The sequence below is a fragment of the Mustela nivalis genome (assembly GCF_964662115.1).
Source record: "Mustela nivalis genome assembly, chromosome: 19".
Lineage (NCBI taxonomy): Eukaryota > Metazoa > Chordata > Mammalia > Carnivora > Mustelidae > Mustela > Mustela nivalis.
Window position 1 is genome coordinate 40,997,346 of NC_139038.1, and position 70,397 is coordinate 41,067,742.

Below are 70,397 nucleotides of genomic sequence, written 5' to 3' on the forward strand. Positions count from 1 at the left end.
CAATCCCAGAACCCTAGGATCATGACCTGAGCCGAAGGCAGAGGCTTTAATGCACTGAGCCACCCAGGCACCCCATCCTTTCATGTGTTTTTATGCAAGTCACCCATCTATCTCTGGGGAAATGCCTTCAGATATATTTTTTTCCCATTTCATTTATTACTCAGCTTTCATACAGGTTTTCATATATTCCAAATAACAGTTTCTTAGATACATATTTTGCATATTTTCTCTCCTAGTCATTGGCTTTCATTTCCTTAGTGGTGTCTTTCAGTGGGAGAAGGAATTTGAGGAAGGTGGTCAAAAGGCACAAATGCCAAGTTAGAAATAAGTACTAAGGATGAAATGTACAGCATCATGACCATGAGTCTGTTGTATTATGTATAGGAAAGTTGTTAAAGGAGTACATTCTGAGAGTTCTTACCCAAGGAGAACTTTTTTCCTTTTTATTGTATTTAGAGAAGATGATGGCTGTTCCAAACTTGTGGTAATCATTTTATGACATATGTAAATCAAATCTTCATGCTGTTCACCTTAAACTTTTATAGTGGTATGTGTCAATTATTTCTCAAACCTGGGGAAATGCCCTCTTTCAGAAAATGGAGATTTTTAATTTTTTGAAACTCAATATATGTATTTTTTTCTTTTGCAGGTTATGCTTTTTATGTTTTGTTTTTTTGAGGATTTTGCTTATTTGACAGGGATCACAAGCAGGCTGGGAGGCAGGCAGAGAGAGGGGGGGTGTGGGGAAGCAGGCTCCCTGCTAAGCAGAGAGCCCAATGTGGGGCTCCATCCCAGGACCCTGGGATGAGAACCTGAGCTGAGGGCAGAGGCTTTAGCCCACTGAGCCACCCAGGCGCCCCTGCTTTTTATGTTTTATCCAAGGAATCTTTGCATAGACATGGTCCTAAAGATTTTCCTTTATTTTTTCTCAGAAGTTTTATAATAACTTTAGTTTTACAATTAGGTATTTAATCCATTCTTATATATGGATAAGAATATGGATTGAGGTTCTTAATTTTTATGTATGGACATCCCACCTTTTTCTGTACCAGTTATTGAAGACTCTCTTTTCTCTAATGAGTTAAATTGGTATCTTTGTTCAAAATCAAATGATCCTATGTATGCGTGTATATGTATCTGAACTTTGTGTTTTTGCCAATACCACACCATCTTTAATTACTATTAGTAGTCATCATAAATCATGAAATCCAGTAACATCAGTCCCTCAGCTGGGTACTACTTTTTCAGAATTTTAAAAAATTACTTTCTTACTCATTTAGAGTCTATGAGGTCCTCTTTTTTCATCCTCATTTCTGTGAAATTTGGTGAGATTGTGACTGGATTGCATTGACTCTGTAGCTAGCACTGTCCAGTAGCAATAAGAACTTCTTGTAATGAGGGGGATGTTTCCCATCTACACTGTCCAGTATGGCAGTGATGGACAACATGTGACTTGAGCACTTGAAAAGTGATTAGTGAAACTGAGGAAACGAATTCTAAATTTTATGTGATTTTAATTAAGTGCAAATATAAATAGCCATGTAACTAGCGACTGCTGTGTTGTGAATCAGGTCATTTTGAGGAAAATTGATTTTAACATTAGTAAGTTTTCTCACCTACAAGCATAGTATAGCTCTTACTCAGTTAAGTCTCTGATTTCTCTCATCAGTGTTTCGTATATTGTAGCGTACAGACCTCCTACATATCTTTTTACATTTATCCCTGAATAGTTAATGTGTTTTTATGCTATTAAGTTGTACTTTATGTTTTATTTCCAGTTGTTGGTAATATGTCAATAATATTGTATTTATTTTAGTATTTTCATGTTTCAGGTATGAAAGAACTTTGCACTCCTGGTATAAACTCAATACTTTATTACGTTTTACCCTTTTTATGTATTGCTGGATTCAATTTTATAATTTCTTAAGGAGTTTTGGTTCCATATTCTTGAGAGAGCTGGATCCTTCTCTTGTGTTGTCTTTATTTTTGGTGTTCTGATAATGCTGACTTCATAACACTGAGTTGAAAAGGGTGTTCTTTTTGGAAGGAAGAATTGGTGAAGAATTCTTTCTTAAATTTTTGGTGGAAATTCACCAATGAAGTTGTCTTGGTGGGGGTATTCTTTTGGTTTTGTTGTTTTAGTTGTTGAAGTCTTTAAGTACAAATCAGTTATTTTAAATATATATAGGTCTTGTACTTCACCTATTCTTATGTAACCTTTGATAATTGGAGAAATTCTTTGAGACATCTCATCTAAGCTGTCACATACACAAATTGTAAGTTTCCATTGTCCTTTTAATATCTATAAGACTTGTAATGATGTCGTTTTCTTGATTCTTGGTAGAATTTGCATCTTCTTTTTTCCTTTGACTTAATGTAGTTTTCCGTTTTTGAAACCTTTGGAAAGACAATCTTTTAAACTAATAGAAAAAGATGGAAGTAATACTCATTCCCTAAATTTAAGAAATGTTAACTCTTTTTGTGAATTTGATTTGGATAGTTTTTTTTAATTAAGATTTTATTTATTTATTTGCCAGAGAGAGAGAGAGAGAGCGAGCACAGGCAGGCAGAGTGGCAGCAGAGGCAGAGGGAGAAGCACGCTCCCCACCGAGCAAGGCGACTGATGTGGGACTCGATCCCAGGACACTGGGATCATGACCTGAGCCAAAGGCAGCTGCTTAACCAACTGAGCCACCCAGGCGTCCCTGATTTGGATAGTTTTGATTAAAATATTCAAACACTGAACAATTTGCAGGAATTGAAACAGTGAGCATGTCTTCTTTTTCTCCCTCAGTGCCTTTCCGAACCACCGTTACTGAAGGAGATCTATATCATTCCTTTGCATATTTCTGTATTTTTTGGTACATATTTGTATGAATTCATCATCTGTATAAACCTTTTTTCTAGTTGGAAAATCTGTCTAAATGGTGTACTTTACGTATCTTTTTGCACCTTGGGTTTTTTGTTTTTGTTGTTCTTGTTGTTTGACTTAGCTTTGTGTGACATATAACCATGTTGATACTGGATCTAGCATGCATAAACAGAGTTCCAATTTTCTTGTAGGATACCAACAGTTTGGGGTTATCAGGTTTCAGGTCTAGAAAAGAGAGTGGAAAATGGGAGGGTCGTAAATGGTGTTCGAATCTTTTACTGTACATTTTCCTTATCCAGAAGTATAAACTTCTTTTCGTATGTTTGTTAGCTGTTTGAAATTCTTCTGTTTGTTAACTGTGTTAGAATGTTAAGAAAGTATAATCTTCTGGACATTGTTTCCAGAATTATAATTTGAACGTTGGTGTTCCTTTCATTTAGTGCCTTTATACACTTTTCTTATGTTTTCTGTCCTTTGTCTTGTTACCTGTAATTTCAGGGTGCAAAAGGAGCAGATTTTCTTTCTTTTATAAGTTTCAGGTAATGTAAGGATGTTACAGTTTTCACATGGCTCCTTTACTGTTGCTTGTTACTTTGAAATGGGAAGGAAAGCTTCTCCACCTTTACTCTCTGCCTTTCTTTTTCTGGCAGCATCCATTGCATGTGAAGTCTTGCTGGGTGCCATCAGTAGGTCACCAGGTGGAAAGGGGATAGCTTTGCATGCTCTATGTGGAGTTAAGAGACAAATCGGGCTCCCAAAAGATTTCCACTAACCAGATATCCTATCAGATGGGAGTTGAAGGTGTCAAGGTGCTAAGAACCTAGGTTGGTGATTTGAACTGACTTGGTAAACTTGAAATTAATAATAAAGTGTATGCCTTTGTGTGTGTCCTACAATCTCGAAGGCATGGCTGCATCTGTGCCATACCTTTCTGATTGAAGAGATTGTTCCAGGGTTTTTGGTTAAAAATTTAAATCCACCTCTAGAGATTGTTTTTTGCAGCTTGATGTAGAAGATTTCAGTGCTGAATTTCTTTCCTGTGTTTGTTCTCTGGTGTTTAAGAATCAGTAGCTAATGGTTGTTTGAAATCACTTTTCTTTGGACTGCTGTGTGGAGGGTTTATACCCCATAAAAAAGATTTATATATTGCAAGACTTCAAACGTGATCCAGCCTCAGAATATGTGAGCTACCGGTATTCTGTAGAGGTAGCAGTACAAATATGCTATGTTGAAATTTTTTTAACTTTAAAAAACCCGTGGCACATGGACCGGGGACCTGGGGGGTAAGGACAGCAGTCCTGGCTTCAGAGTCCCTCTGTTCTCTTGGGGCGGCCTGGGAGGAGGCTGGGGGGTATGCTCTCCCGGCAGCAGAACTGGCTGCTTCTGATCGTGGGACCTCGTCAGGTCCTCCTCCAGGTACTTACCTGTTCCCCGTGCAGCAGGGACAGGGGCCCAGCAGGAGGCTGGGGGGGGCGGTGAGGCCATAGGTACGCAGGTACAGCCACAGGCAGGAAAGGGCAGGGATGCCTGAGCCAGTGGTGTTACCAGGGGAGTGCTGGGTGGGAAGTGAGTGCCAGGTGGGTTACTGATGGGGGCTGCCTTTGGGGTTCACTTTATCATCCCCCCATTTACTTCCTTGGTAGCCTGGTTCTGCTGTGGGCCATACCCCCTCCGCCTGGCAGGCAACGGCTTGGCCATTCTGGAAACCTAAACTGACTTTTGTGCTATATGTCAGCCCCTCCCTGAGCCTCCATGTCCCCACCTGTGAAATGAGGAAAAAAAGATGAACCTTGCTGTTTTGCCTTAGAGACCAGGAATAATTTGTGGTGGCAACTTTGCGTGGAGCCAGGTGCACAGAAACCAGTGGTCCTGGGGCACCAGAGGGGCTGGGAGCCCTGGAGGTGGCCAGGGCTCTGATACCCAGGACTCTCTGCTCCCTGGGACTCTCTGGGGTTTATGTCAGTGCTCATCAGTGTCCTCCCCTTGGAACCCCTGGGGCTGGCCTGTCGCGGTGCCCCGTGCCCACACTGAGCCCCTGCAGGCAACAATCTCGGGGAGCCCCCAGGCAGGCCTCCCAGCAAGATTCAGGCCCTGCGGCCTACAGGGCCGGACTTCTCCTGGCTCCAGTGGGCACACCTGGGCTGTGTAGATGTGATGCTGCCCTCTGGGACTGGCCCATGTCCCTGACCCACGGAGCGGTCCATCTGTTCCCGCAGTCTCTGAATCACAGCGTGGGCACATGTGTCCCTCCTCCACGGCAGGCCGGCGGCTCTCGGTCACTACCTGCCGGGGGGCACTCTGTGCTCGGCATCCAGGTCGTCTTCCAACACGCTGTGTGGCCCGTCCTTCTCCACGCAGTCCCCAAAGGCCCGCAGCACGATGCGCAGCTGCCGGTCCAGCGCCTCCAGGTGCGGCCGGTACAGGACGGGGGCCACGCGGTCCTTGCGCAGGGACTCTGCCATCAGCAGGCTCAGCCGGTACTCCTCCTTGGCCAGGAGCTGCAGCCGAAGGTAGGTGGACTTCCGGACCCTGCCGGGGAGAGACAGGTCAGGCCCCAGCCTCTGGGGCCTGGGCAGAGGGGACACCGGCACCAAGCCAGGGGCAGTCCCAGGCGGGTCCCTGCCTCCCGGAGGCGCTGCAGTAAGGGTCCTGCCTGGCAGAGCAGGTGGCCACGGGAGGCCTGGCAGTGCCCACAGGGACCCGACACTCCAGGCAGACGCAGGGCGGGGAGGATGGCCCATGCATCCAGGAGACTGAGCCCAGCTCAGCCCCACACACCTTCCCCGGGCAGGGAGCTCCTGGTTCTGCCCCATGGCTTGGTTCCCCACCCGTAAAGGAAGAGGTATGAGGGGGGAGCCCCAAAGAGGGTGGCAGCGAGGGGCACAGAGTGCTGGGGGGGCAGGACGCCAGTCTGAGCCCTAGTGTCTTCATCTGTGATGGGGGCCATCACGGCTGGCCTGAGACATGCGCCGGGAGGGGCTGGGGATGCCACAACTCGGGCTCCGGGTGCTGGGCTGCATGCTGCCAGGCTGTGGGAGTGAGGCTGGGGGCCTCTGCCCAATCTGTGGCTGGACTGAGGGCTCCCCAGGGGGCGGGGGGACGCAGAGTGGGGCGCCATACCTGCAGCACTGCTGTAAAGGCACCAGAATGGACAGCTCATCATGGGAATACTTCCCAAACCTGCCGAGGAAGCACAGAATTGTTGGGGACACGACACACAGGACACCTGTGTACAGAGCCTGCAACAGGGCACTCCATGGGGGACCCCAGCCCTGCAGTGGGCAGCGCCCTGTGTGCCCTACTGGAGAGCCACAGCCATGGAGATGGGGCAGTGTGTCCCCAAGACACTGCTGTCCCCCAAGTCCTGGCTTTGTGTCCACAACGCCCCAGCTAACTGTCCCCATTACCCAGGACTGTGCCCCAGCCCACTGGCTGAGTGTCCCCAGCACCCCCAGTGGACTGTCCTCAGCACTGTGTCCCTAGCACCCCCAGGTGAGTGTCCCAGCACACTGGGTGAGTGTCCCCAGTGCTCTCAGTTGAGTGTACCCAGCACTGTGTCCCCAGCACCTCTGGCTGTCTGCACCACCCCAGCACTGTGTCCCCAGCAACATCGGCTGAGTGTCCCCATCACAGTTGCCTATCACCAGCACCCCCTGCTGACTATCCCTAGCATCCCTGCTGAGTGTCCCCAACACCCTTGCCTATCACCAGCACCCCAGCACTGTGTCCCTAGCACCCCCAGCTGACTTTCCCCATCACCCTGGCTGAGTGTCCCAGCACCCTCGGTTGCCTGTCCCCCACCCCGGCACTGTAACTAGCACCCCTGGCTGAGTGTCCCCAGCACCCGTTGGCTGTCACCAGCACTGTGTTCCCAGCTCCCACAGCTGTCTCAAACACCCCCTGCACTGTATACCCCAGCACCCCAACTTAGTGTCCCAGTACCCCTGGCACTGTGCCCCAGCACCCCCGACACTGTGCCCCAGCACTCCCGACACTGTGCCCCAGCACTCCTGGCTGAGTGCCCCATCACCATCCGGCGGAGTATCCCCAGCACTGTGTCCCTAGCACCCCCGGCTGAGTGTCCCCAGCACCCCCGGCCTAGTGCCCCCAACATCCCAGCACTGTGTCCCCAGCGCCCCCAGCTGGCCGACCCCAGCACCTCTGGCTGACTCTCCCCAGTGCCCCCGACTGTCTCCACCACTCCGGCACTGTGTCCCGCACCCCTGGCTGACTGTCCCTACTATCCCTGGCTGAGTATCCCCAGCTTCCCTGGCTGACTTTCCCCAGTGACCCTGGCTGAGTGTCCCCAGGATCCCAGCACTGCATCCCCAGCACCCCCAGCTGTCTCTACCACCCCGCCCATGACCCCAGCACCCACAGCTGAGTGTCCTCACCCACAACTGACTGCATCACCCCAGCACGTGTCCTCAGTGCCCCTGCCCGACTGTCCCCAGTGCCCCAGGCTGAGTGGCCCCAGCACCCCCAGCTGACTGTCTCTAGCACCCCGGCTAAGTGTCCCCAGTACCCCAGAACTATATGCCCAGCACCCTTGGCTGACTGTCCCCAGCACTTTGACCCCAGTGTCCCCAGCTGACTGTCCCCAGAACCCAGCACTAGATCCCCAGCACCCCTGGCTGACTCCCCAGCGCCCCCAGCTGAGTATTCCCAGGATCCCAGCACTGTATCCCCAGCGCCCCGGCTATCTCCACCACCCTAGCACTGTGTCCTGTGTCCCCTGCACCCCTGGCTGACTGCCTGTATCACCCCAGCACCGTGTCCTCAGTGCCCCTGGCTGATGGCCCCAGTACCCACAACTGACTGTTCCTAGCACCCCTGGCTGAGTGTCCCCAGTACCCCAGAACTATATGCCCAGCATCCTGGGCTGACTGTTCCCAGCCCACCAGCACTTTGACGCCAGTGCCTCCAGCTGACTGTCCCCAGTACCAAGTACTAGGTCCCCAGTGCCCTCAGCTGACCGTCACCAGCACTGTGTTCCCAGCGCCCACAGCTGACTCTCCCCAGCAGCCCTGGCACCGTGCCCCAGCTTTCCCGGCTGAGTGTCCCCCACACCCCCAGCTGACTCCCCAGCACCCTGGCGTTGCGTCCCCAATGCCCATGGCTGATTGTCCCACGCGCTCCCTTGTGGAGTGTCCCTAGCACTGTGTCCCCAGCACCCCTGGCTGACTCCAGCACCTCAGCACTGTGCCCCAGCATTCCTGAGTGTCCCCAGCATGCTGGCACTTTTCCCCCACCATCCTGGCATTGTGCCCCATATCCCCTGGCTGAGTGTCCCCAGCACCCAGCCTTGTGCCCATCACCCTCAGCTCACTGTCCCTAGCACCCCAGCACTGTGTCCCCAGCACAGCCAGCTGTCACCAACACCCCCGGCTGAGTGTCCCCAACATCACAGCATTGTGTCCCCGGTGTGGGACTAAGTGTCCCAGCACCCCCGGCACTGTAACCTAGCACCCCAGCTGAGTGTCCCCACACCCCCCAGTGGAGTGTCCCTAGCACTATGACCCCAGCACCCCAGCTGGGTGTCCCTAGGACACCTGACTGTGCCGAGCACCCCTGGGTTAGGGTCCCAACACACCCAGCACTGTGTCCCTAGTGCCCCCAGCTGAGTGACCCCAACTATAACCTGGCACTATAACCTAGCACCTGGCTGAGTGCTCCTCGCAGGAACTTAGCCAGCACTGTGGCTAAGTGTCCCAACACCCCCAATACTATGCCCAGCACCCCCAGCTGAGTATCCCCAGTACAACCGGCACTGTGCCCCAGCACCCTGGCACTGTAACCCAGCACGTCTGGCTGAGTGTCCCCAGCACTGTGTTCCCAGATCCCACAGATGACTGTCCCCATCACCCTGACACAGTCTCTCCAGCACCCCTGGCTGAGTGTCCCCAGCACCCTAGCAATATGTCCTCAGTGCCCCTGGCTGTCTGTCCCCAGCACCCAGCCCTGTGTCTCCAGCACCCCAGCTGAGTCCCCAGAATCCCAGCACTGTGTCCCCAGTGCCACTGGCTGACCTCAGCACCCAGCACTGTGTCCTAGGGTCCCCGGCTGACTATCCCCAGTACTTCTGGCACTTGCCCCAGCATTCTGGCACTGTGTCCCTAGCACCCCCAACTGATTCTCCCTAGCACACCTGGCTGAGTGTCCCCAACAACCCAACACTGTCCCCAGCACCACCGGCTGAGTGTCCACCTGGCACTGTGCCCCAGCAGCCCCTGGCTGACTGGCACCAGTACGGTGTTCCCAGCTCCCATAGCTGACTGTCCCCAGCACCCCTGGGTGAGTGCCCCCAGTATGCCCAGTGGAGTGTCCCCATCACTGTGTCCCCAGTGCCCCTGGCACTGTGCCCCAGCACTTTGGATTGACTGTCCCCAGACCCCTGGCTGAGTGGCCCCAGCACCCCTGGATGACTGCCCCTAGCACCCCTACTGAGTGTCCCTAGTACCCAAGAACTATATCCCTAGTGCCCCCTGCTGACTGTCCCCAGCACCTCCAGCTATCACCAGCAATGTGTTCCCAGCTCCCACAACTGACTGTCCCTAGCACTGTGTCCCCAGTACCCCTGGTTGACTGTGCCCATCACCCCGGCACTGTGCCCCAGGATCCCTGGCTGAGTGTCCCTAGCACCCCAGCACTGTATCCCCAACACCTCTGGCTGATTGTCCCAAGAACCTCTGGCTTAGTGTCCCCAACATCCCAGCACCATGTCCACAGTGCCCCTGGCTGACTCTCCTCATCACCCCAGCACTGTGTTCCAGCATCCCCAGCTGAGTGTCCCCAGCACCCCAGAACTGTGCCCCAGTACCCCTGGCTGAATGTCCCCAGCATCCCAGCACTGAGTTCCCAGTACCCCTGGCTGACTATCCCCATCACCCCGGCACTGTGCCCCAGCATCCCCGGCTGAGTGTCTCCAGCACTCCGGCTGGCTCTCCCTAGCACACCAACACTAGATCCCCAGCACCCCCGGCTGTCACCAGCACTCCGGCACTGTGTCCCTAGCACCTGGGCTCTGTGGTCTTGTCTTTGCTGTGCCCAGCACCAGACACAGGCCCTGGGATGAGGCATGTCCCTGAAAGTACCCTAGTGTTCTGGCTGCTGTACTGGGGTCTGAGACAGGCTAAGCAGAGAAGGTGCCCCCAGAGTCTGGCCATGGTACTGTCCTTGGCAGTTGGGTGTCCGCAGCCCCCACACCCAACTCCAGGTGCCAGGTGCCAACTTGTCCTAGCACCAGCACTAGTAATCATTTGGGAAAGGCAGGTCCCTGTACCCACATCCACCCAGCAGACGGCTCTCCTCGGTGGCCCAGGACAGCCCAGGGCCCAGCATGCAGTGGCCACAGGCCCTCTTTGTGGGGTAGGGAGGGCCACATGTCCCAGTTAGCCAATCCCATGTGACTATGTGATGGGCAAAGTGCTCCTCACGGCCTTTCTGGGCAAGCAGCCTCTCTGGGCCTCAGTTTCTCCTGGGCAACATGAGAACATCGCAGGACTCAGCACACAGGGGTGACCCTGAGGACCAGGAGGAGTAACACTACCAATGCTTCCTGCCGTCAGGAGCTGGAGACCCAGGGCCAGCACCCTGCATCACACACACAGCATCTGTGGGGGACGGCCACCATCCCCCACTCAGAGCCTGGTCCTCCTGGGTCTGGAGGAGTAAGAACGCGGCTCACCCTCTTCATTGTCCAAATGGATAATAAACGTCTCGTTCCCAAACTTCTCAAAAGTCTCATAGTGATGGCGGTCCATGTTTCCTGTGGAGAGAAGCAAGCTGAAAACTCAGGAGCCGACTCTCTACCTCTGAGCCTAGAGCCCAAGGGACAGAGCAAAGCAGGAGCTTGACCCCTGCTGGGTCACACACAGGGTGGGCGCTCCTGGTGGAAGCCTGGGCTGCTGACTTACCCATGAGGAAGTCAAAAATGGTCATGTCCATGATGTCCAGAACACGGTGGCTGCTGTCATAGAGGGGCGTCTGCTTCACCTCCTCACAGTAGTCGGGGTCCACTTCCCACCTGTGGGGGAGCCCATGTGAGAAGGTCAGTTTCCTCCTCTGGGTGGAGAGGGAGGCCCAGACCAGCTCAGCACAGCGGGATTATTGCAGTGAGGACTTGGGGTGGAGAGAGGTGATCACCTCCCAACCCCCTGCTCCTGTTAATGCAGCCTCTGCTGGCAGCTCTGCAGAGCTGCCATCAGAGGCTGCATTAACATGAGCAGAGCTGCCAGCTGAGGCTGCATTAAGATCACCACAGAGCAGAGCTGCCAGCTGAGGCTGCATTAACAGGAGCAGGGGGTTGGGAGGTGATCAAGCCATGTCTGGAGGCTGCTGTTCGCTCCAGATGCCAGGGTTCTGGAGGGTTAGGACCTGGACACCGCACCCCAGAGACCCCTTCACAGCCATGTCTTCAGGGACAAGAAAGGCACGGAGCGAATGCAGAGTTCCAGTCCTGAGAGGCTGTGTTTCCAGCCTGCACTGGGCCGGCGGCACCACGTGGGGGATGCGTCTGGTTCCCAGAATGAGGCCGCCCTTCCTGCCTTCTATGCATGAGGGGCGGTGTTGCCCACTGGGGGCAGGCAGAGTTGCGTGTGCCCCCCTTTCCTGATACTCCCTCCAGCCCGAGGCTGGTAGCAGGCCCGAGGCCCGTCTGAGCACAGTGGGCAGAAGCCTCTGAGACCCCCGCGATGCCAGCAGAAGGATGCGGCCCCGCATGGCAGGGCCTGCCTGACACTCACTCTGCTTTCTTCCGCTTGTGGTACGATTGCCTCCAGGGGTTCCGCCACATCTTCCTCTTGGCCAGGGACAGGTCAGGCAGGAAGGCCGCCAGTGAGCCCTCAATCTGGTCCGGCTTCCCGCACAGGGCGTGTTCTGTGGAGCAGTAGTAGGAGCACTCCCCGTAGAAGCAGATGTTGTTGGCTGGGGACACACAGGCACACAGGTGAGGGGGGCAATGCCCTATTGCCAGCCCTGTCTACAGTCTGTCCCATGAGGCACGTCTACGCTGTCTGTCCTACAACCCCCTGTCTACATCATCTGCCCCACGGGCCCCCATCCACAGTATCCGTCCAACAGGCCAGGCCCCTGTCTACACCGTCTGCCCAATGGGTCCCCATCCACACCATCCATCTGACAGGCTGGGCCCCAGTCCACACTGTCTGTCCCAGAGGTCCCCATCTACACCGTCCATCCTGGGCTAGACCGCCATCCACACCATCTGTCCCATAGGCCCCTGTTTGCCCCACTGGCCACATTCATGCCATCTGTCCCATGGGCCCCCGTCCACACCATCTGTCCCACAGGCATCGGTCCCACAGGCCCCCGTCCACACTGTCCATCCTACGGGCCATGTCCACACCATCCGTCCCACGGGCCCCCCCATCCATCCTGGGCTGGGCCCCTGTCCACACCGTTGGTCCTATAGGTCCCCGTCCGCACCATCCATCCTGGGCCATACACCTGTCCACACTGTCCGTCCCATGGTCCCCCTCCATACCATTTGTCCACAGGCCCCTGTCTACACAGTCCATTCGGGGCCGAACTCCCATCCCATCCATACTATCCATCCTAGGCTAGACCTCCTCCCTCCATACCGTCTGTCCCACAGTCCACACCGTCTGTCCCATGGGCCACATTCAACCATCTGCCCCACAGGCCTCCCTCCACACCACCCATCCGGGCTAGACCCCCCTCAACACCATCGGTCCCACGGGCCCCCGTCCACACTGTCTGCCTGACAGACTGGGCCTGTCCACTGTCTGCCTGGACAGGCTGGGCCCCCATCCACAGCGTTTGCCCCACAGGCCCCCATTCACACCATCTGTGCAATGGGCCCCCATCCACACCGTCCATCTGATGGTTCCCGGTCTACACTGTCTGTCCACGGGCCTCTATCCACACCATCCACGCTGAGTTGGACCCTCATCCACACCGTCTGCCCAATGGCCTGGGCCCCCATCCACACCATCTGCCTAATGGGGTGAGCTCCTGTCTACACCATCCATCCAAAGGGCTGGGCCTCCATTCACACGATCTACCTGATGGGCCCTTGTCCACACCATCCATCTGATAGGCCAGGCCCCGACCACGTCATCTGTCTGACGGGCCCCTGTCCACACTGTCCACCCAATGGGCTGGGCCCCTGTCTGCACTGTCTGTCCGATAAGCCCCTGTCCACACCATCCACCCAATGGGCCAGGCCCAGTCCACACTGTCCACCTGACCAGCCAGGCTCCCTGACTTTCTCCCACTGGATCTCACAAATCAGTGCTGCCTGTGGTACGAACGCTAAGGCCCACAGAGGGGCGCTGACCTGCCCAAGGCCACACAACTGGGGGAGCTGGCACTAGGATCTCAGACTGACACCTACCGAAATTCTAGAGTCCATGCTCAGTGGCTTAAAAGAGGCATTCTCCCCATGAAAAAAGTATAACGCTCTTGGCGGGAGAGAACGCTTGCCAGTCTCAGCTCTGACAAGGGTCTAGCACGCAGCCCACATGAAGAACTCCTACGACCCACTAAGATAAATAGACCCACTCGTAAATGGGCCAAGGAGTTCTGCAGATTTTCCCCTAAAGAAACTACAGAAACAGCCAACACGGACATGACCCCACCTTGGTCATTAGGGGAGTGCCGCGGGGACCACGGTGAGACCCCGTTTCCTACACCCCCAGCCAGTTTCAGTCGGGAGAACAGACACTAAAGGGTATTGCTGAGGGCATGGGGACACGGGAGCTGCTTCAGTACCACTGGGCTGGACACGGTGTGGCTGCTGTGGAAGCCAGGCTGGTGGCCTGTCTGAAAGCTAGTGTGGAAGGACCCATGACAGAGCAATGCTACCCTCGAGGGAAGCGAGCATGCGTGCATGCAGCACCCGGCACCAAGGGCCCGTGGGAACAGAGCTGCGGGGCCCCCCGCTGTCCCCCCGGGGCTGTCCCTCCATAGAACAGGGTATACTGTTTACCCAGGAGGAAGCCTCCACCGGGGACAATCCATGTGAATGTGACACTCGGTGACAGACGCCACACACTGTCGCATTGTGTGTGTGAAACGTCCAGATAGGCAACGGCACACAGAAACCCTGGGGGTTCAGGGGTGGGGGGCCCAGGGGGGTGATGGCAAACAGGGGTGAACAGAACGTTCTGGAACAGGTGCTGACGTGGCACGTCGCGAATGCACTAGAAGCTGCAGAACTGCACCCTCCAAAATGATGAACTTCATAAAAAAAAATAAAGCAGAGGGGCGCCTGGGTGGCTCAGTGGGTTAAAGCCTCTGCCTTTGGCTCAGGTCATGATTTCAGGGTCCTGGGATGGAGCCCCGCATCGGGCCCTCTGCTCAGCGGGGAGCCTGCCTCCTCCCTCTCTTTCCGCCTGCCTCTCTGCCTACTTGTAATCTCTGCCTGTAAAATAAATAAATAAAAATCTTCTAAAAAAATAAATAAAGCAGAACAAATGTTACTCCATTTAACCACGCGGTATGGACACGTTACTTAAAAAACAAGAATAAAATGCCTTGGTCGTTTAGTTGCCGCAAAAAGAGGGTGAACATTACGGTACGGGACTCAGATCACAGGGAACATGGGTCATTTAGGGTTAGCGTGCATCTCCCGCTGCCTAGTTTGCTGATTTGTTGCCAGACGCCTGGCCAGGTGTCCCGTACTGGTCCAGGACGCTATGGCACTTGTGTGCACACAGTGGTGAGGTTCACGTCCTCATGGTCAGTGACTCTGTGATTGCAGTGGGTGGGGGAGCTCTCAAGAGCCTGAAGTGTGTAGGGACACGGTGGTCAGAATGGCGGCCACCACGCTCAGGCCCCTTCCCAGCGGTGCAAACGGCCAGCTTCCCAGACAAGGGGTCTCCTTTCTGGACCACGCACGGTCTCTGTGGCTGGTGAGCAGCCAACTGGGGGACACGGGAAGGCAGCTCAGGGGCTCCCACGGTGCTGCCTGCGCACAGTGAGCCCCTGCCTGCATCAACGGCCTCTCTGCCTCCCTGGGACCTCGTGATCCCAGAACCAGTGCAGCAGGACAATGTGGGACGGACCCGTCTATGAGCTCGCCTGTGTCAACACGTTCGTCCACGTCCCACTGACGCACCATATGCCTCAGGCCAGGCGGCGGCTCCTTGTTCAGGAGGGTAACCTTTATCTGATCCCCTGGGCTGGAGCCCTGGGCTCTGCCATCTAAGGGCAGAAGCTGCTGTGAGACAGGTTAATGCTCGGACAGAAAGGCGCTTTGTGAGGGCATAGCGTCCTCACCAGAGAGCCAAGCCTTGTTCTAAAGGAATGGCCAGGGGGCGCCTGGGTGGCTCAGTGGGTTAAAGCCTCTGCCTTTGGCTCAGGTCATGATCCCAGGGTCCTGGAATGGAGCCCCGCGTCAGGCTCTCTGCTCGGCGGGGAGCCTGCTTCCCTCTCCCTCTCTGCCTGTCTCTCTGCCTACTTGTGATCTCTGTCTGTCAAATAAAGAAAATCTTAAAAACAAACAAAAAAAAGATTTTAAAGGAACGGCCAGGGCAGGGCCCCAAGAGCTTCCCAGGGGTATGACCTTGGTATGGGACTTCCCCTCCTCGTGCCTCAGTGTCCCCACCTGACCGAGGGCCCCAGCAGCACATGCTCGTGGGTTGAATGCTGAATATGGTGACTGGGTCGACACCAGTCTAGCAAGCGAGTCAGAGGCTGGTGCAGGGGGGCGGTCATTGGCTCAGCCCTGCACTTGGGCAGAAGCGGGCGAGCAGGAGGAAGGAATGTGAGCCCTTTTTCATCTCAGTGACGATAATCGAGGTGGTTGGCTGGGAAAATCTGCCTTCCCCACACCCCAAGGCCAGCTCCTCCAACACCTGAGACCTCAGGGGAAGACGGGCCAAGGACCCAGCAATCAGGTGACTCTGCACCAGAACCCTCCACCCGTGAGGCCTGAGGGTCAAGCCATCTCTACCTCGCACGCGCCCATCTAGCTCCCAGTCAGCGCCAAGCTCCCCTGTCAGCTGCTGGCACGTTTCCCTTTCCTGACTGACCCCAGACAGAACCACTCAGGCCCCTGGAGGTGGAGGGGATGTCCGCCGCCGATTAATGTCTCCAACATGCACCTGGTTCTCGAGCAAAGCTCTGTGAGCAGTGTGGCAATGGAGGGTTCTAGAAGGGCAGGCAAAGCACCAAGGCTACCAGTGAGTCTGAACAGACTTTGTTTTCTAGAACGAGGTCAAAGCTCGCTCCTGCCACTCTGCTGCTTTAAAGAAAACCACACATCCCTGCGATAGTCATGTGGCACCTGGAACATGACAGCTGCAGCACACGGAACGGCACACCGCCGGAGTGGGACAGGCCCGTGCCGTCACCCGCTCAGACTGAGAACCAGCTCCGTGGTTTGTGTCTAAGAAGGAATCCACGAGCCTTCAGCCACCCCTGTGGGACATCAGTCGTGGGGTTCTGGACGCTGCCAGGTGCACAGCCCCTTCCCTGCGAGCCCCCAGCAAGGCGGCCACGCGCCCGGGCGAGCACCTCTGGACCCAGAGGCAGGTGCCCGAAGGGAGCTCCCTCTGCACCAAGAAAGCAAGATAGAGAAGTTTCTTGGTTTGTCTGTCTTGCTTGATACTCAGACTCCAGCTCCTCCCCTTCATTTGGGCAAGTCACTGAGTCCCGTGTATCCAGGGCCCATCAGCAGACGACGGGATAAGCCATCGCGGTGCGTCCATACACAACAACAGGGCTCCGACGAGCACGCGGGACACCAAGCAACGACCCGGGGGACTCTTGACATGGTGCCGTTGAGCACCGGGAGACAAAGTTACACCCGTGTGCCACCCCCACTTGTGCACAATGGTAGGAAAGGCTCAGTAGCTCTCAGAAACCGGAAACAGACCGCATCGTTGGAGAGATGGGGCAGGACGGGACCGGGGCTTCTCTGCTCATGGAAATTCACAGAACTCTGCCCTTGGCTACTAGTGACGGCGTGTCAGCCATGCCTCCACAGAATCACGCACAAGGGGGGATGAGGAGACAGTGTGCCCCCGCACTCCTGCCTAGGAATCGAATGGGGAACCCTCTAGCAGGTACGTGGTAGAGCCTGGTATGCAGCTGGCGCTCACTAATGCGTATGTCCCTTTGCTGTGGTAGCACGGCCCAGAGCCTGCCCGCCATGGGATGACACAGTGCCCAGGGCGCCCTGTGTGTGGGACCTCCGGGCAGGCCCCATCCGCGGGGTATGGGGGCGACCCACACGGAATGGGCTCGTTTCTGGCTACAGGGATGCTCTCCAGCCCGAGTGGCCACAGGCACGACGTGCTCTTGGCAGCTACAGGCCGGCCCTTTCTGCCGGCCCTACACCAGTCCCTCAGTGAGCCTCTGAACTAGTCCAAGACAGAGCTGGAGAGCAGCCGTCTCATGTGGAAGGACGCTGGTGACAGGTAACCCGGGGGTGAGTGTGGGGACATGGTCATGTTTTATCTTAACTTCTGAACACTGAGCAACATCCCCAGAAAGCGTGCACTAGAACCTGCAGAAATGGCTGACATGGAGTGGCGACGCAGCCCGGGGTCCTGTGGCGTGGCCCAGCCCCCAGGGGATGCACCACGCTCAGGGTCAGGATGAGGGCTTGGTCACACAAGAGTTCTTCCCAGTTTCTCTCCTCCATCTTGGAAAGGGAAGCAGGCTCGTGGTGACGTGTGTGGGAAGCCTGGCGAGGGGCAGCTTACCTGGGGAGATGAAGAAGGTCCTCCACAGCTTCTTGTCCCTCGTCACATCCCGGATCTCCTTCGTCATGTTGACCATCCTGCCGGCCACGGGCGGGACCCGGCGGAAGTCCAGGATCCTGGCAGGAAAGGGACGGGGAGAGGGTCTCACCTCCGTGCCCCGGCCAGCTCTGGGCTGGTGAGGAATGAAAACCCCTTTCTCTGCGTTCCAAGGTGGGGTCCCTCATCCCCTGGACTCCAGGAACTGACCCTGGAGCCAGGCCCATGACTGCCCCTGGAGGGTGCACAGCTCTGGGCAGGCAGGGGGGCTGCTGAGAGGCTCACGACACGGCCAACCAACACCCCCTGCCCAGCTCCCCAGCAGTGAGAGGCGGTGTGGACCCCGAAAGGGCATTCACATGTGGCTTGGTAGGGCTATTTTAGGAGACGGGTGATGGGGGGTGGGGGATGCGGGTGCTAGACTCGTGTCCCTCGGTCTCACATGGCCCCAGGGCTGACATCCTGAAACACCCTGCCTTAAAACACCCAGCACTTGTACTCCTCCCCCCCTCCCTGGTGGGCCATGCCCGCCCAGGTCACTGGCTGCTCTGGGTCCTCTCCCGCCCGGCACTGTCCCTGGTGTGGGGTACGCAGCATGACTCTCTGGGTTAGGCCATCACAGGACAGACCCACCTCTGCGCTACAGGGCAATGGTTACCAGCACGGCCTGCCTCAGTTTCTACTCTGCACAACGGGGTAATGACAGGACCCTCCCGGCTGGGTGTTGGGGGGACCCCCCCCCCACGTACGGTACTCAGACCCAGGACGCAGGTGGGAGGACTCACCTGTCCAGGTGGAAGGCAGCGATCTCCACGTTGTGCCTCTCATAGTCCGAGAAATAAAAGAAGTCAGGGGGCGTCTCCTGCTCCCTCGTTTGCCTAGAGAAAACCGGACGAAACAAAAGGTTGATCACTGTCAAAACCCTCCAGCAGGCAGGTTCTGGTGGCTTGTGCCGCCAGCGAAAACAGGCTGTCATGCTTCCAAGAGTGCTGTGAGCCCGCTATCCAAGTCATCCTTGAAGACCAATATGTATAAACACACAGATTGTGTTTACGACACCCTACTGAGTGCTCTTGGGGCCGCTGACACCTGTCGCCTCTGCAGGTGCCAACAGCATAGAGGGAGGGGATGCGTGTCCCCCACACCAGCTTGAAATCAGCCAGCGAGGAAGTATCTGGACCCCGGGATGGGGATGGGCCAACTCTTCCGGCCAGGCTTTCCCTTAGGAAGGAGCAGGCTACTGAACACTGTGCAGCCCCCCACCCACCAGGTCTCCACCGCCAGCCAGATGCAGGCTCTCCAGGAAGGCAGAGGCTGAAGGCAGCCCCTGGCTCCCGAACCCAGGGAGCTGGGGCAGCCAGGAACCACCTCACACAGAATGAGGGGACTTTCCTGGGGCGTGAGCTGGGGGCCAGGTTCAGGCTGCACAGAGGCTCCCTCAGCCCACTCTCAGCCATCCAGCAGTCCACCTGCCCAGACAGCCCCCCCTGCGAGGGTGCGAGGGAGGCTCTCTTGGGGCCATTTCTGAGCCCTACAGGAGGTGATCCATTTTCCAAAGTTCCATCAGGGCCCTGGCTGGTTAGGACTGCAGTCAGCTCCCTCTGCCCCTGCCCCTTCCCCTTTCCCTGAGCTTGAGGGAGCACCACCTGCTGTCTCCTGCTCTCCCACACCCACTGCCTTTGCTCGACTGTTCTACCTTCCTGGAACCATCTTTCCCTCGTGTCTCCCAGTGGATAAGTCAGCATTCCCAACTGTGTGTCTCACCTGCCCAGGGACTTGTAGCACAAAAGGAGTCCTCAGAGAGGTTGGAGTTTGGGTAACATGCATACTGGAGCACCTTCTGGGGCCTCAACAGTGCCCAGTAGCACTGTAAAGACCTTGACAAGGCCTGCAGCTATATACTGACTACAGTAACCCATTTTGTTCGAACCACATTATCACACTGAACTTTCGAGAACTGCTGGTTGGCCCCATTTCCGGCTCCTGCTCAAAGGCAAACGCTTTCATACTACTTTTCCTGATGCCACAGCAAAGATGTCCAGGCTCATCCTGGACCCTCCTGGACTGGCAAGCAGACAGGAAGGCTCTGTCTAGAGCAACGCTGTGCTCCAGTCCGTGATGGCCCACCACAAACCCAGAGCCCGGTCCCAGCCGCTGCCCCACGCCTCTGTAGCACGTTGCGGGTGGGGGGCAGTGAGCACAGCCGAGTCTCCTCAGGCTGGCTCTGTGTGCAGCCCTGGCACGACCCACGACCTCCCTGCCTCCAGGTCTCCCCCTCAGGAGACAAATGAACTCTAGGACCCCCTTGAGTCTGACATCTGTGCCCCACAGTGAGCTGCAGACAGCCCCTCCCCCAGGATTAACACGTAGCCCTCTGCCCTGGCCACCGGACAGGACTCTCTGGAAGGGGGACTATCATTCTGTAAACACAGGTACTTAGCAGACACCCGAGCAGCAAGGACCCATGATGACAACAAGTGCTGGACCTCAGCAATCCGGGGATGTGCAAAATCATGTCAGGGCAAACACGCTCCTGGCACAAAATCCAGGTGTGTTCTGTGCCCCCGCCTGCACTTGTGGGGGCAGTGTCCACAGGAGGCACTTTCTAGGCTGGGCCATGGATACAGCTCAGCCTCGAGCTGGTAAGGATTTACCAAATGCCAGGGATCCTCCCTGCTCTGCAAACACAGGATGGGGACAACCAAGGGCCAAGGGCCTCACATGGGATGCAGCCCGCAAGATGGGGACTTGAATGATGCCCACTCAGGCCCTGCGGCTGGCCTTGCTGGGCAGCACAGACCTCCCCACCTTGTGGGCTCAGCGATCCTCGTGGACCTCCCCACCTTGCGGGTACTGTCCTGCGGGGCTGAGCCTGCTTCTTGATGCAGCCTCTGTCCCTGGCCCCTGCCCAGCACTGTCCAAGCACGTTCCGTGGGGATGGGCATGTTCTCCATCTCACCAGTCCACATGTGGCCAATGTGGCCACAAGGGACTCGAAAGGTGCCCGAGTGTGTGCTCCGTTCTGACTGAACACAAAGAGGCCAGCCTGGCTCTGGCCGCTGTCCTGGGCAGGCAGCTCGAGTGGATGAGGCCTCTCTAGTGCCTCTGTCCCTCTGTGTGTGTCTGTCATCACCTGAGTAGGACACTGGGCCCAGATCCTTCTCTGCTGGCCTGTCTCTCTGCTTCACCTCTCCAGGGCCATGCGCATGCACTTGACCCCGGGGGTCCCTGGCCTGATGTGGCTCTGCCTGCTCTGCAGGTTGGACATCCCTCCCTCCACCTTCTCAGTCAGAAGGCCACCTGTGGCCACCGCCTCCAGGAAGGCCCTCTGGAATAGTTCTGTCCTTTCAGAGGCCTCTCCCTACCTGTGCCTGTGTGGCCCCACAGGGCACCGCGCATCCACATCCCCTCTCCCCCAGCTGCCCCACAGAAGAGGCGTGTCCCCAGGCCCAGCTCAATACCCGAATGGGGGAGTGGGAACAGCTGCCTCTTGGGGCTCTGTAGGCAGAGGTCCACTGCCAGCCGTCAGCGTGGGGACACACACACTAGTAACTAGGGTCCTCAGGCCCAGTCGGGCACACACCGGTAGGGCCCCCAAAGCCTTGTCCTCGTAGGTGGGCCACCGAGACCCAGGGAGCAGCGGGCTTAGTGATGACGCTGAGGGTCACTGTGGGTGGGGCCTGCTGCAGACCAATGTGCACATGTGCACACACGTGCACACACACGTGCGGGCCCCCTCACCGGCGCAGGCTGTCAGAAGGGTCTCAGAGAGAACTAGGACCCTGTCCACTGCCTTTTCTCTGGCACAGCCAGCCTCCCATGAAGAAGCCTCTGGGGGAGGGAAGCAATCTTTTCATTTCCTTGTGGGGGAAGAGACTCCAGGCTCAAGCTGGAGGAACGGGACTGGTCCATCCCCCCGCCCCCTGCCCCTCTCCTGGCCTAGAGGCAGGCAGGCCTTTGGGGGCAGCCCCACTGCACACTCCGTGGCCGGACCTCGGCTCCTGAATGCTCAGTCCCACGGCCTCCTAGCCAGATCAGCCTGCCAAGGGCCCGTGCAGGAGGGAAGCAGAGGAAGCAGCCCCGAGGGGGCGGGGGTTGGGGAAGCAGGCAGCCCCAGGGTGCTGGCCAGGCTCACCCCAACATACGTCTCATCTCCCCATCTCCTTGGTGCCTACTCCCTACGCCGACTATTGCCACCAGACACCTCCTGGCCCCCTCCTCGGCTCTGCCCTCCTCTCTCCTCACCCCTGCCGCCTCCAGCATCAACAAACCTCTCCCAGACCCAGCACTCAGGACTTCTCCATCTCTGCACCTTTGCCTGTGCGGGGCTCTGCGCCTGGGCTTGCTTCCCCCATGCTCCCCAAGATCGGCCTCAGCCCCACGGGCTTTCCCGGGCAGCCCGGCAAGGCTTCCCCGGCTGGGGCCTTCTGCGGAAGAACAGGGCACTGCTACCTTAGATTACGGTCTGCAGGGCCTGGGGCAGGAGGGCCGAGCCGCGTGCCTGCTTCAGAACAGGCGGACGATAAACAAAGGAACAGGTAGAGGAAGAACAGGGAATGGACACAAATCGGTCTGCGGCCCCGAGCTCTCCCACCCGCACGTCTTCAGTTTCTACCTTCATCACCACCACCAGCACCACGTGCAGTGGCGTTAGCTGTGAGGCTAAAGAGGAAGCACTTCTATTTGCCAACTCTGGCTTTTGCTTCCTTTTCCCTCACGCCAGCCCCCCACTCCGATCAGGTCACACACCTGGAAAGCAGGTGGCTCTGGGCCCTGCCACTCCGGGAATAGCCAAGCCCAGAGGCTCTGTGACCAGGTTCCAGAACAGTTTCTGGTGCCCTCACATCTCCCACCTCAGGGCTTTCCAGCGACCTCGACCTCTGCGTTCCAGCTGTTCACACCAGGAGCAGCTCTGTCTTCTGCCCCGAGGCCACACACAGGCCTCGGCTTGGCCGTCTTAGTTTCCCAATGCCCCTCCCCAGAACGACCCGGAAGGGTGGAGAAGTGGAGATGAAGTGCTCTTTGTCTGTGCGCTCAGGGCTCGTCTCCCCTCCTAGAGGCTCCGAGGTGCTCCCGGGGCCTCTGTGTTCTTTGGGCGCGTCTCCAGATGTGTGACACGCCTGTGAGTGGCTTTAAGGCTCCTTCAGGCTGTGAGCAACTTGGGCAGGGGCCCCGCTTAATCAGTGCTGGTAAGGATGGAGCAGGGAACTCAGGAGACACCTGAAGGGGAGGGTGGGCTCCAGTGTGGGCCTCCCGCTTGCTTGTTGCAAACACGGTGCCTGTGGGCCGGAGCAAAGGGCTAGGTCAGCCCCATGCAGACCCGGCTCCCCAAGGCCACCGGGGGTGCTGAGGGACTGTGCTCAGCCCCCACCCTCAGCTTCCCCAGCCTGGGAGGGGGTTCTGTGCTCTGGGCGTGGCCAGCGGACCCCGCTCCTGTCCTCAGAGTGGTCAGGACTCCCACACACAGGGGAGCTTGAAGTAGGAACAATGGCCAGAAGAGGCCCAGGACGGGCAGGTGGGGTGCTCAGGGAGGACGAGGCTGGCTCCCTGCTGGTCTTCCTGCTGAGTGTCCATGCCCAGATCAACAAGGGGAGTGGAAATCTGCCAGCTCTGCACCCCCGGCGACAGAAGGAGGCGCGCAGGATCCACCCAGCTGGTTGCCACCTGCATGTTCGGGTGCCGAGACATGGGCCATCAGCAGGACTCCTGCAGGGAGCCCCGACCAGCCAGAGAGGAGAACTTGGGGGATCTGAGAGCTGGGGGCATGGGGCAGGGGGCACGGGGACTCTTCTCTGGCCCGGGCCACGGAGCAGGGGACAGCATGGGGGCATCTGTGTGGAGTGGGGACCAGGAGGAGATGGGACATGGTGCCCTCGGTGGCGAGGTCCGCCCGCTTCCTGCCACATCCCGGGCGGTGCTGGAGAGCTGAAGGGGCTGCGGCCGACTGGCCTTTTAGGGAAAACCCTTTGGAAAAGTACTGAGCACGCTGCACGGGCGGGAGACTGCACTCAGCTGAACCCAGTTACCGGGCAGCCTCTCCTTCCTCCAGGTGTCGTGGAGGAAGCCAGCCTCGGTGCAGGGCAGATGAAGGGCGTGGCCTGCCTGGGGCACCGGGCTTCTTCCTGGAGTGTGGGGCATGGAAATGTGGAAAGAAGATGCTATCAGACACCCCGGGGTTGGCTAGGCACCCAGAGCATGTGCCTGCCCTGGCGAGGGGTGGGGAGACCGGGCTGAGGACGAGCATTTCCTAGAACACTGGGTACCTGGGAGCACAGAGCCAGCAAGTCGCCGTCCTTTCCTGTGGACTGAGAGGGCTGGGGGGCAGGCGGCAGCCTCTCCAACGGGCCCAGGGGCAGGAGAAGCCTCCCCGTCTGGTCACCCTCCTGGGGGTCACTGCCCCCATACACGGAGCAGTCAGAACCTGGGAGCCACCCACCACACCGACAGCTGCTGAGGTCAGAGTGAGCCCCCCACCCCCGCACCGCCCCAGCCCTGGGCAGGCCTGAGCAGCGGGGAAATGGAAAAGTGTACACTCACTTTCTTCGGAAAACAGCGGCTAAGGAATCAGGCACAAACCACAGCCAAGCGCACGGTTTCAGGGAAAAGCCTTGGCAGCAGTGATGGAGGGTCAGGGTGGAAAGACGGGCAAAGCCTGGTGAATTCCGGAGGCCTGGATCCCGGGAAGGTCTCAGTCCTGCTCTCTAGGAAGTTCCTAAAACCTCACACCTCCACCCAGGCAGACAAGCGTACTGGGTCGCACAGGCCACGAGAAAGCAGGCAGTGGAGGCAGCCCCCAGGGGTACTCAGAGCATCCTATGCCAGGCCTGCTAAACCTGTCAAGGAGCTGCTCAGGGCCAGTTTTGGGGGCCTCCCAGACTTCCACATTCCTTCTCTTCCCGTCTCCAGAGCTGACCACACCCAAACTCCGTCCCTTTGCTGGAAAGGAAGCACCATAAAGCTGATCATGCATTTTTATACTTAAGTGAGAATGACTGCTATGTTGGACTCTCCCAGGAAATCTCTGGTCTGAATTTCCTTAAAGGGCAGAAGGAATTTTGCAGATGGAATTATGTCTGGGATCTAGAGATGGGGAGACGATCCTGTACTGTCTGGGGTGGAGGGTGGGTAATGTCATATGGAGGGTTCTTATAAGAAGGAAGCAGAGGGAGGTCTCATGGCTGAAGAGGCCACAGCGGTGGCTTCGAAGAGAGGCTCTGGGAGACACGCTGTTTCCTCCCCTCCTCCAGCTTCAAGAGGCTGCCTAAGGCCTTCCTTTGCAATGAAACACATGATCTCCCGGAGCCTCCAGAAGGAACACAGCTGGCAGATCCTGTTGAGATTTCTGACCTCCGAGCCTGCGGGAGGACGGTTCAGGTGGCTTCACACCCCTGCATTTGCAGTAACCTGCCGCAGAAGCACAGGGAACTGATACGGAGCCGCTGGCAGCCCTGAAGCAGCAGGAAGGACATGGGATTTAGCAATCTTGGAACAGTTATGAAATCCGGTCCGTTTCCTCAGATTTGGTCATGCCATCCCCGCGATATTTCTGAGACTTTGAGGAACTGACACAGAACATTTGGGGAGAAGGTGCCTCTCTTTTCCCAGAAGCCAAAGAGAGGTGGAATCTAGTAAGTAGCACCCCCACCCCAGGCTCCCATCCCTGTCCCCATTTTAATGACAAGGAAGTCTGAGGTCAGCCAAGGGGAAAAGGCAGGTGCAGAATCACACAGGTAGAAATGGCCAGTGCTGGGTTCTTTCTTAAGGGATTCCCCCTCCCAAGGTCAGACACGGCTCCAGCTCTGGGTACTGGGACGGGCCCAGGGACTCGGAGCCAGTCAGGTGCCCAGCTTCTTGGGGACTTGGGGAGGCTGTGTGCAGGCTTGGAGGTCTGGCTGCAGGAACAGTCCCCCGGGCCCCAGAAAGGTCCTGGCTCCCAACAGCTGTGACTTCCACGCTCAAGTTCGTCCTCAACACAGCAGAACCCCTCCCTTCCTCCTTTACAAGCAGGCTCCCCACCCCCGCCCAGTTCCCCCGTCACTATTAACATCTCAGTGTTCTTTAAGTTGTGGGAAAACAGAAAGCTTGGGCTTGGTTAAAAATAGAGGAAATTGGCAGCTTTTTACCGAAGCCTGCGGGGGAGGCAAAGCCAACCGTATCCAGCTCCTACTATGATCTAAGCTGTGTGTGCGGAGTCACTCCCTCCACCTTCATGACAGCCTGCGAAGTGTCCCCGTCCCCCCCCCAGATCGCAGTCAGTCAGAGAGGTCTCAGCCTGCAAGCGGGAGGCCTGGTTCAGGCTGTGCACTCGGGTCCACGGGCCTGAATCAGCCCCATGGCGCCCCAGAAAGGCTCTGATGTGGGAGGCTGCGTGGAGTGTGGGCTGGGCCCCATTCTCTCCACTGACGCCTGAGAACAGCTGGTGGAGAGGGGTCGGCAAGCCCTGCATGCCCTCTCCAGGCTGGCCGGAAGCAGGTGCGCCCCCAGCCCCCTTGGAGCAGCGTGGCAGGGGAGGCGGCTCAGGGGAGATGCCTCGGGGAGCAGCAAGGACCCATGGTCCTTCCCCCTTGCTGCTGCCGCTGCCACTACCACACCTCTGGGCTGACGGAGAGGGAAGGAGGCGTGCAGTCCTGGGAGGGGTGGGAGGGTGCTGAACGCTGGCCCAGTCAGTGGGTGCCACACGGCAAGCACGGGGACTGAGACCAGGCAAACCAGAGCCAGAACAGAAGCGACAGCCAACTGCCAGGTCGGACTCTGGGGAAGGGGCCCCTGGGGGACTGCTCGGGGCACAGACAGCTGTCACACAGCTGTTTCGGGCATCTTAGGCAGAGCTAGGGGCCCCCTGAGTTCCCTGCAGATGGGAAACTGAGGCCCAGACAGAGGAGGGCCACACCTAAACTTTGTGTGTATCAGGGAACAGCACTGCCCGCCAAACCCTGCAGGACAGAAGCAGAGAGAAGGGAACGCCCGGGAGGAGTCCCAGGAAGCCCATCTGCAGGTGTCCGGGCAAGCACCCTCAGCGGGCAACACGTGTGTCCGTGCTGGCACACACAGCAGGCAGCCACGGCTCCCTTGTGCCGGGCCCCCTGCTCACCAGGGCTCCCCACCAACACCCTCCCCAGATGAGGACCTAGTGTGGCTTCTTGGGTGATCCCCAACCCCCCGGACCTCCTGCCTAAGGGGATCCCATCCAGGGCATGTCCACAAGCACAACCCACCAGTGTCTCCTCCCTGATCACCAGGAACAACGTGGCTCACGTCACTCCTGCTCGCCCTGAGGGCACCCCACGGCACCCCAACGCACCTAGGATCACGATTTCCCCCCCAACCTGCTGCCACCCAAGTCCCACTTCTACCATCTGTCCATTGTGATGAGAGTCGGCAGAACTTGAGGGAGCCTGTTTTGGTGCCCCAGGCCCTTTGCATGTAACTGTTATCCCTGGAATGCTCTGACCATTGACTATCTACTCTAAAGGACAGACTTGGCCCCACTCACAGGCTGAGGCAGGAGCTGGCCAGCTGCGGGTGTTGGGACAAATCCCTGCTCCCCTCTTACAAGGACACACAAGGCTACATTCAGGCTAACCCAGGTTCCTGGGACCAGCGTCCGATATCCTAGGGGCCCCGGTTCCCATTTCCAGGGATAACCTCGGGGAGGCAAAGCACCAGACAAGGTGAACGCTTTCCCTTTTCCTCCTGAACACAGCAGATCCCTGACTCACCAAATGAAGGCACAGAAGCAAAAATTAGCCTTTCCATCCTGGGTAATTTTCCCATCACTCACACAGCAGAAAACAACCACCTTGCCATCAAGGAGATATATTAAGCTGTTTAATATCAGGTTTTCGGCTGGCAGATGTTCTAGAAGGGGAGAGAGAGAGGCCTGTCCCTGGCAGCTACTTTAGCATGACCTTTCAGCCATGAGGCCCACTGAGTATTTCCTGCTAATTCTGGCCCCGTGTGGGTGTGGGGGGGGTCTGTCTCTTTAGTAAAACACGCTCATCGTATTCAGATCCTCTGGCATACGTTCATCCACCCAGACTCTCTGGATCTGACCCATGTTGCTGGAGCTGCAGCAGCCTCTGTGGGGCTCTGTGGCAGCAAAGGGGGCATGGCCACTCCCCCCATCAGTGCTCACCACACCCGTGGCACATGCACACCAGAGAAACTTTGAGAGTGAGGGCCACAGAAAGGCCTAGAAGAGTGGGGAGGCCCTGGTAGAGTCGTCATGGGGCTGGGAGACGCTGTGTAACACACTCACATGCCCTCAGCCCTGGAAAGCACACCTGTTCCACAAGAATCTGGAGGTGTGACGCTTACAACAAGAACCAAGGCCAGTCATGAAGACACGGGGTGCACCGGCCTCTGCGGGGCCTGTTGGAAACTGCTGCCGCGGCCCGTGAACACTGCCCCTGCTGCTCTCTTGGCAGCATTACCAGTACTGCTGGTAATGGTAGCCCACACAGGTCATCCCACGGGGGGGATGTGAGCATCGAGCAACCCGGAAGCAGCCCTCCTGCCTCAGCCTCCCTGTGAGAGGCTGCAGCCTCCCAACGGTCTCCCCTCAACAGTGGAGCCAAAACCACGAAGAAGCCCAAGGAAGCTGGAAAGTTCTACGAAGAGCCCATGCCCATCCCAGGCCTTGTTTCCTTCCAGAATATTCCACGAGGAACCCACACCCAGCCCTAGGTTGCATACCCTCCAGTTGTGTGGACCCGCCCCAATCATCTCTCCTGAGGAGAGCTGGTTGACCACACTCCTGCATCCAGCCGTCTTCCTGCGACCGCCAAGCCCATCGCAGCTCCTTTTTCTCTACTAATTCTCCTGGAGGAGATGCGAACCTCCCTTTCTGCATGGACAAGGGGAAGGAGGTGCCTGTGCTCACGAACCCCTGATAGTAGCAGGGGTGGCTTCACCACATCCTGGCGTCGGGCATCTGCCTCAGATTCCCACAGTCCTGGGCTTCCAACCTGTCCTGCTGTCCTTCCTTTCGCCTGTGTGAATGATGTTCTCACCCCACCTGCTCCAGACTCCAGGCAGCCCCAATCCCAGACAGGACCCTCGGGGAAGACCCTGACAGGACGTCGGTCCCAAGGAAAGGGAGCAAGAGTCCCAGAAACACCCTGGACCCAAGATCATACCTTCGGTCACAAGTTACCAACTAGCAGTTGTATTCTGTGTGGCCTCCAAGGCATTTGGGATGCTTCTCAATTAGTTACCACCATTTTTGAAATTTGAAAGTTAAGCAGAAAAAGAGAGCCATTATTATGAAAAGAGAGCTTATCCTGAAAATTGCATATTAGGACAGATGGTCAAGATCTGGTGAACACAGGCAGCTGCCCCTTCCGGTGGAGTCCATGCCTGGCAGATTGCCGGCCCCCTCCCCCCTGCCAGCAGGCTCACACAACTTGCATGGTCCTTGTGGGCACTTGAGGGTGCAACCCACACTTTAAATGCAATGAACTCCCTCTAGCCAGCACACAAATGGCTTTGTTGGCCCTCCCAGGAGATGGTGGAGCAACCTGGGCCCCAATGGGATACCTGAGCCCTGGCATCATCAGGATGGTCATCAAGAACGTGGATGCTGGGTGCCTGGGTGGCTCAGTGGGTTAAGCCTCTGCCTTCGGCTCAGGTCATCATCTCAGGGTCCTGGGATCGAGCCCCACATCAAGCTCTCTGCTCAGTAGGGAGCCTGTTTCTCTCTCTCTCTCTCTCTCTACTTGTAACCTCTCTGTCAAATAAATAAATAAAATCTTTAAAAAAAAAAAAAAAAAAGGAAGAAGAAGAACATGGATGTTCCTCGTGAATTTTCTTGAGGTAGCCTGGCTTTCAAATACTCCTCCACCAGGAACAGATTTTCATGTGCCACTGAAGGCCTTAATAATTTTGGTAGCATGGTCTCTACTTTATGCAACAGGAAACTACAGTCGGTGGGGGGGTGGTGGTCAATCCAGCTCCTGCGAGTTTTATAAATAAAGCTTTACTGACAGCCATTGTTTGGCTGCTTCTGGGCTCGGAGAGCAGACCCAAGGAGCTGAGACACAGACCATATGGCCTACAAGACTTAAAATACCTATTGGCGGGCCTTTTATAGAAAAAGTCGCCTGATCCCTGAGCCATGCAGGAGAGGCCAAAGTCACCTTCTTTAGGAGCATTCTTTGGTGTCTGTATTTCGGTTCCTTGTTTACAACACTAAAGCTCACCGGGGTAGGAATGATCTGATGAGGGTTGGGAGAGGGAGGACTGGGGACACCAGGGAGAGGAGGGGCTGGGGGGCCAGACCCCTGGGTTGCTCACTTGCCTCGAGGGGGAGAAAGCCCAGAGCAGTCCCCCACAGTTCAGCCCACAACACCTCTGGGAGGAAACGCTGCATTTTCCGCCAGAAACCTGGTGCTGCTCCCTCCAGACCCGTCTCGGCACCAGGCACCCCCATCCCAACTGGTCCCCAGCACTTACTTCATGGGTTTGAACAGCACCTGCCCATAATTCTGGAATGTCATGATGAGTTTGAGCTGCGTGCCCCCCGACTTCATGGCTGCAAGGGAGAGGGAAAGAGACACGGGGTCACTTGCTGCGTGCAGACTCCCCCCTCTGTGGGCAAGTGAGACCAGCTCCCACCCTGGTCCCACAGCCCTACCTGGACCTCTGGGTGTGGCTGAGGGCCCCCATACTGCCTGGAAAGTTTGGGGTTTCCTGCAATAATGCGGATACACACTCCCACCTGACATCAGATGCTGGGGCAGAATCTCTCAGATGGTCTGAGCCATGGCCAGAGGGCAGCTTCTGGGAAGGCTGGCCACGTACATGCGCCCACCGGCAACACCTCCCCTGCCCAGACACCTGCATGACTTACTCACCCACCTGCCCCACCCCACACCACTGCTTGCCCAGTCTGAGTTTCTGGGGTTCTACAGGAAGCCTGAGTGGGGTTAGTCTGAGGAGACCGAAGGCCCCACTCATCACAGGGCGCTCCACATGGATGCTATGGGGGATGGAGGACTCCAAAAGCATCATGGTGGCTTCTCACCTGCCATGCCAGCTCAGAGGCTAAAGAATTCCTGAAAATGTCTGCTCTTCCCCCCAGACTGTGGCTCTCCTTTATGCTGATGGAGCTGAAGGAAGGAGCACACTCAAGGGTTTCCATGAACCGTGGGGTGAGAGGTTGGGCCTGGACTGTGGCCCCCTCAGGAGCTGAGCTGGCTCGCCTGCCGCACCTCCACATGGTGAGGGCTCCAGACCGTGGGAAATGGGCCACACGGCCTGTTGCCTCCATGCCAGGCACCAGCTGTGCCACTGTTGCCAGAGGAACAAGGGACAGGCAAGGTATCCCCACCAGAGTCTGCGCCCGTGTGGCAGGACAGACTGTAAAGTGTAAACATGGAGATGACCTCAGGCTTCTGTGCAAGAGGGCAGCAGGCTTGAGGGGCCCTCGGAAAGGCCTCTCTGGGGAGGTGACATTTACGCCGCTCTCAGCGAGGACAGAGGGTGGCCCGAACACACAGGATTTGAAGAAGGAGGGAGCCAGGCACATTCACAGCCTGAAGGAAGGTCCTGAGGTCCATCCAGCCCAGTGGGTAGGAAGGAAGTGGGTCCTTTCCTCAGGGAGGGAGTGGTCGGCGCTGGACAGCAGAACAGCCAGGAACCAGGCCCATGCCGTCCCCCACCACAGAGGGGGCTGGCTGCGAGGATGGAAGGTGGAAGCCAGGGGAAGGAGGCTAAAGCAGCCAGAGTGGACACCGGTGGCTTGGATGGCAGAGATGGGGGAAATGGAAAAACTAAAGAAATACCAGGGGGTCCAAGGAACCATGTGGTGGTAGGTGTGGGGTGTGGAGGGAAGAGAGGAACCTAGGTGGACTCCAGCCAGAGCAGTGACGGATGGGGAGGAATGTGCATGGAAGTGAAGATTGAGGCCAGGTGAGTAGCGATGAATGAGGGGCGCCATGCTGCGGGAGCCACATGGGGGTGGGTGCCTGCTCGGTGCCTGCTTGGCCCCCTTCATGGCGCCGTGGTGAATGTCAAGACACGTAAGGATAATGCATGACTTAATCTGTCAGTTCTACAGGTCGACCATACGCAGCTAGAGCAAGCGGAGTTCGGGTAGGGGGACCATCACATTTGCCTCGAGAGGCTGCTACCGCCAGCAAGCGGGTAATGCTCGTGAAGCATCTAGAATGGGGCATGGGGCAGGGCCCATGGCCTGTTCAAGACTGTCATGGGACTGCGTCCTGAGCTCCCTGAGCATCTTGGGTGGCTCTCGTGGCCTCTGGGAGGGCCAAGGCCCAGCCCCATTCCTGGGCTCCCGACCCAGCCACTTGCTCATTCCTTCCTCTGCAACGTCTGTGGCCGGGAGAGCCTGGCTGCCTCGGACGCGCCCTGGTCTCGGGGTCCAGCAGGTGGAGCTGAGGGCACCGGTGCCCTAGACCAGTATGTGACTTGGGTCTGTGGGAGGCTCTTGCAGCCTCAGAAAACAACCCCCAACCCCCGAAAAATTCCACTTTGCTCCAGAACACTGGAAATAAGGTAAAAAGGCGCAGCCCTTGGGAGGGGGGGATCCCACGGAGAAGTACAATGCACGGGGAATCCCACGGAGGGAATGCTACGTAGTCCTCATAACGGTACCAGAGACTCTCGAACGATGTGGCAAACTGCTCCTTATCTTATCATTAAGCAGAGCAGAGACTCTCGAACGATGTGGCAAACTGCTCCTTATCTTATCATTAAGCAGAGCAGCTTAGGAAGCCTGTGTGCTCTGTGAGCTGCCTTTTCTGGAAGGTGTGTATGCAAGCACGTGAGAAAATCTGGATGCCCAATTAAGAAGCCCCAGCCCCAGCCCAGTGCTCACCCCCCACGGGCAGAATCACAGAGGGTTCTAATTTCCTTTTTTCCCTTATCTGTGCTTTCTAAATTTCAACAATGAACATTTATTACGTTTCTTAATAAGATGAAAACAGAAGTGATCATTAAGAAAATTAGTGGCCTGATTAAGCCCCATTCGATGTCCCCATTTCCATGTAATAACTGGGATCACACATGTGCTGTCAGGGACAGCACATCAGCTCTCTCCAGGGCTTGCAATCCTGGTTTTCTTGAATAATAAATTATTATGCAAATCTGGTCGGTTGAGTCATTCTTGTTCTGGAAGCAGATCTGAGTGCCCTGCTGACCTGTGTTTTCTGCTGCATTACCAGTTCCTCTCCACGGACCAAGCAAGTAACTAGAAATTAATGGGCCTTAGCATCTGCAAAGGCCAGGCTTTTGCTAGTGGCCCTGGACACCACCTTTCTCTTGTCTGGGGACATGTGCCTTCCCACTCGGGGCCACTATTCACTCTGCCAAGCTGGGGTTGACAACTTGGAGACACCTGGAAATCAGGTACGGGCAAAGCCCACATGCAAATGGCCAACAGTCATGGCAAAGGCCAAGTGTTCCTCTGGGATGGGTGGGAGGCAGATGCTCCCACAGGTCTGTGCTTGGGGTGAATGTCCTGGCTCTGCTGTCACCAATGGGCCTGGGGAGAGGGTTAGGGCCAAGGGCCCCGGTGGCAGAGCCTGGACCCTAACCAGCCCTTGAGAAGGAGGGTGTGAGTTTGGGGTTTCTTCCTGAAGTCAGACTTGAGAAATCTGGCCTGCACCCGTGTCGGAGAGAGGCCGTGGAAGTGGAGGCCAACTTCTGGGAGAAGCCAGGTGTGCAGCAGGGGTCCCGTGTGAGAGCTGGTGGATGTTCCCTAACCTGGTTGGGTCTCCATGTTTCTCAGGGGACAGAGGCCTGTTGAAACATGGCTAACCTCTGCCCTGGGGGGCACCTGACTGAGCAGTGAGCCCACTGTGGGCTCGTGGACGCGCTAAGGCCTCCAGTGGCCACGTCCCCAGAAGACACTCACCCCAAACAAGCCCCATCAGCCAACTTTTCTCCATCTCCACGGCCTCACCCAAATCTGGGCCTCACTGTCCTCAAATCACCAGCACCCACGAGGGGCACCTAACTGGGGGTCTGGTTCCCTCAAGCCCCATGGAGGGCACCTGTCATATACGCTCTCCCCTCCCCTGCTTGCCTCCTGCAGGCACATCCCACCATCCAGACCACGGATGTCGGCTCTGTCTTTCCTGCTGTCCCTCCAGAGCCATATCTGCCAGCTACGCGTTCATATATGGTATCAATTAGCACGGACTACCGATCATTAATGACATGCACCAGTAGTTATACACGCTCACACACACTAACAGAACTAATATGCTAATGTTTGCATATTTGTATGCCATGAGCACTAAGACATCTGGACACCGGAGAGTTTGCTGTCTTTCCCCAGAACACAGCTCCCCTCAGAAGACCCAGAATGGGAACTGCATTTCTTAGGGTCCTCCTAGGAAGGGTCGAGTAAACCAAGCACCAAGAGCAGCCCCAGGAGAAGAGAGACAGACCCAAAAGGAAAAGGGGTGCCATCCCAGCTGGGGAACTTGATGGCACCACACCAAGGAGGCGTAAGCGCTGGGAGACACGGGATGCTGGGCTCTGTCCTTAGTTCATCCCGCGTTGCACACCTCGGTACTGGAAGGGACAAGTCACTTGAATCACTCAGCAACTGGTTTCCCGTGGAAGCCAGGATCAGCATCGCCAGGCTCCCCATTTCTAACAGGAACCCCCAACCCATGTTTTGGTGAGCCACCTCTTTTAAAGGAAAGAAATCTGCTTAAGAGACTGGTGGCCCACGCAAACACGCCCACGTGTAAGGCACTGCCAGGCCACCCGTGGGGGCTTCTGTCACCTCCTCTGAGAAGTGTGAGCCATGCCTGTCCTCAGGGATCATGGCCAGGCAAGTGGTCTGAATTTTTTCCCAGCCCTGCCTTGTCTCAAGGCCCAGGATGGCTCAGATCTGGGGGATGTGATGCCAGGAGCCCTTAGGTCAGCCGTGGTCTTCCTTGCCCACCCCAGACGCCTCCCCCTGATCACAGTGTTCTAGAGCCCTGGGTACCATGCAGAGCCCCTTCTCCTGCCCCTGGGCCTTGAGAGACATGGGCCCTCAGAGAGCAGCACAGTGTGTGTCTATCTGTCCATCATTGGGAGACACCCCGGGGGTTGCTACGAGCCAGGGACTGGAGGAGACTCTGAGGGCTGGGGTCCTCCTGCTCGGCCTGCTGTGAGACCTTGTCAGGCCTCCACCAGACGTCAGTCCCTCGCATGCATGCCCAGGATGCTGGAGCAGTAACTGCACTGCCCCCCTCCCGCCCCTCTCAAGACTGCTGTGTGGCCGCTCACTTTTATCATGATAATTAAACTGACTTAAGGGAGGAAAGAGGGCACTGCCCCAGCAGGCATCCGGCACCCTCCCTGGAGCTAGAAGGAACACCATGGGAACACACCCAGCAGAGCCCAGCTGTTGTCTGCTGGAGATGGAGAAAGCAGGTGCCCAGGGCCCTTGACTGGGCTTTTGTTCTTGATCTTGGACTAGACGGTTGCAGGGAAAACTGAGGAGGCGCCCAGCTATTTGCCACCTTCCGCCTGCCTTGCCTGCAGTCTTCCCTCCCGTCGGTCTGGGGTGGTCTGTGTCCTTCCTCCCAGAGGACCTAGTGCCTCCGGCAAACTGAGCATTTTCAGTTGTCGCCCCCGCCCCTCCATGCGGGAGAGCCAGGACCTGGAGACTGGGACCCACTGCCACCACCCAGGGTGGGAGGGGGACTGTGAGCTCTCTGGGGCTGGAACTGCCCTCCTGAGGAGCCGGCCTCTAACCAGTTAGGGCGGCACCCAGGCCCTCAGGCAGCTGCCCGCCCTAGGCTGCCCCAGCCGCAGTCGCTGTCCCCGGGAGCTTGTGACCGTCAGTCCTGGATGCTAGCTAGATGGGTGAGCGCCCAGGACTCGGGTCCTGGGGACCACAGCTCCTTTGTTCAGGCCCTGCCACAGCTGTGTCCCAACCCGGGGGGAACAGCGGTGGCATCTCTCAGCCAGAGGCCGTCTGAGTCCTCTCCGAGTCGGTGTGACTTCTTTTCCCTTTCCAGCAATCCCTGCTACAAAGCAGTTAATTGTGTCATTCATCCTTTGCACCCGTAATTGTGCACGAGAGCTACTTAATGATGCCTGGCCGGAGCCAAAGGCGCCGCGTGCCTGATCTCAGGCTGAACAGAGGTAGATAACGTCCCGAGCCTGTTTAAAGGCAGTGAACGGCCATTACAGAGCAGCCAGGAGCCCGGCTATAAATAAACCTGCCCGCAGTGGCTGCTGTACCAGAGGCCACACGGGCTTCGCCATGCGGATCCAGTGGCTCTGAATGGGGAGAGTGAGCGGGACTCTTCCAGCAGGAAGCTCTGGAAAACTTGCAGGCGCCGTTCCTGGTCCCAACGGTGTTTCTGGGCTCGCCCCTCCTAGGGACCACTGAAGCTAGACGGTAAGGGGACAGAGACCTGAGCTGGGAGCAGGGCCTCCCTTTTCAAACTGGCCCGGCCAGCTCTGCTAAGCCAAGGGCCCACTAGGGGCTGCTGTCTCCAGCAGGGGCTTGGGTCAAACATCCGACTGGACGTGGAGGCAGACACAGCCTGGAAAGCGTGCATCGCGAAGAGATGCCCGCAGCCCAGCCCAGGGCCGGCCCCTCCCCTGCTGCTCCCTGTGGACCAGGCCTTTTCACAAGCGCAAACTCATTGGGGAGCTCACCGAAACAGCAGGGAGAGCGGGGTAAAGGCTTCCACAGGCTCGTCCGCACAGGCTGCTGCGGTCAAGGAGGCCCTGGCCTGCCCCCGAAACCCTCCACCCTCCCCGCACACCAACACCTACTGGCAGGGATGCTCTTTGGGCTCTGTTTTCACCTTCCAAACAGCTGCAGGTTGTTTGTTCCCTGAGCGCTACGGTGAACTTGGCCACGTTTGGGAATCCCCGCAGCCCCGTGTCCACCCCAGACCCTGCCCTTGAGTGGGGACCCGGCATGCACAGGGTGCAAAGATCTAGTTACTACTTATAAGCTTGGTCACGGGCACCATCTTATCAGAACAAATGCAAGGTACCCGAGCAGCCACAAGCCCACTTGACAGATAGGGAAACCGAGGCAGAGAGGGGAGCCATGGACAGCTGTGGAGCGGGATCTTGTAACATTGTACTTCCCTGAAAACCATTTCTAAAGTTTCAAACATTGCTCTTGTTTTCCCAGAAAGACCAGCCCCGCCCTGCTGCCTTGCATGACTAACGCCTACACTTTGTTTAAGCCCCGGTCAGACGTCTTTTCTTAGACAAGGGGCTCCATACCTCTCCCAGAGCCACGTGAATCGTGTTCAAGGCATTTAGTCTTCCTTACCGCGTCTCTGTTTCCTGTCCCCCTGCCCGGGCCTCTCAGGTCAGCAGAGACGTCTTACTGAGGCTCATTCATGCTCGTACCCACCACCCAGAAAGGGGTCTCCAAGGCCAGGGGTGTCCGAGGAAAGCTGCTGAACGGGTGAACGAGTCGGTCAAGTCCCTGGATACTTCTCTAATGGCCCTGTCTACTCTCAGGAGTGAAGGGGGGCACCCCGGCCGTGCCTGTCCATGGGACAATCTCTGTCGTGCACACAGACTGCTTCCCAGCACCCCCAGAAGGCTGTGGCGTCTGCAGGGAGGGCAGGAGGGAGTCTGGTCTTCACACGGGGAGGGCCGGGGATGCCTGGGCTCTGGGGAGATGCTCAGACCCCTCCTGTGCATCAGCTAAGAAAGGATACCCCGGCTTATTCCTGCGCACTCCCCTTCACGAAGGGGGGCGATCACGCGCTAGACAGAAGCCACATAGCCAGGCAGGTGCCCCAGAGACAGCTCAGTACTGGGCAGAAAGAGCCAAAAATAGTGCTGAGAGACGTCTGGAAAACCCACTTGCCAGCTGCACTCCCCTGTCTCAGCGAGTGGACGAAGCCCCAGGACACGGGGACCCGTGCAGCATCAGTGTTGTTTAGAGGAATACCAAGGAGATGGAGTCTGACTGCCCACTCTACACATTGGGAGGGGACAGGATCTACCCTCACGTTACCCCGGCTGGCCTCCGTCCACCCCACTCCTGGCTGTGTGTCCCTAGGCCAGCTCCCTGCAAAGCCCCCAGGACTGTTCTTTCCACAGCCCGTCCCTCACTGCCTCCTCAAGCCACCGGTGACTAATGCGGACCTTCACAGGCAATCGCCTACAGGCCCAGGAACAATGGCACCGAACCTCCACGCTCTGAAACCATTGGGGACACATTTCCCTGAAATCAGTAATTGGATGCCTTTTTTTCTGTACAGTTCAGCAGATCTCAAAGTGCTCAGCAATGTGGCCTCTGAAGTACTAAGTGAACAGGCCTCTGCCTGAGACAGAGCTGAGCCCTGATCCCTGCCAGTGCTCAGGAAGTTGAAGGAGCAGCTGGTGGAGCTCTGCCCTGTCTCCCTGCTGTGCTGAGGGAGTAGCCCCGGCCTCCAGGGACACAAGCCCCCTTTTCACCCCTGGAGCGGGGAGACCTGTCCTCCGGAAAGTGCCTCTCCTTGGGTGGATAAGCAGAACATAGCAGGAAGGGCTGTGTGGCATCTGTCCCTCCCTCACTGACCTAGTGAGGGCAGCGGTAGCCCCTGGACCACCGGGACAGCATCAAGGGTGTCCCTCCCCTCCCTTTGAGGCCCTGCAGGCGTGTCCCTCTAGAAGACTGCCCGTTTTGGTCACTCCAGAGATAACATTCCATCAAGGTGCGATGGCTCCCCAGCTGCCCTGCAAAGGACAGCCAGCCCCCAGCACCCTGATGCCCTTGGGAAGCTCAGGGAGGGCACCTACCCACACTGGTTATCTTCTGAGCACCGAGGTCGCGCAGGAGGGCTTTGATGGCTGGGTTATGCCTGGAGTAGAGTTCATACCGGTTAATGCCGATGTGGAACTTGAGCCAGTTGGGGTAGGAGTCCACAGCCGCCTCCCCCGTGGGCAAGAAGTCTTCATTTTCAGTGCCTTCACGTGGCCTACAGGACATGCAGAGGACCCAGAATCAGCGGGGAAAGAATGGAGTCGTTCCAAAGCCAAGGTTCTAACTGTGGATCCAGACAAACGTTGATGTGTTCACAGATGCCTCTGCCCAAACAGGACCTTGCGAACGTCCCTACTTTTTCTGCAGCTGTTGTTCTACTAACTAATAACATATCTAAACTGTAATTCTCACTTACCGTCAGGAGACGTCCAGACAGCTATAACTAAAATCAAGACCGAGCCCAGAGCATCCGTGCCAGGCCCTACTGCGTCTGCCCTGGGGTCACGAAACAGCCCAACAAGTGTGATGTCAGCTTGGGGTCTGAAAGGCTGTCAGCTCTTCCTGGGGACAGATGAGCGAGCCATCTTTGACCACGAACCGTGTGCACGCCGGAGACACACCCCGCCTGTCAGAAACCTTCCCCGGGCGCTCTGTTTTGCTTCCAACAACCAAAGGGAGAAATGATGCAAGAAGCTAAATTTGATTTTAACGAGAGCAGTCTTGGGTGGGGAGCGAGGAAAGAGGTAGGCACTCGCTCCAGCTGAGACCCGAAGTCAGGACCTGCCGCCCACATGGCCCTGACATCTCTGGAGGCAACGGCCCCCTCTGGGGGAAGACAGAGCCTATTTGCTGCTGAGCCAAAGGAAAGTGGAACTTGTCTCTAGCTCCAACCCACCTGCAGATGAGATCCTTCTGGCCCCAAGTCCTCTCCCACAGGGGCCACATCCTGGACCCCCAGTCCTGGGCTCTGTCTCTCCTGTGAGGAGCCCTGAGCCTGGGCCACTGCTCTGATTCTCAAGTTTCTGAGCATTTCCTTGAACCTGGCCAGCACACAAAGCTCAGAGGCCACCAAACACTTTGGTGTATTTAGATGGAAAAGCCTGGGCCTGGTCAAATTTCAGGGTAGAAAGGATTTTTATGCGACGGCCTTTCCCCTGCATGGCAGGGGTGATATCTACCTGCAGCAGGTATTTGTTCTGGCCTTGCTGCTAGTTAATATTTCACTCCGGGCTGCAGCATGGGCTCATGCTGGTCTGTGTGGCTGAGGAGGGCCAGGGGGAAGGGTTTAAGCCAGGACAGTTTAAAGAGATGCTCCTGAGGATGCTTCTCCCCTTTTATGAAGATGTCACCCAACACAGCTGGCAGGGTTCCAAGGGCAGCTGCTTTGGGCACCCGGGTTGGGAGAACCCTTTTGTTATGCCTCACTGGGGCCAGCACGCCCCTCTGCTAATTTTGTTCTCAGCCACCAGCTTACAAGACTCATTAGGCTTCTGCAGACTCTCCTGACGTGTCCACCAGAGTAATGTCCCCGAGCATCTGAAAGCTTGGCGCCAGCAGCTCCCCAGGGTAAGGTTAGGGACAGGCCCTCCCATTCACTCCCTTGCCAGCTTGTGCATGCACTGCCTGACTTAGTTTCGGGAGCCAGGACCCCGCAGGGACCCTGCAGGCCACCCTGCCCTCCCGCAGAGTCAGCACCGACCCTCCCTGGACTCCACAGGGAGCAGCTCCCAAACCACCCAGCAGCCCTTCTCAAGGAGGCAGTCGTTCTGGAGACAAAGGCACTGCCCTGAGCAAGAGGCAGCATGCTCTCCTGCTCCACAAACCTCCCTTGCTGGAGAGGGGTGCTGTGGTGGGGGTTGAGCACTCTGCCAGGGGTGTTCCTGCCGGTTCCCGAGCCCCTGGGCCTCTTTAAACGAGGCCTGGGATGTGCAAGGCCATTTCCTGGGAAGGCGAGCACAGATTAACAGCTGCTTGACGGTGTGGGGCCTGCCAGCACCCACCCTGAGCTGCCCTCCGCCTCACTCACCAGTCAGGATTCTCCGCGGCAGCCTTGGGGTTGAACCTGATGTCGCTGTTCACATTGAAGAGGACGTCGTCCTCCGTTAGCGGTGGAACCGGCACCTGGTAGAGTGGGTGTTCAAACAGCCGGGCCAGGAGAGAGCTGTCCCCGCTGGGGCCAGGGGGCGGCGCCGACCGACGGAGTCCGGGGTCTCGGAGCAGCGGCCGGTGCGCGGGATCGCGGGGCCGGGGACCGCCGGAATTCTGCCCCTGCAAGGCGCTTTCGGCGGGTTCGGCTGCCGCGGGCAGTTTCTCCAGCGAGTGGGATGTGAGATTGGAGGAAGGGTCGGAGCTGAAGTCCTGCAGGATCCGCAGCGTGTGTTTGTTGGGCCAGCCCGCGTCGCCGGCTGCGGAGGAGGCGGCAGGGGGCTCCCCCGGGCGGCCCCGCGCCTTGGCCCAGGCAGGCGCCGCCGCCTCGACCGCGGGTTGCGCGCACGAGCAGCCGGGCTCCCCCGAGGGCCGCACGGCGCGCCGCTCCAGTTTGGGCAGCAAGTCCAGCACGATGTGCAGCGCGCAAGCCACCAGGAACACCATCAGGATGAGCACGCGGAACCTGCGCACCAAGATCATCTTCATGGCCGCGCCGGAGAGCGCGGCCTGGGACTCCGGGCGCCCTCCCAGAGCGCGCTCCACCGGTGCCCCAGCTAGCCTCGGCTTGGCACGAACGCAGTGCCGAGGCACAGGTCAAGGTCCATCTGGCGTCGGACAGCTACCAGCTCCAGGGTTGTCCCCCCGCCCACACCACGTGTAGGGCGCCCACCGCCAAAGAGTCCGCTCGCCCGGCCATCTCTGGCCGTACCCTCTCGTCTCTTCGATGTGGCCGCGCCCTCAGCGGCCGGGCCCAGAGGCCCTGGTCCACGGAGCTGGGTGCGCAGCCGGGTGAGGCACCGCGCACTCAGCGGCCGGCTTGGGGTCTCTGCGCTCATCCGGCGCGCTGGGGCCTGACGCAGCGGCCCATCTAGGCCAGGGCGCGGCGGCCTGTGGGTGGCGGTGGAGATGGCGCGGTGCAGTCCCCTCCGCGGCTCCGTGGGCCACGCCAAGCGCCGGGCCGGCCAGGCGGAGAAGGGGCGGCTCCTTCGGGCAAGGCTCGTTTCTCTCACGCAGCGGTCCGGAGGCTGGGACCTGGAGGGGGAGCAGGGCGCAGAGCCGCGGGGACAAGGAGGTGGTAGGCACGGGTCTGGGGGGCGCTCGGAACGGCCGGGGAGGTCCCCGGGCAGGTGCAGCTGCTGTCCCCGGAGCGCAGTGCCCGCGCGGCCGAGCCTCTCCGCGCCCCGCGCCCCGGCCAGCAGATATCCGAGAGCCGCGGAGCCGCCCCCCGCGTCAGCGCCCGCAGATTGGCGGAGACGCAGCCCCGCGAGTCACCGCCAGGCCTGAGCCGACTCTGCTCCCTCTCCTTTCTCCTCCCCTCGGCCGCACCCCGCGTTGCCTCTGCAGCTCCCGGCCGGCTAAAGAGAGGGCGCCTTCTTCCCTTGGTGGCCGAGAGAAGACGGAGAGACCCAAGAGACAAAGGCCGGAGGGCTTGGGTGCGGCGAGCCGGCTCCCGCAGGACGGGGAGCGCGCGCGGACGCTGTCGAGGGGGCCTCTCCGGCCAGGCCCCGGGGCGCGGGACCTCCGCCCGCCTGGGGCCGGCCGCCGCCAGCTGCAGCCTCCGGGCTCCTCCCCAGATGAGCCGAGGGCCGGAGCCCAGGCCAAGTCCCTCCCCGGAGCAGCTGGGCGTCTGCGCTGCCGGATGAGCTCCCTGCCGGGAGGCGACCTTATGCCCCCCACCCCGGGAGGCCCCCTGCGCGCCCCGCACCGGGCGTAGGGGAGGAGGGGAGGACCGGCCGCCACCGCGCCGCCGGAGAGCCGAGAGGAACTCGGTATTTCGCCCAAACAGCAAATCCGGAGGGGATGCTGAGCGGCTCCTGCTCCAGGCTGGGGCCCCACCCCACCAAGGGGACACGCCTGCGCCTTGACTCTGGTGGCGCGGGCGCCCCCGCGCTAGGATTCGCTTGGCACGGAGAGGTACCTGGTGTTTGCGGAGGCCGCACCTCACTGGCCTCTGTGTGTGTGTGTGTGTGTGTGTGTGTGTGTGTGTGTGTGTGTGTGTGTGTCTCATTTGCTTGGCTAGGTGCCAAAATCAGCCACCCAGGCCTAGGGGCGTGGCACGTCTACGTGGCCTCTTCTGGGCCCCCAGCCCCCAGTAGAGAATATTAATGTGAATGTCAGTCTAAAGTTCTGGTGAGGAGGGTAGGTGACCCTGGCCAGCGAAGGCAGTCCAAACAGATCCACAGCCCAGCAAACAGGCTATCTGTCTGCCCCATGCCCTGGAGGCCTGGCCAATGTTCAGCCTCTCTGGCAGGACTGAGTTGGGGGGGGAAGCATGGGAGTGAGCCCCTCTTTCCTGTCCACTTGCTGTGCTGCCCTCTCTGGACGCCAGTTTCCTCTTACCTGCATTCAGGGTGCTTCTCCCCTGGGACTCATGGACCCTCCGTGTCTGGCCCGGTCCCTACCCTGCATGCAGTAGGCACCCACCAGATGCTGGTGACGGAGAGGTGTCCCAGCCCAGCTGGCCAGCGCAGTGAAGATCTCTGAAGCCATTCGAATGAAGTGGAAAGGTCACTGGGCCCCATCCGGAGCTGAAGGTAGAGCTGGAGGTGGGAGGGGGCCGGAAGGGAAGGCGGATCTGACCTGGCAAGAGCTCCTCCTCCCTCCCACACTGCACCATTTGTGTGCGGAAGAGGTAAGTTTGGGCAAGGTTACCTGGACAGGCCAAGGAGGTGATGTCCAAGATGAGACGGAGGTTGGTGAAAGAGCCCCTCCCCCTTACACTGGGAGAGCAGAGCCATGAGCCCCACAGTGTGTCCCTTGGCCTTGGGGTTCTGCAGCCTCTGGCCCCCTCAGCCCTCCCCTGGACGTGGCCTCAGGGTGGCCGTGGGGAGGCCTGACCCCATGAATCATGGACAGCATGTAGGGGGCCTCCCGGGGTCTCATGCCCAACCACCCCACCCCCATGGATTCTTAAGAGAGCTGAGGTGTTAGTTGGACTTCTGTTCACCACTGGATGGCTCCCTTGCCTAGTTCTTGGTTCACCTTAACTATCACCTTGAAGAGGCATTGTCTTGCTGACCAGATGGTTTCAATGACCCACTACTCTGTTTTCCTAGCAACATCCACCACTACCTGAAAGTAACATCTTCTGTTCTTGTCTATGGCTGGTCTCCCCTAAAATGCATGGGCCTCACTATGTAGGAGCCTCCCAACATGCCTTGCTCACAGCTCTGCCCTGGAGCAGAGCAGGTGCTTAGGGCCCCTGGGTTCTCTGATGACGCCCCAGCGGGAGTGTGGTCCCCAGGGTGCCATCTGAGGCAATCTGCTAGGGAGGGGGATGGTGTCCCAGAGGACTGTGGAGGGAGGGGTTTTCCAGGGGCGGGGGCAAGCAGCCTGGGGCCTGGATGTAGATGTAAGGCCTTCAGGTTCTTTGTGGCTGGTCCCTGGGGACAGGCAGCACGGGGAGATGCCGCTTGCTCTAAAGTGCTTAGGATAACCCAGAAGTCTGCCAGTCACTCCTTGGTCTTGGTTAAAGCACAAAGGAGGCGAGCCTCCCACCCTGAACCTCCCCTGGGTGTGCGAAGCCCCCAGCTGGGCTGGCCGAGGAGATGCCCTGAATACAGGGCCCCTTTAGGAGAGCAGAGGTGAGGCCAGGGAAGAGTGCCAGTGTAGGAGATACACAGTGCTGGCTGTGGAGTGAGGGACGGGGGAACCAGAACAGTGGTCATCTGTGATGTGGGACCCCCACCACAAGGACACTTTGGGGTTGGTGTAACAGGTGACAAAGCAGAGCTGCTGGGGAAAGACTGTCCTGGAAGCTGCAGGCTCAGCAGCGGAGGATGACTGGTTTTCCTGCCCAAATGGCTGGAGAACATTCCAGAAGGGCCCAGGAGGGAGGCCCAGAGGGACCCACCCACAAGGTCCTGGCACCGACATGTCTCAGTCCCTTGATGTTTTCCTAAGGATTACTCATCCAGGACCCAGCAGGGAGGCTTCTGGGGCTGTTGACCACAGGCCAGTCCTGGCCACAGGCTATTCTGGGAGTTGGGGGCAGGCAGGCGGCAGGGAGAAGGTCATGGTTTTCACCTGGGACCCGTGTCCAGGCATCATGGGGTGTGTGGTTCTAACCCTTGTCCACTGGTACCAGGCAACGTGGAACTGGACTTGGTGGGCAGGGGGACAGGCTCATGGGCCTGGGCAGCAGAACTTACGCAGGGAAGGCCCACCACCGGGAGAAATGCCCCCGCAGGAGACGGTGAGCTGACACCAGCGTCCTCTGTGCTGGCTTTGAGCCACTCCTGGGGTAGCTTGGAGCAGGGGGACAAGGCGGGGCCTCTGGCTCATTCATTCCGCAGCCACCAGGCCATCGCCTGAGGGGTTTTTGGAAAAGAGAGCTTCTTTGTTCTAATTTAAAGCAGCAGGTCAAGAAGCCAAAAATGAACAAATAAAACCATAAAAAAGCTTGACTTTACTTTGGAGATTTTGGATTGTTCAAATACGTGATTTATATTCTAGCATACATGGAATAGCCATGAAAACTGACCATCTGTTGACCATAAGGAAAATGTTAAGAAACTGCAAAGGCAAATGTCTACCGTCTGTTCACGGTGTGTGTGCATGGACACACTGACAGAGAAACGCAGATACACACGACCTGTGGTCCCTTCGTTGAACACAAAGCAGCTTCACAGAAACAAGAGCTAAGCTTTAAAAATTTTTCTACCTGGAGATTAAGACTATAAATAAAAACTCGTATGTATAAGTTGGGGGGTCATGAAAGAAACCAGAAGGGAAATTACACTCTTTAAAAATAAAAGCAAGTGGGTGCCTGGGTGGCTCAGTGGGTTAAGCCTCTGCCTTCGGCTCAGGTTATGATCTCAGGGTCCTGGGATCGAGTCCCGCCTCGGGCTCTCTACTCAGCAGGGAGCCTGCTTCCTTCTCTCTCTTTGCCTGCCTTTCTGCCTACTTGTGATCTCTCTCTGTCAAATAAATAAATAATATCTAAAAAAAATGAAAATGAAAGCAAGTGAGAACAGCACCCATTAAAACCAAGGGGTGCTCAGAGGGAGGTTGGGGTAATGCCCACACTCACTAGAACACAGGAATGACCACATGTACGTGAACTGAGTTTTCAGTCCAAGAAACTAGAAGAGCAATTTTTAAAACCCCAGATAAAGAAGGGATGAATTAACGCAGAGCAATCCAAAAGCAAGTGCTTTAGAAAGGGAAGAGGGCTGGAGGTGGCTAAGAAGATGGAAAAGGCCAGCGGGAGAGCCAGTGAGTGGTGAGGCCAGAGTGAGGGACGGGAGGAGACACAGATGAGAGCCCTGGAGAGAGGTGCAGGGCTGGGCGGAGGTCCCTGAGCAGAGGGTGCCTTGATGCCAGCTTGATGATGCAAACAGAAGAGGTGTTTTTAAAGAAAAGTTCAAATGGAGGTCTAGAAAACAGGGCTAGACACATCACCATAGAAGTTGAAAAACGTTCATGTATTTATCCCTAAACACAGAAGCGTTTGCCGGACCTTCGTCAGACATTTGAAGAACAGATACTTGGCATGTTCCGGAACTTGCTCCCGAGTGGAGGAAAAGGGTAGAAAGTCATCAGCCACTTCAGACACTGATGACCCCAGAGAAGACCATCCCACGTTTAAGCAGCGAGCACGCCACTCCGTTTGCTTCATAGAGAAAGGAGAGAATCCTCTGATTGTTCGACAGGTGCTGAAAATCCACTTTGTAAAATTCAGCCCTTGACGGTGTTAACATACCCAGCAAACCACGAGGGGTAGGAAATTGCCTCTCTCCGACGGGGGTGCCCAAGGACCCTGCTGCTCCAACCACTCACCAGAGGCTTGTTACAAACACTCCACTCAGGGACGAAGCGCTTCTGAAACACACATGTGCCCACATCCTCATGGCTTGGGGCTTCCGGGCCCCCCACTTCCCGGGCTCCAGCCCTAACATCCCAACCACTGAGCAGATCCCAGTTCCCTTCGACCCCCACTGCTCCTTCTTGGCCGCCCTCGCTGTGCAGTCTAATAACCCGGCTCCTGTGCCTGGAGATGAGAGCTCAGACCCAGAACCCCTGTCTCCACGTGTCCCGGGTGTCTCCTCCAGTCCCACTGAAAGTCACTGGTGCACTCCCACTCCACATCCACAGGACAAACGCCCAGCTGGCTTTCTCCGCTCAGATGACTTATGAAAATCTCAAACCCAGCATGCCCAAGACCAGAATCTGCCTGCTGCCCCCCACCACCCCAGGACCCCTCTTGGTCAAATCTTTGCCTGGGCCGAGAAATCTTGGAATCATCCTGGACATAAATCCTGCTAATGCGGTTTTCCAAAACTCATCCTTACCACAGCTGCTGATGATTGAAGCCGGTGTCAATTGCCTGGACTGTTGGGATAACCTCTTCCCTGGTTTCCTGGCTTCTGTCCTTGTCCTGCCCTCCCACTCCCACTGTATGCTGCACAGGACATCGGAGTGATCCTACTAAGACAGAGAGTAGCTCAGTTTTCCACCCAAAGCCCTTCTGTTACTCTCCATCGAAAGCAATGCCCATGGCCTGCAAGGCCATCCAGGATCTGCTTCTACCCCACTCTCTGACTCATCTTGTACTTCCTTCTCCTCTCTTTCCTAGGCAAGCAGGTGCCTACCCCAGGACCTTTGCATATGCTGTTGAAGGACTCTGCCTAGATGTCTGTGGGCTTGTTCTCTCATTTCTTTTAGCTCTTCACACCCTCGCTTGCCGCCCTGCTAACAGAACTGCCCACTTGGGGTCAGAAAACTCACTTGGGGTCAATGAAGCAAAAAGCAGCTGTAATTCCTAATCACAGGGCAAAAGCAGCATCAGGGGACCAGTCGGAGACTGAGCCTCCCAGCGAGGACCCAAGGTCACATGCAGGCGGCAGCCCAGGGCTTTTCTTTCGCCCAGCTCCTTGGAAGAGAACAACTTCGAGTCCCAGTAGATTCTCATGGTGTGTCACCCTTTGGTCGTGGGAGCCATGCTTAGTGACCAGTAGGACACTAGTGGGGAATGTGTGATCCTGTGGAGAATCCCAGAATTCACATCGTCAGCCACTGAAGATGGGAAGGAAGGAGGACTAGTTTGGGGATCTGGGCTGGGTCTGTTGGGAAGACCCTGGTGTGTCAGTGGGGCCAAAGTGACCCCGCTCCTAGAGGTCACCACATGCGGCCTTCTTTCCTTCTCCTGAGGCTTGGGTTTGAGCGTCACCTTCTCGGGATCATCTCGTTGAGCATCATTTCCTGCCATGACTGGCACCAGCCTCTGCAGGAGGTTGGGTTCCAATTGCTTCATGTCCCTTTCGTCTTGTCCCCTCCCCCCACCCCCACATCCAGGGCGCTCGGTGTGGTAGGGACGGGGGCAGGGGGGTAAAGGTCACCCAGACCTGTTCAATTCAGCTGCTGTTTGCTACGGACATACTGCTGTTTGCTGAGGACCTGCTGCTGTTTGCTGAGCACCTACTGTGTGCCAGGCCCTCTGCTAGGGATTCAGGGGACAGAAGGAGTGAGACAGACAGGGCCCTGCTGGAAAGCCTCCCATTATCCCGTCACCTGGAACTCCTACCAAGAAGCCATTTAGAGCAATAACTGAACTTTGAAAATAGCAAATTCCAATAGTTTGAAACATTTCCAAAAAATGGCCAGAGTGTCTGCTTCCTGAGCACTCGGCAGGACCAGGCAAACCCTGCGCATAATGGGAAGGGGCCAGGGGTACACAGGCCCCTCCTGGTGTCAGGGAGGCAGGTCCTTCCTGGGGACCTGCTTGAAAGAGCCCACAGACATAGCCAACCTGGCCTCAGGGGTAGGAGAGGGATCTTTCCCCTGCAGACCCTGGCCTTAAAAAACGAGGGGGCAGACCTCCACGGGGGCCACATCACCAGTCCAGAGGGGACCACAGATGGAAGGATAGAGGAGCTGGCCATGGAGCCCCCCAATAGCCTCTCACAGCGGCCACAATGCGAATCGCCCTTACAAAGCATGGGGGCTGTTACTACTTCTTATAAGGGAGAAGACCCACAGCTTTCTCCCACAATGGCCTGTGCACTGGAGCTGGGGACTGACCCGCGGGACAGGGTGCTTGGGGGGGACTGTGGACACAGCTGAGCAGGGAGCCCTGAAGACCTGGGTACAGCAGGGTCCATCGCTCACTGCAAAGTAATGGTGAGCATGTGGATACATTTCTGGGGCCGTAGTTTACCCTGCTGTGAAAGGGATGTTTACACTTTGCCCTGTGGGTCAGTCCATACCCGGGAAGCCACTCTTCTTTGCCTCGGTGGGTCTTTAGGGGCAGGGCTCTGGGTCAGACCAGCCAGGTTTATATCCGGCTGCGGCCACGTCCCACCCATGAGGCATGCAACCTTGCTTGCATTTCTGAGCCTGGCTTCTGACCTGAGCAAGAGAGGATGGGGGTCCCCTTCCTCCTCCCAGGGCTGTGGGAAGGACCCTGGAGTGTAGAGTCTCCGTGTCCGAGTGGGGAGCCAGAGCTCCAAGTGGTCAGGGCTCAGCCCTGTGCGCAGTGCTCAGTACTCAGTACTGTGCTCAGTACTGTGCTCAGTAAACTCAAGGAACTATTTCTGGGTCTCCTCTGTAAATGAAGGCTTTCAGCCGAGCGCAGCCTGGTAGGAGCCAGCCACAAGGAAGCCTGTGCCATGTTCTTGGTTCTGTAGAGGCTTGGGCCTCCTGGAGATCAGAGATGGTGGACACAGAGTTGTGAGAATCTGGGGGCAGATGCCTCCAGATCCCGACGGCAAGGCATCTGGGGCGCTGCTTTGGGACCACCAACTCAACTGGAGCCACGGCCCCACTAAGGGGGAGAGTCTGGGAGGAGGATGGGGACAGAGCGATGGAACGTGGCATCACTTAGATTGTCTCCTTCCTCTCAACAACTGAGGACATCAGTCCGATGTCCATCTGTGTTTGCTAACCTGAAGAGAAAAAGCCAAAATTGGTAAAACTTGCGAAACATTCTCACCTCCAAGTTGCCAGTGACGTCATTCTGTCCTTTCCTGGGTCGAGGGGAATAATTTTAGAAAGAGGCATTCTGTGAAATTAAAAGGCATTCATCAAACGCTATTTTATGCGTAATGTAATCTATGGCTTTGCCGATTAGAGATGAAAATGCAGATATTAGACAAGTTAGTTCTGATATTCGGAGGCAAGTGAGAGATTAAATTACAGTAAGACTTCTTATACAGAGCCCTAGAATTTCTGGGTCTGGGGCACATGTTCCTTGCCGATACCCTGCCCTATATGGGGATGTCAGGTTCCCCGGGGGGATCAGCTGTGCGAAGGTCATTGACCCCAACGGCCAGTGCTGACCACCTCCTCAGCCAAATCATGAAAATTCCAAGTCTCCTCTGTTTGTCGGGCACAAGCTCCAGGGGAGCCCAAGCAGGTTCTCGCAGGCCTGTCCTCCTGAGGCTCCCTGTCCTCCGCACACCTCAGGCTCTGCCCGGGGCTGTGTGGTCAGAGAGCTCCTTGCCAGGGAGGATGCCTGCCCTCCTCCAGCCCAGACAGAACTGGCTGTTCTTGCATTACCGCAGAAGCAGATTCAGTACCAGATTGAGATCGTCCCCCAGTGCCTGGGAGACCCCAAAGCTGGCCGACGTTCCCCTAGGGCCCCGTGTGCCAACGTATCCGACAGCACAGGGCACGGCTCGTGGGCACGCACAGCCACTTGTCCCCCAGGGGACTGGGTCCTGTGCTCCCAGGGCCGTGGAACATGTTCTAGACGTTTTCTTGCTGCTAATGGAGGGGGGAGGGGGTGTGCCGCCAAAGAGGGGCATCAGTAATTGTTCTGGGAATAAAATTACCGCCCACAGATAAATCCTAGAAACAGCTGCCTAGAATATTCTTTATATTGGAAAGTATGCTTTGAGGTCATTACTCAGGATTTTATAGGCCATTTCTTGGCTGAGCCCCAGGATGGCTTATGGCTTTGCAAACAGACGACGTGGCCTTTTATGAATGACAGATGGCTTTTATCACACCTCTGCAGTACCGCTTACGGCGATAGGGATGTGGTGATGCCCCGTGGCTGTGAGCACCGGAGCGGGCGGCGTGGACACAGCCCGCAGGTCTGGCCTTGAGTAGGGGGTCTCTGGACCACATTGGTTGAGGGGCGTTTCCCACTCTGTTTTCCTGCCAGTCGCGTCATGGCGGGATAAGCCGCTGCTGGTGCCCCCGTATCGAGCACAGCCCCGGCACAGGCCAGTCTCCATGGGGATCTGTTGCCCCCCACCCCGCAAGGTCCCCACACCGAGGCCTTTGTCCTCCTCCACCCTCTGCCCCATGGCCATCTGCGTGGACCTCCCTGCCCAACCTGTTCTCTTTACCAAAAGACAGAAGTCAGTGTTTGTTGAGCTCCTGCAGTTCAGGCCTGTGTCTAGTGGTCAAGGCCAAAAGCCCCATTCTCCTCCATCTCTCCCCTGGGCCCCTGCTGGATGGGTGCCTGTCTCCACGGGATCTGGGAACTGGGGCTCAGATCTGCTCCCGCACCTCCTGGCACGACAACAGGGTTGGAAAGATTTCTCAATCCGGGGAAATCACTGCACTGGACTAAAGAGGAATGGTTTGAATATCCCAAATTGAGCTTGGGCTCCTCATCCAAAGGCTTGTGGGAGAGCTCGGCCGCCTGAGAGCAGGTCAGGGCTCACACTGTGCTGCTGGGGTTGAGGGGCAGAGAAAGAGCCTTGGGAACATCAGCCAGGGCGAGCAAGGCAGGACAAGCTGCAGGATGGAGCCCATCTAGAAGCAGGGAGGCAGGGGGACTGCAGTAGAAATAGGGACAGGGACAGATGTGGGGGTGTTCAGAAGCTTCTCGAAGGGACCCCGGAGGTCACTCACTTTCCCTGGGAGAACTTTCATCACCTGGGTCTCAGGGTTTGCACCCCAGGCACCCCGGCAGGTGCTCTGCCCTGAACCTCCCAGACCACCCTCCCCACCCCGTGGCCAGGGGACATCTCTTCTATCCCTCTGAGCAGAGCCTGCTCCAGGCTGCTGTCCCCCAGATGGGATCTGACCACAGTCCATGCTAGTGCCCGTAGGACAGTCTTCATGTTCTCCGGGGAGATGAGGAGGAGCCTCAGACAGTCTTGGGGGACACCGGGTACCCTTTAGAAAATGCCCAGCCCCAGCCTTCAGGGGACCCCAGGGCTGTCCAGACTGCCTTTGATGCCTCCCAGAAAATGCAACCCCCTCCCTGGTCTGTCTCCCCCGCCCAGCACATGCGGCTGGCCCGTCCCTGGAGAACACAGCTGCAAGGATTGTGGTGTTCTAGGAGGCCTCAGCGATTTGGACCACGCATGGGGAAAGTGCAGGAGCCGAAGGCCATCAGCAGCCTGGGGGCCCACAGTGACTCCTCAGCGGGGTGCTGACACCTCGATCTGTGGGTGGGCTTGGGGGAGCCCTAGGACTGGGAGGAGGTGTGGCCTGCCCAGTGATCTGGGCTTGAGAAAAGCAAGGGGCCAAGACTGCAGAACAACAGAGGCTTGGGTGTGACCTGGGGGCAGGACTTCCTGACTTCCTGGGAGGTGACCGCTGCACCCTGGCCTTTGGGCTCTAGTGTTCCCCCCCCTTCCCACCAGGGAGACCCCAGAGGGGGGGGAGCAGCCCCACACACAGGCACAGGGCCAAGCCTGCACCACGGAACCCAGTCGTGCTTGCTGAATCAGGGACAGAGTGACTCTTTGGGATATGGTTGGTGTTATTTTAAACACTTAGGGACTGAAATCCCTGAATGTGAAAGAGGCGGACTGGCTGTCCCTCCTTCCGCACTCTGGCCCCAACCTCCGCCTTTTCTCCTGGTCTCTGTTGGAAAACCAGGTGGCGAGCCCCGGCTCCACGGTTATTGCTGCCGTCACGGTCTGCAGCTTCCTGCAGCCCTGGTTGGCCCCCAGCCCCAGCACGGTGGTCACGGGCCAGGCTGGCTGCAGGCAGGGTGTCTTAGGTGTCTGCTCGGGTGGCTGGAGGCCGGGCATCCAGAATCAAGGCACCGACCCCCACGTGTGATGTCTGGCGAGGATTTGCTTCCTGGACACTAGATGGCCATCTTCACACAGTCTCCTCGTGTGGCTGAAAGGACAAAGGAGCTCTCTGGGGTCTCTTCTTATGAGGGCACTAATGCCATCCTTTGGGGCTCTCACCTCCTGGCACCACCCCCCTGGGCATCAAGTTTCCATATATGAATGGGTGGGTGGAGCAGACTAGGGTTTCAGCTCATCCAAGAGTCTGAATCCATCACTAAAATAGAAGGGGATTGACCCCCTGCCCAGATCTGGTGCCGGGATCAAAGGGGCACTCCCTGGGCTGACATGGCATCAGAGAAACAAGAAGGGAGAGGCTGGAGTGAAGGTGGAGGGCCAGCAAGTTTCTCTTGGAGGAGAAACCCAGAGGGGCTTCCCCGAGGAATGAGAGCCTTCCACCAGCCCCGGGTGCTGACCTACCTGCCGTGGCCTGACTCCCACCGGCTGCCCCATGGCCCACACCCAGCCTCTCCTGGGAAAAGAAGTAAAGGCATTTGTGTTGTCTGCACACCCCTGGCCATTTCTGTGTCCTCTCGAGGGCATGGGTGAGTCCAGCTAGTCTCAAGGACTCAGGGCCCAAAGCCCAGGCTGCTGGGGCCATAACACATGGCTGAGGCCAGGTTGCAGATGCCTGGCGGCTTCGGGACCTCAGGCCTATTCCTTCACCAAAACCACGTGCTTCTGGCCTAGGGTGACTCAACTGATTCTCTATTTTGGGCATCTGCAGATGTCTTCCTTCCTTTTCTGTCTTGTGGAGACTGGTATGGTAACAGAACGGCCCTGTATGCACTGATTCTGGAATCATTAGACCTGGGGTGGTGACAGGAGCCGACTGCAGGAGAGCCCTGCTTCCCAGAGGCCACCTGGCTGGCATCTGTCTTCCGGGCCATCATGGGGAGCTAATGCCAGGCTTTAAAGCAAGACTCCCAGACCCCTCTCACTGGTGTACACCACCGGGACACCGTGTTAAAGCCTCGTGGGGTCATGCCTTATAGTCATCTTCCTGGCTGAGCAGAGGAAACCCCAAGAATCCCAGATCAGAGATTTAGTTCTTGTTGAGAAAGGACAAAGAGAGCCATTCTCTCCTGGCAGCAGGAAGTGCCAGCCAAGGACTGGGCCTCACCAAGACTCCCTAGCCAATCCTGGGCTCTGGGGAGCCCAGCGGGGGTGCTCAGGGCAGGAAGGACAGCTGAGTATCTGGGTAGGCACCCCCGTACATGGACACGCATGGACATGTGGCTCTGCATGTGTGTGTGTGTGTCCGTGCACACACACACACACACACACACACACACACACACACACCCTCCTCCCTGCAGCAGCAACCACACAGTTAATCTTGAATCTCATAAACGTAGGGCAGCAGAACGGTGGGAACGCTCATGCCAAAGAGTCTTCTTAGTCACAGAAGACATGTGCTACCAGCCATCATCCCATTGCTTCTGGGATGGATCCAGAACTTGCCTTGGAGTAATTCATAAAAGGCAAAAAGTGAAATGTGCCCACCCCATCTCCAAAATACACCCATGCCTTCACTCTGGCCAGGGTTCCCCACATGCCCTCCTGCGTGGACCCATGCCCCCTGGCCACATCTGCATGCCCTTCTCCACACCACAACATGCAAGAAACTCCTTTGGTTTGTTTCTCACTGAATCTCTCCCAGTCTCAGCACCTGAAGGCAGAGGTACCACTGTGAGCTTTGAGCAGCGTCCCGGATTTTTAAAAAAGCAGCTCTAAATCCATGCAGGAAGATCTGGATGGTGACAGCATCTCAGCTCACTTCCAGGTGCTGTGGGGGGTAGGTCCCAGCTTCCCTGAAACTCTGCCCCTCTCTAGGGTTCCTGGGGGTTGGGGGATCCTCTTGTCTGGGAGAGGTGGCAGAATGGCACGAGGGGTGGCCATGTGTGTGCGGGGAGAGAGGAAAGAAGCTGGTGTCCTGAATCCTCCTGGGTACGAGATCCCAAGGACCCTTCCAGATGCAAACCTCTCCTGTATCTTTAAGAGGTGCCAGGCCTGTCACTGCCAGATGCTGGGGTCCCGCCACCTCCTAGGCCCCGCCCTACACAGCTTTGCATGAGACACTGGGGAGGACGGCTCTTGTTTCACCTACACCCAGCCTCCCGAGGGTGCAGGAGGATCCTTAGCCTTCAGGGTCCCATTGCAGGGAGACAGGGTGGCTCAAGGGAGCAGGAATATGGGTGGTCACTCCTGGCACACAGCCAGATTTCTGGTGGGGCCTGGCTGGCTTCTGGCCAGTACAGGTAGCCTGGCGGCTCAGAGCACCTGAGACAGGCTCCCTCCAGCCCTGTCAGCCAGAGAGCACCTAAAACAGATCGAGCAAAGCTACTGGGCCTAGAGCACTTTTCCAGTTCTCTCCCCGAAAAAAAAGCAGGCAGAAAACTTTCTCTCTCTCTAGGCCAAGGATAAATTAGCTAAGGACACATGCAGCGCGACCATCATCTATCATCACGAGCCGGAAAGGATCCTGGGAACCTGTCCTGGCCTCGTGACTCAAGGTCAGAAGCTTCTGCCTTCCCTCATTATTTCTATTTTTAACAGTTGCGTTCAGGCCTCTTGCAAAAATAGCAAGAGGTGAGAACATTTCAAGTGCTAGCATGCCCCTCTTTGTCAGAAAACCACAGGGATGCAGGAAAAACCGGCCAGGATTTGGGTAGCGTGGGTAGCATCCTTCACCACCAGAGCTGAAACGACCCCAGTGATGCACGGGTCCATCTGCTCATGGCACAAGCGGGTAAACTGAGGCCAGCCAGCAGGCAGGTGCCCAGTCAGCCAGGGAGTGAGCCCAGGTTCTGGGGGCCTGATGGGCAGGGGGCAGTGCAAAGGGGCTGTCCCCTGCAGGCCCCCACCTGCACAGAGGGCCATCTCCCAAGCAGTCCAGGGACCTCGGAGGCTGCACACCTGTCACTGTCCTGTCGCAGGAAATTAGGGCAAGCCCCTCTGATGCCAAGGCCGAAGCATGCACTCTTTTTTGCACACACGTATGTGCATGTACACATGTGTCTATGCATGAATGCACGTATATTAGAGGGCACCGCTGTGTGTGTGCCTGTGCACAGGCCTGGAATGGGGCTCCTCTGCAAGACGGGCAAGGCCTCAGCCCCACCCAGAAGGGTGGGCATGGGGGCCTTTCCTGGAGAAGCCCCAGGCCAGCAACCCAGCCTCACTGTTGGAGCATTAGGGCAGCGGGTCTGAGTCGGCTAGGCCCAGTGAGCCTCCCTTCACAACCCCAGTGCTCGCACCCCATTTCTCTGCCCCTCTCCATCTTCAGCGCATCATCTGGCTTCAGGCCCTTGGAAGGAGAAGAGAGGAGATGTCGTGAGAGGACAGCAGGCCAAACCTCTGGCGGTCCCCAGACCTGCCGGCTCCCTGCACCTTTGGCTATACTGCGGCCTCCCAGCCCTGACTCTTGGGAACAGTCCTTGGGGCTGCCGGGGACTTTGTCCTTCCAGGAAGGCCTCGACGGACCCTCTGGTCCACGCACCCCCTTATTAGCTGACCAGGCATCTCAGAGTGCCAGCTGGGTGCTGGGAGAGTGGACAGCTGTCTACAGTTTGATGTGGGAGAGGGGCGTGCAAGGTCGTCAGGCCACAGAGGAGGAGCACATGGGCTGGGGAGGCTGGGGGCTGGCAGTGTGGAGGCCCTGCTGCATGCTGGCTCTCTGAGCTCACTGGTCCCCTCATACGAGCCTGACAGAGGAGGTGGGGAGTGCTCAGGCTCTCCTTCCGGAATGAAGCCAGGGCTGAGGAGCCCAGAGAAAGGGACTCTGATGCTGCCTCTGCCTGGGATCCAGATACCATCGGGAGGTGGCTCCCGACAGGGGGTGTCGGAGTGGGAGGGAGGTGCCCCGTCAGAACTTGCCCTGCGGACCTGCGGTCTGGGGAGACAAACCAGCCCCTGACCCGACCTGGCCGCAGCTTGGACTCTGGGGGAGATTACATCTCATGCTGAAATTTCAGTGTCTTCATCGGGGACTCAGGGCCTTGGAGAGGCTGCCCTCAGTTCCCTGCCACGTGGGTCTATCAGCAGCTCCCAACACAATGGGATTCCAGAGAGAGCATGCTGAGGGTGAAGTGGGGAGATAGAAAGTCACGGGAGGGACAGCCTTTACAACTCAGTCTCTGAGGAAGAGGTAGCCATCACTGGAAGCAAGTCCCCGGGTCCTGGCCATGCAAAGGGGCGGGGGCCACATGGGGCAGTGCCTGTGAGGAGTTCATGAAACACAGAGTGAGAACAGAGGGGAGGGGACCTCTCAAACCCCAGAGCCTCTTCTAGGGCCTGTCACTCCTCTCGGTCCGGAGGGATCCCACCCTGCAGACCGCCACTGCCTTTTTGAAAAGCTAAACCCAAAAGCTATTCGTCACCCCTGACCCCACAAAGAAATCACTGAACTGAAGAAACAGGCAAACAAACACATAACAACAACAACGAAAAGGCAAACTTCCATTCTTAGAGATATTTGTGCCATGACCTGTTGAAGGATATATATCAGAGGGAAAAGAGTATTTCCACATTCGAGAGATAGAAGGTGAATTTTGACTTACAAGCTTATTGGAATATGATGTAACTGGTTACAGTAATAGTTTTCAAAATGACTTAGATCTTGAGAAAACAGTGTGGATTAGAGGTTAAAACAGTATTATATATGCACTAAGACAGAAACCACTTAAAATGTCTGCCCGAACTAAACATGCTACTTGATGTAGCAAATGTTAAAAAAAAAAAAAAAAAAAAAAAAGGTAAAGTTACCAACTTTAGGATATGTGTTTTTCTCACATTTCTCCCTAACAAGAAGATACAGATTTTGTGAACACAGAGACTGGAGCCTGCCCAGCGTGCGGACCAGGTCTGAGCAGGGAAGCTGCCAGTGGGAGTTAGGACCTCGGGGAAGGAGGTGGGAGCCAGGCCTGGGGAGGAAGGCCTAGTCTCTGCGGGATTTATCATCATGAAAGAAACAAAGATCAATGATGTTAACATTCTCCCAAAATGATGATGGAGAAACTAATTACTGAGAAAAATTTTTTTAAAGATAATGGAAAATAAGCTGTGCGCCTATAAATATTTTTGCCTTTTAATCAATTGTGATTAGAAAAGCCAATGCCTGGAGCTGTTGTCTGGTGACAAGACGCATAGTTTCGGTGCACCGGCCTGGCCATTACTTAACCAGGGGCTTGATGGCAAGAAACACATCACCCACTGGTTCATTTTATGGCTCATTAAGCAAGCATAGCAGACACCCATTACTGGTTTTTGGCATTAAGGAGATTTTGAAACGTATGCACGGCTAATGATGCTGGAATTAGCAAAGGTCAGAGCGAACGTTAATGGAATTCTTAGAACATTAATGGAATTCTTCTCTGCACCGAGTAAGAGGGCCCATTTCCTCCTCCTGGTAATGCTGTGGGTGCTATTAAAAGCAAGGCTGGAGCCCACAGGACTAGGAAATTGCAGCCCCTGGCAGGAGGCCTCTGAGGCCTGCCTAATGCACAGTCCTCCCCCCAATGTGGCCTGGATGCTCCGGGGGAAGGGCACACCTATGCTCCCCCCGGGCTGGGTGTCAGGACGGGACTGGGCTGACTTAAGGGTTCTTGTGTTCCCCAAGGCTCCATTTAAAGACTTCCCAGGCTGGGTCTCCCCCCAAGGCAGGGAGCAACTCAAGCCTGTTTTCCCTCTGAAACAATCCTTTGGATTGTTAACATCCAAGTGCTTTAGAGGCAATGGTTTTATATTCTGCTTTTCATGGGTTTTTCAATAAAAGCAGAGAAAATATCACAGTGGAGTTACTAGGGAATTGCCAAGAGTGGGTGCTCGGAATCCCCCCCCCAGGCCTTCCTCACCCCCTTCTGGTGGCACAGGCGTGCCCCTATAGCTCTACAGGATCGGAGGGACCCTGTTAGAGACCCCAACTTGCCAGGGGCTGGCTGTCCGTGCACACGGGGCACACCTATCTGACAGCATGGGCTTTCCCTCCCCATGGACCCTGGCTGGTGGGGTCTCGAGCACCTCCTGAGACAAGACAGGTGTGATTATGGACAATGTGCGGCCTGGCCAGGGAGCTCCCACCCACAACGCTGGCAGCAACCAGCCCTGGAGACTTGCCTTGGACATTGGGAGGAGCAGAGCCTCATCTCTACAAGGCAGGACGATGGGGCCCAGCTCGTGGACACCAAAGGCCAACGACCCCAGAAGAGTGGTCTTGGGAGCTGCCTCTTACGTTGACCTCTGTACCGATTGGGGAGGGGGGGCTATCTCAGTGTATGGTTGCTTAACTAGCTGTTTGGGCTGGAGGCATAAACCCAGAGAGACTCTTGAGGACTCTTGGGGATGCAGAGGGAGTTACACAATGTTGCTTCTGTGGGTCGGGCTGCTGACCTGGATCCAGAAAGGGATGGTCCCATGTCACGCTCCCAATCACCCAGCCCAGAGGGTTATTCTGCCCATTTTAAGAACAAGCAGACAGAGGCCTGGGGAGACTAAGGAGGCTTTTCCAGGGGCATCGGGCTGGCATGCATCAGAGCCTGCACTCTGTTGTTACCCAGGGTACAATCAAGCACACAGTAAGTGCTTATAAATGCTGATTCTGTTTTCCCTCCTTAGCCTCATGGATGTAGGATGTAGATATTGTTTCTCTACTTGACCTGGTCCCTGGGAGGGGGATCTCTCTGTCCTCAGGGCTAGCAGAGGTCAGTGTGTGGCTGTGATGGGACCCAAGCCCCTGAGCCTCGTCCCCCTCATCTGGGATCTGGTTCCTGCCCAGGAGAACAAGAGCCTCTGACTCCCAGGCAGATGTTTAGTGGGAAGATCCCCTTGACCACTGGAGCCCACTTTCCCCACCCTCCTTCCTACACAGAGTCAGACAGGTGTGGAGCCTTAGGACAGGAGTCCTCATACCACCTACCCCATGCCCTTCCTGCTAGAACTCCTCCCACCCCTGCCCAGGGCCTGGCACTCAGCCCCCTCCCCAACGGGACCACCGTCCCAGTGTTTCTGCCCAGAAAGCTGGATATCAGGATGAGACCCTCCCCCAAACACAGGCTGCTGAGGTCCCCGGGCCTGAAGGCTTAGGAGAACGGTTCCAGGAGGAGATGGAAGGCATGGACGGATAGGAGGGCGGAGCTGGGGCTGCGTGCTGGGTTGGTAGAACACATGGTGTGGGATCCTGGGGCTTGTAGGGGCAGTGCCGAGGGCCTGTGTGTTGCTTCAGGCAGTTAGAACTCGACCTTGGAGGCAGGGGTCTGGAAACCGCTGGGAATGCAGGGTCTCATGCAGGGCACGAACTGGGGCTCATGCACACAACTGTAGCCAGCACTGAGGCGAGGCTCCCAGCTGCCTGGACCAGGTGGCCCTCCTGCCCTGGGCTTCCACAGAAGGACCCTGTCTTCCAGTGAGATTTTGGTGGGTGTGATGTCAGCCAGCCCTGCCAAATGTGTGAGGGGTTGGATCTCTCTTCTTGAGCTCCTGCTGCCACCACGGACCCAGACCCAAGCACAGGCCCCCACCCCCACAGCCCTGCTGACCCGCAGACCTGTGAGGCTCTTCCACAGAAGCTGCTCGAGGGGGTCATTTCCTCTGTGACCTCACTGCAGCCACAGCCTATGGAGAGGACCTTCTCTGGCACGTGTGAAATTAGAGACCACCTGTCCCCCAACCCCTGCCTCCTCAGCCACTCACCCTGTGAGCCTCAGGCTGGCACCCCCACCCAGGACAGGTCTCCACACGTCTGCTTGTCTTGCCGGCAACTCAGGGCTTGCATGTCATCACATGGAAGGGTGCTGCCACGGACGGCAGGATCAGGTGGCCGAGTGACACCCAGGGCCACGGGGAGGCACTCGATGACTGGTTCCTTCTGTCCACCCTGGCTCTGTGCTCCAGGCAAGGATGTGTCCCTCTTTCCCATGGTCCTGGTGTAAGCGTGGCCAGTCACAGAGACCCCGTGGAACTGGACCGCATGGTTCTGACCACCAGGACCAGGAAAGTGGTCGAGCCCTACTGGTGTTTACAGTGCAGTTGGGAGGGAAGGGCTGCCCGTGGGGGTGCTGCTGACAGACAGCACACGCCCCATGTCCCTGCAACCTGTGTCCTGTAGGGGAGTGGGCCAGGGGGAAGGGGAAATCGGGGCAGGGCGTCCCTTAGGTCATGTGGCCAATGGCCAAAAGCAATGTCCCTAGTCCCTTCGAGGGGGAGCCCTATCTGGGGCACAGGGAGGCTCTCCCGCCATAAGATGAAGCCCCAGGCAGCTGCTGTCTATGTGTGCTCAGGTCCGAGAGCCTAAGGTCCTCCACAAGTCAGCCTCCCAGCTAGGAGACCGCCATTCGCTCTCACGGTGGGAGGCAGATGGAGCACTGTTCCCTCTAAGAAAACCTGTAGTCCGAACCCAGTGAGGTTCAGTTAGGTTGAGAGCTGTGAAAAGATGCCCATCTGGGCGGCAGTGCAGTGAGAATGTTGGGCCGGAGCCCTGGGAATCTGCCTCCCAGAGTCAAGATGTCTGCTGATGAAACCTGGTGCTGGGGGCCCAAGCTGGCCCACGCAGATGTCCCGAGCAGGCACTGCTGCCAGTGGAGGCCCTGGGTCCTCGCTCCTGGAGGGGTGGTGCCTGGTGGAGAAGCTCTCCTGCTCCCGTGTCCCCGTGGACCGTCTTGCCAACCCTCTTCCAAGGGGGGTCCACTCCTTGTGCGGCTGGCCGACAGAAGCAGCGGCTGAAATGCCCTTGAAAACGCTTCCATCAGGAAACATTCAGACACTTTAAGTATACACCTCGTATCATGCTAAATGACTACTTTGCTTGCTTTGATAACTATGATTTCTTTACCTTCCAGTAAACAGGGACCTGGGCTTTTTGTTTTTATTTTGCAGAATAAAAGATAGCTCAGTGACTCCTTCTCCAGTGTCTGCCGTGCAACCTCTCCAGCAGGTGTCAGGAAAAGGAGCAATCCAACCCCTTGGTGGGAGGTCTCTGCCTCCATACCCTGCTGCCCACCCCCAAACCCAGCAGGGACCGGACACCCACCTGAGGAGCCAAGAGAACAGAAGGGGGGGGTGACAGCAAGTGCACTCTTGGGTATTTATCCCAAAGATACAGATGCAGTGAAAAGAAGGGCCACCCAAATGTTCATAGCAGCCATGTCCACCAAAGGCCAACTGTAGAAGGAGCCAAGATGCCCTTCCACAGACCAATGGATAAGGAAGATGTGATCCATATACACAATGGAATATTCCTCAGCCATCAGAAAGGATGAATATCCATCATTTGCATTGACATGATGGGACTGGAGGAAACTATGCTGAGGGAAATAAGTCAAGTAGAGAAAGTCAGTTATCATAGGGTTTTACTTATTTGTGGAACATAAGAAATAGCATGGAGAACATTAGAAGGAAGGAAAAATGAAGCAGGGGGATCAAAAGGGGAGAGGAACCATGAGAGACCACGGACTCTGGGAATCAAACTGAGGGTTTTTAGAGAGGAAGGGGGTGGGGGCATGGGTTAGCCCGGTGGTGGGTTTAAAGGAGGGCACGGATTGCATGGAGCACTGGGTGTTACATGCAAACAATGATTCATGGAACACCACACCAAACACTAATGATTTTTGCATGGTGACTAACAGGACACAGTAAAAAGAGAGGGTGAGTGTCTTTGCTCCAGCACCTCCCACTCAGACCCCCGAGCCCCAGGAAGGCCTGTGGCTGGGCTCAGAAGGGGTAAAAGCCTCCTCAGGTCAACCACGATGCCTCCCACAGACCACATCAGGTTTGCCCAGTACCACACCTTCCTCGTGGCCGTGATGCACTCTGTCCACAAACGTGGCCTCCAGGTCATGAGGCCCCTCTCTGCCGCCCTCTGGTTTTGTTTGACCAGCAGCACTCACTGCCATGGGTTCCATTATTCCCTGAAACACCCCTCACCAGCTCCCCCCTTCTCCACGTGCCTGGTGCGGTTGGCTCCAGCGTGGCCTTGCTGCTTCCCTTCCCCAGGCCCTAGCTCCCCACGGCTGCACTCACATGCCCCTCACCGCGCTCACAGCCACATACTCCTGGCCTGTGCCACGCGTGCTGTGGGTTACCATTATGCCCACGGGGTGCTCCCATATGCTCCCCCAGCCTGGCCTGCCACGGTTCTCCTCTGCAGTGAACGGCTGCTGCCCGAGAGGCTACCTGACCAGATGTGAAGGCTGGAGCTGCGGCAGCCACTTTTGGAGGGAGAACGGAAGGTGCACACAGCGGGATGGAGGGATTCCTGCTTGCTAGAAGCCCCACTGCAAATTCCATGCCAGCGGGGAATGCCAATGGCCATGCTTCCTTCCCCGGAAAGAGAATGCATTTTGGGCTTATTTTAGCCAGTGTTGTTTTGGCTTTCTATTTACACAGCTGTACCAAATCATAGGGAATAACAAATCCGCGATCATTACAGAGCTGTCTCCCCTATAGTTTAACATCTTGGGCACAGCCATGCTGCTGCCCAAGAAAAACATTTCTAGCATAGAAAGCAGGCCCGGAACTCTCCAGAGCACCGGCCGCAGGACACGAAGGAAAACGAACCGGAAGGCTACTGAGGAAATCCATGTTCTTGGCTAACATCTTTTGGAAAAATGCCAGGCAATCTTTCTCGACCTTCTGTGTCACAACAATTAAGCAGCTGGTTTATGAACCATTAAACCGACTGTGCTCATTGATGATATTTTAGGTTCTGTTGAAATTCATAAGCGGGTTCATCTTTCATAATAATCTCACGATGGGTCATCCATCACGTTTATAGCTTCAGAAACAGAGCAGGAAGTGTCACATCCTGTAATGTCTCCAGTAATGTTTATTTTTTCCTTAATTACAGCCTGAAAGCAAGGCTGCCCATGTGGATGGTGGAGGGTGGGTGGGGAAAGTTCCTGTAGCTGATGATAGGACTTGAACGGGGGCCATATAGGCTGCCTTCTTCCTCCAAGGAAAAACCACCAGTGATCAGGAGGGCCCACTGTGCACGGCTGTGCGGCCTCTGGGGCTGGTCCCAAGAGGAGGCCGGCTGTGGCCAGTGGCCTGTAGGGGCTGTCACCAGCTGCACAGGCTTCCCCTGACCAACCTCCGTTTACATCTTTGGGATTACCCTGGGCATTGTGAGTTGCACCCAAGTCACTAGCACAATTGCTGTGTATTCTGGGGGAAGGGGGAAGCTCCATTCAGAAGCAGTCTGGGCAAATGCTCCTACCCCCATGAAACCCTCAAAGTCCTCTCTGTCTACTCTGGGGGTGGGAACAGCCCCGCCTGGTCTTAGTATTTACAGGAGTAATGCTCGCCACCCACACTGTGTTCTGGGCAAGGACTGGTGGCATGTCCCCAGGACTGGCCTTCTGCCCCCTACACAGTGCCCACCAACCCATATTTCCCCAGATGTCTCCAGAAAGACCAGACCGCTGAGGTTCAAGCGGTAAGCCTGGTTGGCACCTCTCAGCTCCCTTGTGGACGCAGATGTGGGGCAGAGCAGGTCCCAGACCAGGACAGTGGGGCTGTGGGAGGGAAGGGACAACTCAGGGATGGCAGCCACAGGCCAGGGTCCTAGGAATTCTGGATGATGAGGGAAGGGATGGGGGTCACTGGAAAGCACTAGCCTCCTAGAGACTGCTGAGAAGGAGACTATGATATGTCGACCTGATTTCATCTCTTGTACCAAAAAGAACAGCAGTTTTAATTTTGAGAGAGAAAGTTATTAGTGTAAAGAATTTTAAATGTGGCATGATTTTAAAGAAAAAAAAAATGGCTCACATGGAAAGAAGTATTTGGCCCTAGTGCTGGCTTTGTTTCCTCCCACTGGCTCAGGGTCGTGCTTCTGGGCCTGCAGAAGGGTGACGGGACCACTCTCCCGACCCCAAAACACACTCCCACACAGACACCAGAGACTAAGAGAGACTTAATTATGGTTATGGAACCAAAGAGACACCTTCTCAGCTTTGTAGTATGAAAACAGCCATCTGGGAGGAGCTGGAGAGGCAGAGGGCCTGGCAGGGCGCCAAGCTCTTCACATTGTCAGCGACGGACAGGACAGACTGACTGCTCCTAGATGTGTGGGGATCAGTGAGCACAGCGCAGTTCTCCTCCTGGGAGGCACCGGCGCTGTCCTGCTGCAGATATGGGTTTACTCTTGCCTTGTTTTCAGATGTTCTCTCTCGGACATGGGGTCCACCCCTCTTGTTTGTTGGCATCTTCTCTGTGCCTTTATTTGCCAAGACCTGCTTCTAATGTTCACTGGAGAACAGCTTTTCTCCATTACAATCCATTATCCCCAAACTCTTAGGCAGTGTTATGGATATCGGCTTAAAAAATTACCTGGAGTCACCCCCACCCCTGCCAACCAAAAACAAAACAAAGCAAAAACCAAATATCCAGAGGATTCCTGATAAAATAGAAACTAGTTCCCAAAGAAATCTCATCTAAAAATATAGCAATTTCCGCTCTCCCCTCATTGTAGGAGGGTGTACTGGAGGACAAACTGGGACCTACATCCAGGTGACTGTCATTTCCAATCCCTCTTCTGTGTTATTCCCTGGAATTACTCAAAAATAGGTAGAAAAAGAAAATCTGTGACAATAGAGAGGTGGGTCTTAAAAAGAAATGTGCATATAGGTAGGTCTTCCCAGCTAGGCAAAACCATTTTCTGCACAAATAATTCAGGTAAGCCAGGATAAAAGGTATATCGATGATGAGGGAACTCAGGACAAAGCCGTCTGGGCTGGGTATTGTTGCTGATGGATCTTAAAAAGATTGTGCTAGAAGATTCTGTGAGCTGTCTCAACTGTGTCATTATTCCCTTGATCTCTGAAGTGCTTTCAACTCCCCAGAATGGAGTGTGGGGCTTCTGAAAGGGCTGTGGCGGCAGTTCAGTGACTGGGGCTTCCTGCCCAGGGCTACATGTGACCCCATTAGAATGGCCAATGAGGAACAGATCCTGTCTGCCCCACATGTGCTTGATCTCATTCTCCATGGGCAGCAGTGAGAATTGCATAACGGCATTATTAAGTATCCCAGAATTACAATTAATTCTAATTAGCCAATAAAATCTTAGTGCACTAAAATCTTGATGAACCAGAACTGAGATAGCCAGAATTGCCATGTTGTATTGCACTCTTCAGAGAAAGAGACAGAGCAAGCAAGAATGTAATCTAAAACCAAATTATAACAGAAATTCCAGGCGACGTTCTGGGACTGATATATATCTATGTTAGTCTAATACTACTCTCATCTGTAATGCAGGACACACTCAAATCTGCCTGTGCGGACTTGGCTTTGGCTGCCTGGCCCCCTTCATCTGCCAGGTCCAACTTGTCCTCACCCCTCCCCATCCTGGAGGTGCCAAGTTTCCTGCCTTCCTCATGGAGGTCCTCCCTCCCAGCCTACATTTAAGCCTGGGTCTAAACTGCTTGTTCTCATTCCAAACACTGGGTTGCAGGCCTGGCCGTGATTCTCTGATCTTTGTTTTCATTGTCTTGTACAAGTACACCACTCCTGCCATATATAGTGATTAGGATAAGACATACCTCCCACCCGCACCCCCCATTCCAATACCCAAGCATCCCATAGTCACAGCCCCTAAATCTCAAGAAACACTAGCGGTGAGGTGGGCGGGCACCTCAGGAGGCGTGGGGTGTGAGGTAGCTCTGGGACACCCTCAAGGTGGGCAAACTCTGAACAGGACGGTCCCTGCAGCCCCATCCCGCCTATCTCCCACACAGAGGGAAAAGGAGGCATCACTCTGACTGCTCACCCTGGACTGTACAGAGTCTGTTTGACCATGGCCAGCACCTCCTCTCCCCATTATTGTCCAGGTTAACATGGCAATCTTCCCTTCGCCCCCCTGACACTGGCCCTTCTGTATGGCACACTGGGCAGTTAGTTCTGGCATTTCTGACCACACCTCTACCACCCACTTCCTGGACTGTGAATCACCATGCACCCAGGAGGGCCATCAGAGAAAGGCTGTCCTTTGGAGGGCAAGGTCTCAGAGCTGGGGCTGGAGCAAAGGTGGTGAAGCCAAGCAGGCACACCTTTCTGGGACACCCCAAGTCACATCCCAGGGCCAGTTGCCCCATCTAAAAGTGAAACTTTCCCACAGTCCTTTCTGGTGCGGAGTCTGTCAGTGAACTGGCCCCCATGGGTCTCCGCCCACTCCTCCTGACCCCATACCCACACAAAGTTCAAGAGGAGCTCTTGGCGAGAGAGACCCCCTCAGATAAACGACCTTCCCATCAAACAATACCAAGACCCCAAAAGGCAGCAAGGACCTTCCTCGGCCTCGGGTGTTTAGAACCCAAATGAGCTAAAATGACTGATCAGTGGTACCGAGGACATTAAAGAGTGCCCCGTCCTAAGCAAGTTCAAAAGCACATTAGGCGTGGGCACCTGGGTGGTGCAGTCAGGCATCTGACTTAAGTTTCAGCTCAGATCATGGTCTCAGGGATTGTAAAATCAAATTGGGCTCCGCGCTCAGCGGAGAGTTTGCTTGAGGACTCTCCCTCTGCTCCCCCTCATCATGCTCTCTGTTTCTCCAATAAATAAATCTTTTTTTTAAAAAAAATCGTGTGTTTATTTAGGAAAACACAATTCTTGTGACGTCCTTGTTGGAGAAGCCTTACACTAAAAATACAGAACTGCAAGCACCGTGCGCGTGGCGGCCTCACTTAGATGCACAAACCCAAACACCAGACCTGGACGTGCCGCGCACCCGCAGAGCGGAGCGCAGTTCTGCAGCGACCCAACACGCTGCCGCAGAAATGGCCCCGCTCAGGTGCGGGTCGGTGCATGCGCAGAGCCTAAGGCAGGCGGACGGACAGACGGCTGGGACGGAGAAGCCGTGAGCAAGGGCAGAGTGTGGTGCCGGAGCCGCACAGCACCCGCGGCTGTCGTAGGGTGGTGGGAGGCCGGCGCACCCGCGAAGCCGCACTGCGGGGCTACTCAGAGACGTTAGGGGACGGAGAGCGAAGCCTGCGCGCCCGCGCGCCAGCACGGAGACACCGGCGGCAGCGGAACAAGATGGTGGTCGGGAAGGCTGAGGGGTGGGCCCTTTGTAGGCGGAAACCCAGGTACAGCGTGTGCCTCCTAACTGGGCGGGCCAAGAGCCCTCCACTTGAGTTGCCGGGTGCACGCGGGGGCTCCGCGAGCGACTCAGCGTGCGGGTGGAGAGAGGCGAGGAGGACGGCGCTGCGCAGGCGCAGTGTGGCGGCAGGCCCGGCGCATGCGCGGACTGTGGACCAGCCACCGAGGCCGGCCCTCGGTCCCCTGGCGTGCGTTGCCAGTCTCCGTTGCCCGTTCCGCTTCCGCAGGTATTTATTGGTGCGTGCAGCGAGGCTGCCCCAGCCAGGAGCCTGCGTCCAGGACCAGCCCCGCCTTTGAGCCTCAAGGTCCGCGTAGGCCTATGACGCCATCGGGAGGCGACGGGAAACCCACGCGTCCGTGCCCTGTCACCTCGCGAGAAGGAGACTCCCGCTTCCCGCGAACGTGGCGCGCGTCCGGCTGTCGGGCGGTGGCCACCGGCGCCTTCCCCTCCCCTGCTGTCCCCGCCAGAGAGCGGCCTGAGCTTTCCCCGGGGGGCGGGGAACGGGCAGGGGCCGCGGTGGAGGCGGCCGTCTGCGTGTTCAGAAATGGGGTGGGCGGCCTTCCCCCCTCGGGTTCTCCCCCGCGTTCCCCTCATTCTGCTTACGTTCCCCTCAGATTCTTTTCCGCGTTCCCCTCACATTCTCCTCACGTTCAGCTCATATTGTCCTCACGTTCCTCTCTTGTACCCTCCACGTCCCCCTCACGTTCCCCCTACGTTCCCCTCTCACGTTCCCCTCACGTCGCCATCACCTCCCCCTCACGTTCCCCTCACGTTCCTCCTCATGTTCCCTTCAGGTCGCCATTATCTCCCCCTCACATCCCCCTCAGGTGGCCTTCATGTTCCCCCATGTTCCCCTCACGTCGCCATCACGTTCCTGTCCCGTTCCCCTCACACCCCCTCACCACGGTCCTCTGGGGGCCTGTCCTATGTGGGGGTCTTGGAATTCGATTTTATGACCAGTCCTTACCAGCCGCTTGGTTGAGAGAAGTATGTCCTCAGTCTGTTTTGTGGTGGTTTCTAGTCGCGAGTGTAGACGAGCATTCTAAAGGATCCTTTCTTCACCCTTTGCCTTCTGAAGCGGTGGACCTGTGCAACCCGCGTGCGGCCCTTGGCCTGCTGCTCACCGCCTCCCCCAGGGAGCTGTTGTCACCCGTGAGCCCTGGGTCGAGGTCGCAGGTGAGCGCGGGGTTTGTTACCTTTTCGTCTCCATTACCGCCTCCGAAGGGTTAATTGGAGTTGGCGGGTCGCGGCAGAAAGACATGCTCAGTATATGACGGGTGTCAAAGTAACGACACTGTTCTTTTGTATCCCCTGTAAGAGGGGCGAGGTGTCAGAGGCCACAGCTTCCGACAGAGTCCGTGCACCCGTGAAGGAGGGCCGTGTGCTGCCCGGGCCAGGACCTCCAGCCCCAGCTCGCCTGCAGGGACGGGTGTCCCAGTGATGCAGGTCTGCCCAGGTCTGCTGGGCTCCTCACTTTTGCCATCGCCGTGCTCTCCCCCATCGCCGTGCTGTCCCCCGTCGCCTGGCTCTCCTGCATCGCCGTGCGCGCCCCCATCGCCTTGCTCCCCCCTATCGCTGTGCTCCCCCCATTGCTGTGGTCCCCCCATTGCCTTGTGCCCTCTCATCGCCGTGCTCCCGCCTATCACAGTGCTCTCCTTCATTGCGGGGCACGCACCCCCACCATCGACTTGCTCCTCCCTATCGCTGTGCTCTCCCTCATTGCTGGGCTCCCCCCCCCCACCCATTGCTTTGCTCCCCCTCATCGCCTGGCTTCACCCTGTTGCTGTGCTCTCCCTCGTCGTCGTGCTCCCCCCATCACCATGCTCTCCCTCATCACCGGGCTCCCCCACATCGCAACCCCCACCCCCGCCGCCATCACCGGGCCCCCCGTCATTGCTTTGCTCTCCCCTCATTGCATTGCTCCCCCCCATTGCTGGGCTCCCATCTCCCTGGTGACCTTTTGTGGTCTCTCGGTTCTCCCTCCGCACTGGGAGCTGCACTTCATATGGCATCTCTCTGTACCCTTTCCTGGTCCTGGAGAGGGCATGGGTCTCTCCTCTGTGGGCACACTGTGCCCCAGTTACTGAGGCCATTGTGTGTGTGTGTGTGTGTACACGTACGCTGTGTCTCATCTATACTCCAGCCTCTGTTCACCCAATGCCCGGAGCTCACAGACACAGTAAACACTTGTTGCCTGACGAGATGAGTGGATGAGGGAACGAGTGTAGTTTTCTGAGTTTTTGTTCTGCTCAGTACAGGACATAGCAGCAAAGCAGGCAACTGCAGAGAGGGAAGCAGCTGTTGGTGTGGTCCAGACAGCCTCCAAGACCATAGCACACACGGCAAAGGTGTGACTCGGTTGGTGGTGCTGCTGCAGAGGAGGGGAGTTACTTGACAAAGAAACGGTATTTACGTCTTTTTTAAGATCAGCTCTGTTGGGGTATAACTTACGCAGCCACTTTACATGTACATTTTGACGAACTCCAGCACATGGGAGCACCCATGGAACCACGACTACAGTTAAGATCTGGAACTTCTTCCTCACCAGAGATGTTCTCATGAGCTCCTTCCCAACCAGTCCCTCCTGCCTCAGTCCCAGGTGCCTCCGATTCTCTTGTTCTCCCTGTGGAGAGTTGTCCTGTGGTTCATGCACCTGCTGCACAGGGAGCCAATGATTGAAACTCTGGCTTTGAAGCATAGCAAGCTTTATTATCATAAGGGAAGGGGTCATTCCCAAATCTGCTTTGCCTTGTTGAATCTAGGGGTAGTTTACATATGACTGGTTAGGAATGTGAGTATGTGAAGGGAATTTTATGGGTTTCTTGAAACTTGAGGGGACAGTCTTTTTTTTTTAAGATTTTATTTATTTATTTGA

General features: G+C 56.8%; 1 protein-coding gene and 1 pseudogene across 2 annotated transcripts; one reads left to right on the plus strand and one right to left on the minus strand.

The window, feature by feature from the left end:
- Positions 1–5,068: 5,068 nt before the first annotated feature.
- LOC309854013 (extracellular serine/threonine protein kinase FAM20C-like) lies at positions 5,069–41,255 on the minus strand (annotated as a pseudogene). The gene is made up of 10 exons (XR_014316613.1): positions 40,329–41,255; positions 38,338–38,516; positions 30,055–30,133; positions 18,387–18,479; positions 17,566–17,681; positions 11,617–11,797; positions 10,789–10,898; positions 10,560–10,640; positions 5,993–6,052; positions 5,069–5,401 (listed from the first exon to the last, which is right to left on the minus strand). The product of XR_014316613.1 is annotated as an extracellular serine/threonine protein kinase FAM20C-like (transcript).
- On the plus strand, positions 40,935–43,332 carry LOC309854634 (uncharacterized protein; the record flags this gene model as incomplete). Its single annotated transcript, XM_082713989.1, has 3 exons — positions 40,935–40,995; positions 41,245–42,219; positions 42,801–43,332. The coding sequence occupies 2 exons, from the start codon at positions 40,935–40,937 to the stop codon at positions 42,162–42,164; spliced, it is 981 nt and encodes a 326-aa protein (XP_082570115.1). The 3' UTR covers positions 42,165–42,219; positions 42,801–43,332.
- Between the last annotated feature and the right edge of the window lie 27,065 nt (positions 43,333–70,397).